Genomic DNA, 59,967 nt, shown 5'->3' with positions numbered 1-59,967 from the left:
ATTAATAGGACTATGAATAAGTTCCTTGCGGTTTTACAACAGATGGCGTAACTTGATTATTATTCCATCGATCCACATTTCCAAACATTCATTGGAGAGCTACTGTCGTAAGGCACAAACGTCAGTATAAGTTTTTTATTTGAAGCGTAAACAACAATATTTTTACCACACTTGAAAATGTCGAATTTCGTGCCAAATAATGTGTTTTTGCGGGGAATTTTTTAATATGAAGAAAAAAGCAGCCGAAAGTCATCGTATCTTGGTGGAAGTTTATGGTGAGCATGCTCTAGCTGAGCGAACGTGCCAGAAGTGGTTTGCACGCTTTAAAAGTGGTGATTTTGGCTTGGAAGACGAAGAACGCGAGGGTGCGCCGCCAAAGTTCATGGATACCGAATTGGAGGAATTGCTCGATCAAGATCCGGCTCAAACGCAAGAAGAGGTTGCAAAAACTTTGGGAGTTGATCAATCAACCATTTCCAAACGTTTAAAAGCCATGGGAATGATCCGAAAGGTAGGCCATTGGGTGCCGTATGAATTGAAGCCAAGAGACGTTGAACGCCGTTTTATGGCATGCGAACAACTGCTTCAACGGCACAAAAGAAAGGGTTTTTTGCATCGAATTGTGACTGGCGATGAAAAGTGGGTCCATTACGACAATCCAAAACGTCGGGCAACGTATGGATACCCTGGCCATGCTTCAACATCGACGTCGGCGCAGAATATTCATGGCCTGAAGGTTATGCTGTGTATCTGGTGGGACCAGCTGGGTGTTGTGTATTATGAACTACTGAAACCGAATGAAACGATTACGGGGGATGTCTACCGACGACAATTGATGCGTTTGAGCCGAGCACTGCGAGAAAAACGGCCGCAATACGCCGATAGACACGACAAAGTTATTTTGCAACATGACAATGCTCGGCCACATGTTGCACAAGTGGTCAAAACATACTTAGAAACGCTCAAATGGGATGTCCTACCCCACCCGCCGTATAGTCCAGACCTTGCGCCATCCGATTACTATCTCTTCCGATCGATGCAACATGGCCTGGCTGACCAGCACTTCCGTAATTACGATGAAGTCAAAAAATGGATCGATTCGTGGATTGCGGCAAAACCGACCGAATTTTTCACAAAGGGAATCCGTGAATTGCCAGAAAGATGGGAAAAAGTAGTAGTAAGCGATGGACAATACTTTAAATATTAAATTTGTAACCATTTTACGTCAATAAAGTTTCAAATTTCGAAAAAAAACCGCACGAACTTAACCATAGTCCTATTAAGAAAAACATTTTTCTAATAGAGGTCGCCTATCGGCAGCAATTGCAAATCTCCGAGTGTATTTCTGGCATTAAAAAGCTCCTCATAAAAATATCTGCCATACGGAGTCGACTTGAAACATACTTTTAGAGTGAAAACTAGCTACGACTTTTTTACATTGAATTAAGTCTATAAACTCAAAAACAAAAACTAATAATAATGATGGTTAGTAGCCTTTGCCGCATTTTATAGTGAAAATGCGGAGAAATAAATTGAGCTTAAGCTTGACTCTAAATATGAGCGTAAATTTTTTTCTATATGCAAAATGTCACATTCTAAGGGAAGTAAGGTTAATTTAGTAAAAAAAGGTTTACTTTTAAGATTTTTTTTTCGATACAGATTGTGTTAGTTTATTCAGTCAACTTTTACGTAATAATGAAATATTTGCAAAATATTGAAAACTGAGCGAGTGACAGAACATCTCACTAGCGCTTGTTTTGCGGTGGACATCACAATAATTTGAAGTAAAAAAAAAATCAAGAGGCATTTGTGGAGGTCACAGAAAATTTAGAAGCAAATAATTCAAATATTTAATATTGAATGGATAAATTAGAAATTGTTTTCTGAGTTATTTAAAGAACTGCAAATGGTTAAAATTATTAAAATATAATAATTAGTGGAATACTCACTAATAAGTTATCAGTGCTAAGAATTTACAACAGCATTTGTTAAGTAGATGTTGCCTCAAATCAATCGACGGTTACCTTTGGCTCTGGTATTAAGACTATGATCGGATTCTGGAATGTAAAGACCCTGAAAGACTCTGCTACTGACTTTAATATGAATTCCAGGTTTATTGACGCCCTCTGCTCCAATAGGAGTTTAATGAAAAAAATATAATAATATAATATAATAAATAACACTGTGTGACAAAAAAAAAACAAATTAAATATACTTTTATGGAGACCTAGCATAACTTGTGGCTATAGAAAAACTAAAAAAAATGGTATAGGAGAAATTTCCAATACACCCCCAAAATCTCATTTTATGGCCATAAAACCGTTTTTCAGTAGGTTCATGTGAAGAATAACTCCTAACTTCGCCAATTTCCATCCGATTTCGAATTTACTTTTTTAGTTCGAAAGAACAAAAACAAGCCTTTTTGACAGTGTGTTGACAATTTTTCTGAAATGACAACTAACGAGACTGTAGACGGAAGTATTTGAAATTTTTTTAGTTTTTCTCTATTTTTTCGACTTTGACATAATTTTTACGATATTATCCGATATTGAGGATTTTTTTAGTACACTACTGTTATAGTAAATTTAATTTTGCGTCGAATGAGCTATATTTGGCTGTAATTGAATTAAAATTAATAGAGTTGTGTGGGTTTTAAGATTTTTTCTTTTTTTTACTACGAGATTTGGTATGCGTTTCGAAGCATGAAAATGAGTAACAAGGGTCATTATAAACACATAATATTTATTGGAGTATTGTGCAGTGCAGCACTGTACGGTGCGGTACGGTGCAGTACACAACGGAACTGGTTCCAAACTTAAAAATGCATTGGAAACGGCCCTTTGGAGTTTAGTATGGTACGGTACATTTGTCATTCTCTTCATCAGTTTTGAATACTTCTCTGTAAGAAATTCGATCATCATCATTCATCTGAAGTCGTCATCAACTAAATTCCATTGTTTAAATCGAGAAGCGAGCGTTTCAGATTGTCTTCCCGATAGAAGTATGTAAATCACGAGAAAGATCCTGAAAATCTGAATTTGATACAATGTCTCGTTCTGAAAACTTAGAACCAGACGGAAAGTACTCTTCATCATCAGGTTTATTGTTATCAGTTTGATCATCATCAGCAATGAGTTGAACTTCCTTCAGTTCATGACCTGCAGTTGAGTCAATCATATCGTCCGAGACTACGGGGTTCTTAACAGTTGCAACATCAGCATACTTTATGTGCTTTCGAGTTTTATAATGATGACCGTTTACGTCCGTTTTACAAAAATAACAATCATCTGGTTTATGATAAGGCTGATGATGCCACATCATCGGAGAATATTGAGAAATTCGACTTTTCTGGCAACGTTTTGATTTATATCTCTTGAATTTCACAACACTGTCAAAAAGGCTTGTTTTTGTTCTTTCGAACTAAAAAAGCAAATTCGAAATCGAATTGAAATTGGCGAAGTTAGGAGTTATTCTTCACATCAACCTACTGAAAAATGGTTTTATGGCCATAAAATGAGATTTTGGGGCTGTATTGGAAATTTCTCCTATACCATTTTTCTTAGTTTTACTATACCTACAAGTTGAACTAGGTCTCCATAAAAGAATAATTTCACTGTCACACAGTGTAATATATAAAATCCAATATTATGTCACTATTTTGGCTTCCATTGAATCGAGGTAAAAAAACAATGTCTTTATTTATTATAAACTTACATCATTTATTATTATCATATAAATAAATTAATAAAAAAGTATTTAACTACTTAAACCGTAACATGCAGCCAAAATAATTATATGTGAAAATGTATGTATTTTATAAGCATAAAAACTTAATTATTTATAAATGCACACAATTATAAAAGTGTAACGGAACGCATCGCTGCAATATTCTAATAGATAGATTTACTTAACAACTTAGTGTATGCCCGGATATATGTATAAAATACGAGATTTAACAAATAAATGGTAAAATACGTATCACACAAAATAACAGAAAAATCGATATTTACATGCGAGCAAAATGGCAACCACAAACAAATGCAGAAAATGTACAAAAATAATACAAAATTTAAATATAATATATTCTATAAAGTGGAAATGAGCTAAACGAACCACAACCTACTTAAGTACTTTACAGCGTTTCTACTGCTGCTTGGCTAGGCAATACTATGCGGATATTTGTAAGCGGCTTCAAAATTGCCGTATACTAAATATAAATAACAAATTTTTATATAAACAGATATAGTACAAAGGTAGCTGCAGTCTATGGATTTAACGCTCTCCCTCATATGCATCATTGAAATGTCCATTTCCTCTATTAGCAGTGTACGTTTCCCTCTCAGCTTCTCTTTGCTTGGAGATATTTGGTGTAACCACTACTTGATTTGCCTCGGGATCTTCGCCATGTTCGACATATTTGTATGGAATAGTGAGTAAAATGAAAATGAACATGTCCACAACCATAAGAGCGGCAAAAAGTGCGAATTCGGCAGCCTTAATAAGAAAATTTTTTTTAGTAATGGATTAGGATAACAAAAGACTTAAGACACAAACCTGCGATTCAAAGAATTTCAATTCAGCGATGACTACTACCAACATGTTGCCGATGGAGACGGACAGTAGCCAGCAAGCTTGTAGAACGGATGTCATACTCGGTGGTGCCTGTGTGTATGAAAATTCCAAGCCCGTCACAGAGAACATGATTTCGGCAGCTGTGATGACAATGATCTGCGGTAGTTGCCACATGATATGAATGCTATTGGGCGGCGTAATGACATGTGATTTTGAAGTCTGCAGAGGAAATAGAAATATTAGCAATGAAAAATTAATAACTACATTCCTTCATATTATACTCACAAAGCCATCTTTAGCATTCCCGTGCACCAGCAGCGCATATACGCCGCCACTCTTCGTATCTATGCTTGCGATTTTCTTATTCGCCACCTGCAATTCGCTTTCGCCATGTACCACATTCACCACTTGCGTGGCATTGCTAAAGACCAGAGGCACCGCCGTTTCTACGGCATCAGTTAAAGTGATTGCACTCTCCTTGGCGGGCACATTTAATAGTATGCGTACCATTGGATTACCCAGCTTTGGTTTGGCCGCTGAGTCTAAGAACTCCTGCACACCTTCGTTAGAAATGAAGTAACTCGTCTCCTTACCAGGTGTCAGTCGGAAGGTCCCCGAGAAGTTTTTGCAACGATCGCTCGCTGAAGTCGCGTTGAATGGATAAGCCTGTGGCTTCGGCACAGACAGCGTCTTATCCTCCCACAAGCCAAGCGGTTCAATAACACTCGGCCGATTCGGTAGCCCTGAAGCAAAACGGTAAGCACAAGGCATGCCATTATAGATGCGTAGATGGTTTCCAAATGCCGCGGGCGGCAATGGATCAACTTCGTTTAGTTTGACTTCGAGGAAGGCAGAAAGCACAAAAGCAATTGCGGCTAGTAGACCACCAAGTGTGAGCTTTTGCAATGGACGTTTAATACCAAGTTTTGCCAAAATCGGATAAAGCACATAGGTGAACAGAGGAATCATGCCAAGTATGAGCAATGGATTGACCACCTGCATCTGATCTGGTTTAATGATATAACCGAATGTTTCGCCATTCATGCGCGTCGCCTGGAATGTCCAACGTGAGCCTTGCTGATCGAAGAGCGCCCAGAATACGGGGAACGGTAAAAATAACGTTAGAATCTTCAGTAAGACCTTCGTATCAGCCACCATTTTTTGTCCGGAAGTTGGCTCCGCATAATCAAGCCAATGTTTGCGGGGATTCGTCTCACGCTCGCGCCGCCAACCGCCTATAGCGTCGGATATGCATTTTGACACGCCAAAAATCATATTGCCAGCAGGTGGCTTAACCACGTACAATCTACGGCCAGCAACGAAAATCACTACCGAGAGCAACATCAGCACAGCTGGCACGCCGAAGGCCAATGAAAAACAACTCTTATCGCCAAAACAGTGCACATCCTCACGTAATATGGGCGTAAGTGTTGTCGAAATCATGGATCCAGCATTGATGGCAAAGTAGAACAATGAGAAAAATGTAGCCAATTGTTTGGCTTGCTCAGGCATGCGGAACTGGTCACCGCCAAAGGCTGAAACGCATGGCTTAATACCGCCCGTACCGAGAGCAATCAATGTAAGTCCGAGTATGGTGATTTCTCTGGAAAATAGAAAGTGGATTGATTGAATATTTGACTTAACTTCTTATGACTCTGATTTGTGCTTTACTCACTTTACGGGCAGGTGCAAAAGCGGTACAGCGCCCAGCGACACAATCACGCCACCCAAAGCATATACCATTGACAAGTATAGGATGGTTCTGAATTTGCCCAACCAACTGTCGGCAATAATGGCGCCCACCAAGGGAAACAAATACACCAACATGGAGAAGACATGAAAGAGCACAGTCGCCGTATCCTTGTCATAGTGCAGTTTGGTGGTGAGGTACAGCACGAGAATTGCTTGAAAAAAAAAAAACAAATTAAAAAGTACAATAAATAAAATTATTTGTTTTTGCATTGGGTGAAAGTAAGAAAGTTTATTGACTTCACTACTTACTTCGCAATCCATAATAATTGAAGCGTTCACAGAACTCATTACTGATAATGAATGCGACCGATTTGGGATACTCCGTCGGCTGAAATAACAAAAACAGAAAAAAAAAATATTTTTTTGAGTTAAGACTTGTTCATAAAAGTATTAAATGAAATTAAAATATGTACAAATATATATGTATGAATGTGCGCTGAGGTAGACAACATTTCATTTAATTTTCGTCAATTTCGTTTACCAGCTACGACGCGCGAAAAATGTGATATTTTACAACAATTAAAACTGGTTTCGGCACTTGTGAGCAAATTTTTGGCTGCTGGTTAATGAATGATGAGAAGGCCGACAACTGTTACAATGAAATGATAAAAAGATATTTGCACGCCCCACAAACAACTCTATAAGGCATTTGATTCCACTGCTATATTAAGAGTATAATTACAGATAGTTGTTGATGGCTGTGCAGACGGAGATTGATTGGCCGATATACGCATATTTTCAGCAAGCAAGGGACGCGTCACCGATAAAATAGTGGCGTACAAAGTTATTTATTTACACTGTGTGGCAGCACTTTTGAAGCGTCAGAAATTCCTTTGATGATGATGATGACGATGATTAATTGCTAACATGTCGATCACTGGGCGCATAGCAGAATGAATTTTGGGTACTTGAGAAATAAAGGGCATAAAATACCTGCTATGAGATACAATAATTCATTAAAGTGTTTCACGAAAAAACCATTTCTGGAATTATATTTCATTAGCCCCGATTTTGTACAATATGTGGTATATAAAGGGTGTTTTTTTTAGAGGTTAGGTTTTCAAGTTATCACTACTTTTTTCGTAGATGGTCTTTTTGACAAATAATGGTTCGGTTCGCGCGACGCATCGAAGAAAATTTTGTTCAGCGATGAAGCTCACTTTTGGTTGAATGGGTATGTCAATAAGCAAAATTGTCGCATTTGGAGTGAACATAATCCACAAGTCATTGCTGAGACGCCGTTACATCCTCAAAAAGTCACTGTTTGGTGTGCTCTATGGGCAGAGGGAATCATTGGTCCATATTTCTTTAAAAATGAAGCCGGCCATAATGTTACAGTCAATGGAGAGCGCTATAGAGCCATGATTAATGACTTTTTCGTGCCTGAATTGGACGATGTTGATGTGGACGACCTTTGGTTCCAACAAGACGGCGCTACATGCCATACAGCCAACGCAACAATCGATTTATTGAAGGAAACTTTTGGTGAGCGCATTATCTCGCGCCGTGGACCTGTGGCGTGGCCTCCAAGATCGTGCGATATAACACCGCTGGACTATTTCTTGTGGGGCTATGTGAAGTCGCTTGTCTACGCAGATAAGCCCGAGACGATTGACGTCTTGGAAGAGAATATTCGGCGCGTTATTGCTGGCATACGGCCCCAATTGCTGCAAAAAGTGGTCGAAAATTGGGCCTCTCGGCTGGAATTTATTCATTTTTAAAACATAATGGCAAACCCTTATCTTTATAATAAAGCTAAATTCTTGGCCATAACATTAAATTATATACGTTTTATTTCATCTTGAAAACCTAACCTCTAAAAAAAACACCCTTTATAAGATCCTCCAGCAACTAGTTGGAGTGTCCACAACTCCTCGAACACGGTTTTGTGCAAGGGCTCTATGTTCGTTCCAAGCCTTATTCAAAAATATCATTTCTGCCTCCGTCCGTTGAACGGCGCCAAGTGGTTCGTAGTCTGCCTACATTTCGTCCAGTCTGCTTGGAAGGAGTTTCATCGTAGCGCCTGTGTGGCGTTGTTATCGTCGCTCTTCCCCAGGGTATAGTCAATCCATTGCCATTTCTTTCTACGGAATTCAGTCGCCCCATTGGCTTGATTAGCCTTCCTCAGTAATTCGGTGTTAGATATTGTTCGGGGCTAGAAAATTCGCATTACGTGGAGCAAATAACGATTAATGAATGTCCCCGCCTTGCGATCACCTTTTGCTGTGACGTTGCACAGGCGTGTAGCTGGGCGGATTTGACGTATGCATTGAAAATTCGCAGTTTGGTGGGCGTAGTTGTTGTATTATTTTGTCAGCGCGGTGCAAGAGTGCCGGACGGCGTCTTGCTTTTGGTAATTCTGCTTTCTACGTCAATCTCACTTCCTCCATCTGCGGCGCTCATACATCTCAAGTAGCAAGAATTATCCACGTTTTCAAAAATCTGCACATCCACATCCACTCTTAAAGAATCTGATGAGCAGCAGTTCAGGTTAAATACTCTTGCCTTTTCTACGCTGATTTTAAGTTCTGTTTAGTGCAATAGTTCCTCAATTGACTGAGCCATCGATTTTAGATCGCATATCCTATACGAGAACAGACAAATGTTGTCGGTATATTCTAATTGATCGAAGTATGTGTTAAGGATCTGCCAAGGAATTCCGCTTTGATGGTTTTCGTTAGCAAAATAAAGACTAAGAACGTTTTCAAATACCAGGGAAAGCAGGGTAAAGATTAGGGCAAAATACCACCTTGCCGAACGCCAGTTAGCACGTGAAAGAGTTCCGATAATTTTCCTTTATAGAAGATGTGATCGCAAGCGTCGCTGTAGCTTTCCTTGATACGAACGCTTCAAGTTTAACTGATACTCCTCTCCTCCGCAAAACACCCTACATACACTTCCTATTTACGTTAGGTGAAGCTTGGATCTATATTCGGTACATTGTGCTATGATAATACGGAGTGTGGTCTGCACTTGAAAAACCACTACGGAATCTAGCTTGGCAGAAACTAGCCTTCAAGGTAGACTTTTAACCGCTCAAGTTTAATGTGCACAATTACTTTTTCAACAGTAGGGAGAACGCAAATGCCTCTCCAGTTGTTACAGTCTTTCCAGTCACCTTTCTTGGCTAGCTTCACAATAATTCCTTCTTTCCATTCTTGAGGATAGGTGTCATTGTCCCACATAGATGTTTGAAGTGGGAGCAATATTTCGACTTATAGCGTTTGCAATTAGCGCCGTACGTCAATCATATTTGACACTTGTGCACCAGACAGCTTCAGTATACAAATGTAGCAGTATGCAATGGAGCTCGTAGAAGTCCAAATAAAGAGATGCATCTTTCAAAATAATTTTTTTATGTACTAAAGAAATTATTCAAAAACAAAATGGATTGTTAATTTTGTGCTACTTTATATGTGATGTTATTAATAGTGTTCAGTAGGATGCTACACTTCTATTATCCTTCTCATATGAATTCGTATTTAAATCTAATTACTTTAATTTTGCGCCTTATTAATAGGCTACTTATTGAGCTTAATAAAGTTCTATAGTTCACTTCATATCGATTTTGGTTTGCCGATATCTCTGTTTGGGTCTCAGATTAAATCTTTTTGATCCCAAAGCACTTGCAATTAGTTAGAAATTATTAAGAAATTATCATTAAGCTCTTCTGTACTTTAAGTCTGTAAGGTTTTATTTTGTTTGTGAAAAAAAACAAGAAATTTTACCAAAGAAATTAACTTTTTATTTTTTCTATTGTAGTTATACAAATCCAGTTTCATTTCACGGAATTTAGTTTTATATCTTGGGGATTAATTGTCACCTATACATATGTAAATATAAAATATTGAATTCTACCCGTCCTACTCTGTACCGGCAACCGTCACTTACATCACCTACTCGCATGTACTCTAACAGGTTGATTGATGGACGCAGATGGTGGGGTCTAATAGTCTCAGTTGACTGATTAATTAACACATCTCAATAAATACAAAAGCTGATTGCGAACATGATCCTATAAAACGTGTTTGAAATTAAAATATTTTTATTTAAACAACAGATGGATTTAAATTCAAATGAGTAACTCAAAGCGTGAACAGAATGAGATGAAAAACTAATTAAACACTTGCAAATGCACTGGTTATAATAATTTCCCACAAGTTTCCTATTTAACATATATAGTGGCAAATATATACTATATTTGGTGCCTACATCCTTTGTTGGGTATTTGACTGAGCTCCTCCTCGTATTTGTGGCCTGACTCTTAATGTCTTTCCGTAAATGGGCCAACCTATAATTTTATACCGCCTCCGAGCTGCAGATGTTTTCTATGAGGAACATTTTGAAGGTAGAAATGTGCTGGGAAGTTTTTAATTGCCCGCAGAGTAGCGATCGCTATGAAAGAAAACTTGTTCGATCATTTGGTGTTTCATGTCCACAGTGCATTTTAAACCCGGGCATTACCGAATGGTAGTTATACACAAGCCATCATTCGGCTACCGTGGCTGCTAGTAATTCACTCAAACCATAAATTAACCAATTTAAGACGCTGTTGAGCGGAGTCAGCTTCGGAAGAAAGTACACTGTCATCCTGCCTACAAGAGAACAATAGAGGGATAGAAAGCCCTTTCAAGCAGTTGAACCAAAAATTTCTTTACTGACGATCCTGTAACAGAAAATGGCACTGGTACTAGTAGGTAGAATACTTCAGATATACTTGAGGCTTTGAAGTTATGAATATTTTATAGCTGGTTGCTCGGATATCAAATTAGTGTCACTGCAGATAAGTTGAAAGTGAATTCCATCGTGAGACGGTTTAAGTTTGAAGTTATGTTGAGGTTAATGGAAATCAACTGGCTCGTTAAATGACAAAATGTGGATCTGAAGACAGATCTGTGGTCAAACGTCGCAGCAATTTAGCAAGATTCGTTAAACGGTTGGGAATATCGGTAAGAAAACTCTCAAGAACCGTTGGTGTAGTCTGCAGAAGCAGCCCAACAACTAAGTAAATGTTTCTTGGAAAGGCAAAAGTGTGGAAAAGAAATGCCTCTTCAAACTGAAAAGAATTCTTGGCATGACAAATTATGGGGCATAATCAATAGCAACAACATATGATCCCCATAGATATGCTCGACTATCTTATGGCAAAGGCGGCACAAAATTAATCAGCATTATTTTGTTTCTGAGTAACTTTTTTATTAATAAAATAAAAAAATGATTTTAAGTGATGGAAGTCTTTATTTTGAACTTTAAGCGCTCCATTGCTTCTTTCTTTGTAAACTGCCGCTGTCTAGTTCACAAGTGCCAAATATTATTGAAGTATGACGTCATTTGCACAAATTATAAATCTTCCTATAGGGTGATTAATTTTGCGCCAACTTGCGCCTTTTGTCTAAAGGAACTACGTTTATATCGCAGCTTTAAGACAACAACTGAAAAATGTTTCAAAATATAATTAAAACCACCTCCTTTAGGTCTCATTTATTCTTATATCCTCCTTTCTTAAGCCTGAAGTGAAGCACCCACCTTTGTTTGCATGGAAATCAGTCTCGCTTTTCCAATCAACTCAAATCTATTAATGTTGAATATTTTCACGATCTGACATCATTGTATAGCACAATACGCTGCCCAATGTATTGTTCACAAGCTCATTTTTCTCACAAGTTTAAATAATCTACAGTAGTTTTATTTCACTTTTAAGAGTTTTTCCTTATCTAATAAAGGATTATCTTGACATACAAAAATTGCAAAAGTTAAGTGTGGTTTACTAACGGTACACTTGTATATAAAATGTGCATCGAAGCAAATAAAAACACCTGTCACTATCACTTATGAGTCGCAAGCACGGCAAGTGGTTTGGCTAAGAAAATGCGTAATACCTACGAATATAAACAATGAGGAATGCGTATAAAAATTCATTAAGTGTGGTTTTGAAAATAAAAATATTGGGCAACCGGTTAAGGTGAAAATTTGTTATGTGCGGTACTAAAAAAAAAAAATAAAAGTATGTTAATAAAAATTAAAATAAAATACTTGCTATAAAAATTCAGAAAGTAGTGCTTATATTTTCAAATATTACGTAATAACTTTTACAATAATAAGAGTGTTTTTCCATTGGAACTGCACTAAAACCTCCTTATAGTCCTCTTCCTTTTGATGAGCACTCGTAACCGCATTTGAAATCCACTGTGGGCATAACATATTAAATTGAACTAAAAGTGTTTTCTAGTACAATGGCAAGCCACCGAATGTATTTCTGCCATGAAAAAGCTCCTCAAAAAAAAAACTAACTGCCGTTGGAAGCCGGCATGAAAAAGTTCGGCTGAACATCTATATGAATGAATATATATATAAATTTGCATATATATTAATAAAGCGCATTTTCTTCTTCGTGATAACTGGTGTCAAGCCTTATGCTCTTTGCTTTCTTCTGCATCTGTAACCATGTTTGTATCCATTTATCATTTATATTAGGAGCCAGCGAAGGTGTTAAAGTAGCCAAATTTTCTACTTTTTATAGGCGTACAGCTGTTTCGAACATAAGTTGTGCAGCGATGAATATGGTAATGATGTAATCGATATCTACCTACATTTTATACAAAGTTTTGCATAAAATTGGCACAATCAAATGAACATCCACATTTTCTATTAAGCTAATATGTATTTGAAGAAGGTCCACTATGCAATATAAAAAATTAAATTCTTTGAAATAAAAAGTTTCATTTTCATCGGGCTCATACTTTTTTAATTAATAAAATAATTGTTTGAAGATTCTGCTCTAAACTTTCGTATTTTGATCTCATATCTACATAGTTGCACATATTTAGGTTGTTTTCATGCTTCAACATTTTATTTGAAAATGAAAATGTAGCAAATGCGCAGATATTCATCACAAAAAATGCTAAATTTCCGCAACGTTGCAAAACATGAACTTTGAGAGTAAATGTCACGCCTAAAAATTATATGATAGTATGGATTTGCCTGCTTCTAATGCCTGTAACGCCAATAAAGCCGGAGAAACTTCGAAAATCACAATGGCTGAAGGGACTGCTATGGAGTTCTAGCTTGAGATCTTCATTTGCTGTACAGTATCTAAATGCCTCTACGCTATACAAGAGCACGAACATGATGAGAGACTTATAAAGTATAGATTTTGTTGATCGAGAGAGAACTTTTCTACTCAATTGCGTGCTCAATTGAAAGTATCCATGTTTCGGTGTTAATGCTGATTCTTAAATATATGAGGTGCCCTATTATTTTCTAATAAAACTATCAACAGTCACATGGGTGCCAATACATGAATGCGCTATTTTTTAAGCCGAATATGTCCGAGTAACGGCTTATTCTACCTATAGAACGAGGTAGGCAGTTATGTGCTGCGTGAGATGAATTCAAAATACATAATAGTTTTTCACCTCAACAAGAAAAACGGTGCGCAGAAACTTTCATCATTTACATAGATCCTGGTTTCTGAAAACCAGATATCCTAATAAACGAAAGAGTAGTGGCTTTTAAATGGCGAGACTGACGCTGTAAATCGTTTGGTTTTCATTTCATACATACATATCAACTTATTATTACTTGCAATATACTCGTACACCACAACTTATATTTCATTATTCGAAGTAAAATAAATCTTCTAATGCAAAAAATGGCGTGGCACAAATATGATTGAGATGTGTTCAGCCCAAGATTCTTCTCTCACATCTTAGTGAATTCCGTCTAATCCTACTTCAACATTTAAAATTTATTCCAATTATTGATTTTTGAACGATCATTCTCAGCGTTAGATGTAGAAGATGAAGCATTCAAGTCAAATCACTTCTAACAGCTGCGAATTTGCTTTTCAGTTGATATCAGTGTATGATCTTATTTAATAGGAATTCATTTACATCATTTCTGCAATTGCTTTATATATATTATATATATATATATATATAATTGGCGCGTACACCCTTTTTGGGTATTTGGCCGAGCTCCTCCTCCTATTTGTGGTGTGCCTCTTGATGTTGTTCCACAAATGGAGGGACCTACAATTTTAAGCCGACGCCGAACGGCAGAAATTTTTATGAGGAGCTTTTTCATGGCAGAAATACACTCGGAGGTTTGTCATTGCCTGCCGAGGGGCGACCACTATTAGAAAAATATTTTATTAATTTTGGTTTCACCGAGATTCGAACTAACGTTCTCTCTGTGAATTCCGAATGGTAATCACGCACCAACCCATTCGGCTACGGCGGCAAGCAAAATACTTACACAGTTTCTTGGCCAAGGTAAGTAACTACAGAAACTATAAACTTATTAGTCAACTAGCATTTTTGTGTATGTATGTGTATAAATGCATGACATTTTTAAAAATTAGCCTGTGCACGATTATTGAATTTAAATTTATTTGCGATGCATAACCTAGCTTTGTGGGTGTTTGCTGAGTTTGGATATGCGGAAGCGCGGAATTAAAATGATGTTTGACATTGACGATAAACAATGTTTAGGAGGCCTAAGATACATAGTATTCGTATATATACTAGATTAAACAAATATATGAATATAAATAAACAAAAATTAAGTGGGATAATTAATGAACTATTCAAATTCGTGGTGTTACTTAATTATTAATCACGAAAAATTTAGTTGATTTAATCTGAAATCTAGCGGGGAAATACCAAAATTAAGAAACATATTTTCCTAATAGCGGTCGCCCCTCGGCAGGCAATGGCAAACCTCCGAGTGTATTTCTGCCATGAAAAAGCTCCTCATAAAAATATCTGCCGTTCGGAGTCGGCTTAAAACTGTAGGACCCTCCATTTGTGGAACAACATCAAGACGCACGCCACAATTAGCAGGAGGAGCTCGGCCAAACACCCAAAAAGGGTGTACGCGCCAATTATATATACATAAATAGTATGAAATCTTACACAAATTAGTTCTTTCTCCATGTTCAGTCAAATGCATCAAATAGGGTTTAGTACAAAATGTTTATGCTACAATATTCTGTGTTCAAAATTCTGGCTACGAATAATGAAAATTAGTGTGAGCTTCTTCAGAATTTTAGTATAGAATTTTAGTATAGAAGGTTATATTCAGGCGATATTATTAAAATATACATGCCAATTTTTGACCCAGAACAAAACGAAGACCATCCAACAGCCATCGAATTGACCTGATATGGCAATTCTGTTTGATCGAGTCAAAAAACAAATATCGGGGAACGCGTTTTAACAGCCGAAAAGAAGTAACTGATAAATCTTCCTAATAAATAATATACATTTCGGTTTCGATAATCTGTTTGGCACACTTTCATTTCTAAAATGCAGTTCATTCACATTAAATAGGACTAACATAACCTGTTCTTTTTTTACACAAAGTTTATATTTATTGTGCTTTCAAATATTTTGATTTTTGCCCCTTCTCATAGCTCACCCGTGTTTTGACTTGGCTTTTGTTTTGCTCACGTTCTGCGATCTCTTCGCTACGCAACTCGGTTGCGTTAACTCTCTCAATCACTTCATCCATTTTCGTCTACTTTAAAGCACTTGATAGTTAAATGTGTAACACGCAATAATATTTATTTGCTTTAAACTGCAGTATTCGTAATATACACATATATTATATACGCCTAAGGAATGTGTGACAGATGAAACACATCCATGCAGAAAAAAAACAAGAAAATACGATCACTGAGCCCAAATTAATCGAAAATTGATTTTAAAAAAAATCTCAAGGTAAACAACAGTAAAGAAAGTTATAAATATTTTTTTCCCCCACTTTAAGCACTAATCGTTTTACAGTTTGACTTAACCACTCTGTGGTCGAATGTAGACTGTATCGCCACTGCGCATGATTGACGATGTTAATATCAGCGCTTATGTATGTAAATACATATGCACATTTTTACTCAGTAAAAGCTGCACTGACATTGTCATTTTTGCTTTTCGCCGTTTTTTCAAGCTTTTGTTTATGAATTTTATGCTTTACCTAGTTTCAGTTTTACGCTATTCATAGACAAGTGTCTGGGTGATAAAGAGAAAAGGTGGATAAAACAGCGTACGTAAGTAAATTACAAAATAGCAAGAGCCATAAGAAAATGTTGACAAAAAATAAAGGAAAAACTTTAAACTGACTCGAGCTTTCGCATGCAAAATACGCATAGCGTGCGGTAGCGCAAAACTTACTGTCGCATCGCATGTGCAAGTAGTGTACACTCTGCTGTCAGCCTAAGGGCGCGGTTGGGCATGAGAACTAAGTGCTTTTCAATTAAATTCTAATTTTTTAAATTTTTACTTTCATGTGTGAGTGCTCACTTAAAATACTTTTAAAAAGCCAAATTGTTTATACGGTAATAAAATGTAAGGTATTGGGTTTTTCAATAACGGCCGGTAGATGTTGAAATGGAATAAAATGGCGTTTGCTGTGTGGCACGTAGCGCCGTCCTACTGGAACCACATGTCGTCTAGGTCCATATGGTTCAATATGAGCCATAAGAAATTGGAAGGGCCACGTCGACCGAAAAATGGGCGCAATGCGCGCAACGTTTGCGTTAATGAACATTCATTTTGATAATAAAGTTTTATCATTTGAACGTGCTGTTCAATCGTGTAACTTGCCATGATGATTTGGCATAAACAACTGAATAATAAACAAGAGATTTGACAGATGTCACCAAAACAAAATGGCTGCCATAGGGCGCCAAAATCGACCCGCGCCAATTGAAAAACCCTTACAACCTGTGTAGTGCCCATTGATATCATACAAAGCTTTTAATACAAAGCTCAAATATCATTAACAGGAGTGCCGTAGTCCGCCCGCAACGAAATATACACTAAGTTCTTGAAATATCTATCGTCAAAGTTGAAGCAGAGAAAAATATATATTAGAATGATTCAAAATTACCTCAAACCCTTAGCAGCTGACTGGTGCAACACAATAAATATATATATCATTCTTGCGAAGAAGAGATCTACCAGCCTTTTGAAGAGCGACCTTTAACCAAAAGGACTCAATCCCAGAATTTGGGATATCATCGCATTAAGCTATATGTAAAGCAGATTCAATAAATTAATAATTTCTATCGTTGAAAACAAGTGTGTTTTCTGAAAGTTCTTTTTGACTTTCCCCAATCAGTTTCCAAAACTTGCATAGTTTGCAAAATTTAGTTTCGATTTGAATTTCAATTTGCATTTCATTAGCTATTAGTACATTTTTTGAGAAAGTTTTGTCAAACCAGTGTTGACCAGAATTGACGTGCCAAGTTAGAGACCGCAGAAAAGGGCGACCGAGAAAGAGCTGGCCCGAAGATGGGAAAGCAGAACGCCAAGAAAAAAAGCTAAAGTGTGAAATGGCTTTGAACAGGGAGAGATGACGCGTGGTTGTGAATGAAGCAGTGGTTCATCAAGAACTGTGATGCTAAGAAGAAGAAGAAGAAGATGAAGTAAAATTATAAACAACTCTATCCCGTTGTGAAATTATAAAGCACCACAATTTAAAAATTTATTTATTTATTTTTTAATTTCAATTGTTTTATTGTAAAAAGGCCATATAAAAAATAAATTTCAAACTTTTAACAAGATTTATTACTACTTGACAAATGTTTAGCAAAACTTTCGGCTTTTAAAATTTGTTAGAGAATATCTGGACATGCAGTTTTATAGCCTATAAAATAGAAGATTTAAAACAAGGCACTAAAACAAAATGTCGGGCATTCGTTACATAAGTATGTAGATAAAATGTGCAACACAGTTGAAAAAGAAATTATCAACGCGAACTTTTCGACACTTCAAACTTGCATTTTATCATGCCAGGATTAGTGGGCTATAAAACTGTGTAAATTTTCTTTTAAGTTTTTGATTGCAATTTTTGAAATTTTGGAATTTTGATGAAAGTTTTCCTCATTTTTATAAGTCCTGTACGAAATTTTAAATGTGGATTAATTAGGTCTTTGCCATAGAAATATCTATATTTTTAGAGAAAAAAACTTTCAACTAAAAAATAAATAAGGAAATAGTCAAGACTTATAAAAAGTGGTGCTTTTATAATTTTGCCAAAGGGTATATATTACAGGAGGTTCTGTTTTTATGCGGCTTTTTTTTATGCGGTTTTGAAATAGTGCGGTTTTTTTTTTTAAATTACAAAATGCATGTCGACCTATCGCGAATTGTACATATAAACAAGATTCTAAACCAGCTAAGCAAAAACTCATCACAGATTACATCAGAAATGCTAACCCTACAAGTATGGAACCGCCTGCATCACAATCTAGATCAGACGTGTACATTTCCTCAAGTGACGAAAGTGATTTTACGCCAAATCCTAAACGAACGCGCAACATGTGGGTATTGTCTGATTCTATTTCTGACGTAAATTTATTTTTCGATTCTGACGTTTCTTAAATAAAGATATAATTTTCAAAAATACAATATTTTGTTTATGCGATTTTATTTAATTATTTCAGATTCATGCGGTCTATGGAACGTATCTATAGTTATAATATGGAACTAGTGCCTTTTTTTATGCGATTTTATTACATTATTTTAGATTTATGCGGTTTTAGCACTTTTGAAACGTATCTATAGTTTTACTATAGAACTAGTAGCTTTTTTTATGCTGTTTTTTTTTATGCTGTTTCTTGCGGAACGTATCTACCGCATAAAAACAGAATCTACTGTACATACATATGTATGTGTGTACATGAAAAGTTGCACTTGCTTAACAAGGCCTTTGACGGTACTCAATTTTTGCTCGAAATATCAAAATCTTAAAATAAAGCCAACAGCTTATTGACGATAGCATAGTAAAGCCACTTGGATCCGCTTTTCCCCCATTGTCATTTTTCATTTACCTCGATCGTCTCGCCCCTTCCCTCTTTGCATCCCTTATCACTTATTTGCCGAAGTATTCCGCGAATTTAAAACTACTTCCGACCTTTGTTAAACTCTGCCAAAATCGCAAAAAGCGGTTTTCGCATCAATGAAGAAGAGCAAGTTTCTCGAATTATTTTCTCCTCAAATCAATCCAGGCTTGATTCGTAAATTTATTTTAGCTAACAAAATTATTACTCTAAATCACTCAAAATGTATATATTAACTTTGTGCCAGCTGATTTGAGTCTGTCAAAAATGAGTTCATTTATTGTGTTGCCTTCATATTCAAAACTTTTCTACAAGAAATATTTTTCTTTAAGACGAAATAAGGGAGAGTGTTAGTAGTAAGGATGATAAATTATAAGGTTTGGCCATCCGAAGCGAAATTGTAAGATTAACTATGGCTGCTACGTCTCAGGGGATTTGATGCGTAATGTGTAAATGCAAACATAATATAATATGTAAAGGAAGGATATTTAAATACAATCTGTCTCCCAATCAGTCGTTTTTCAGACGACAACGAAGTAACATAGGCGGTAGCCGCGTTGATTTTTTCGTATATCTCCAACACCATCTCAGTTTTTGCCGACCTCTATGGTAGCAAACCACCGAAATCGCTGAAAGGCGGTCACTTTCTTTCAATAATAAGCTGGTGGTCACGCGCTGATGGTTTCACGTAAGAAATTAGAAAGAGTTCAACGCAGCTTTGCCAGATTTTCTCTGCAATCTCTTCATTTTAACGAGCCGTCCGTTGTTTATGATAATAAATTTCATATCACTTTCCTAAAGGCATACCAAATAATACACTTACTGATGTTTATCCACGGTCTCTGGTATCATTCATTGTTCAGACTTACTGGAACAGATAAACACCCATATTCGGCAAGGGTATTGCGTTGAATATTCAATTTTTTAAATCAAATGATTTAAATATTACACACCTTATTAGGGCTCTTAATGAAGCTAATATAAATTTTGATAGACTCGATCTTCATTTCCCTCCTGCTAGAACTCTATTTTTACTCGTATCTATGTTGAAATCAAATTACTTTTCTTATTCTTATCTTATCTTTTCTTTTCTTATTTTATACTTAAGTCATTTTGTACCTCTTGTCTGTAAAGCTGTGTAACCATAGACTTATGTATAAGTAAATGAAATACCTCTTGTGGACAGTGTGGAATAATTCGAAAAAATATAAAGCCCTCGGCTCACAAATATCTCATCAGCAAAGCGTAATACGGATTTTCAGAACTACGCTCTCACATTGTTTAATCTCAATTTTACTGCATATAGTGGCACTATTACTTTCCTATTTTATCGTAGTCAACTTCTTCAGGAGCTTCAGAAACCATTGTCTTTAGAAACGAAAAACGAGTAATCATTCTAATTTACTTTGAAATCACTTTGGGAGATATGCAAGAGATAAAAAACAAGTCAGCTTCTGGAACTAAAAAGTTCCTTTCGAAAATTTCCATACATGCATAGCGTGACTGTAACTAGGTTAGGTTAGTTTGTAGTGGCAACTAAGTTAGGCAAATATATAGGCGTATTTTTATATCACAGCTTGGCTTGATTATCTCCAGGCAACCAACTAAACAACCGTTTTTTCTTATGAATTCATACTTATGAATATACTCATACTTAAATAATCGTAGTGCGCCACCTTCCACTTCCCGTTTCTTTTTTACTATTTGTTTAGGCCTACCTTTCAGCATGTTACCCTGTAAGGCAATGCTCTGTAAGACATCGGATGTTATCGCGAGTTAGTTTTTGGCATATTTCCGCCTTAGAAATAGCCAAGCTGCATTTTAGCGTCATGTTTCGCCGAAAGGTAAATCTCCTGAAGGGCAGTTTTCAAGCAGCATACCAATATATACTTGCATAAACGTTTCTAGACAGAATCTGCCCATTTAAGTACTTTCCGAAATTCTTCGATGTGACAGGCTTTATGAAAGCGCTTACCTTTCCTCTAGCATACATTCTGAATACTCGTATTTTCAGATTAGATTTGATATGCATCTATTTATTTGTCCCTTCATTTTACGTTGTAAATTTGTATGCATTGTGTGTGAATGCATAAATATATATATGTACTTATGTATGTACACCCACATAAAGTTCAAACTTCAGCAAAGACATAATATTTTCCTATTGTATTATATATACGTACACATGTAAATGTATATATATACATATAAGTACAGATAATTCCATTTTCGCAAGATAGTAGGTAGTTGCTTGAGTTCCCCTGAAACGGAGAAGAATAGCACAATAACTCGAGGAAGAGAGGAATATGAAACCTAAAGGCGCAGTGTGGAGCCATTTATAGTTTTCATAGACATACTCGTGCGTAAAGTGCATCGACCGCCCGACCCTCAAGTGAAGCTTTAAACGGGCTCCCTTTGTTTTCAATAAAAATTGTATTTCGAATTGAATGTGACAAAATGTTTACTTCCTCTTTTCACAGTGATTTCACGTAAGCGTAATAGACGTTGTTGTTGTATTTATTGTGACAGTAACATCTATTGCTTTAATGGCGACTATTAATTTGCATATGACACAAGAGTAAGGTCAAAAAGCTACTCAGTAGTACAGAGAGTATATAAAAAAACATGCCCGCTATGCAAGCAATGCAATGACCGACTAGAAGACAGCAATAAAAGCAATTCAATTGGTTCAATTTGGAGAAATCGAAGCTCATTTCGATATCACAAACATTGCATAGATTCGCTACAACAAAAACGTCGGCGACAACAACATCAAGTTCGCAAGTAATGCAAATTAATTAAAATTGAATTATTTAATTGCCTTACAGCGCTCAGGGTCAAACTGAAAGCGAAGGAGCGGGAAAGAGAAAAAGAAGATGGGCTAGTTAAAGGGGAAACTGGGGATATTTAACGGGAATAAATAAAGAATTTTGCGGAAGCAATGCGATTTAATAACAACTAAGGACGAAGTGATGATTGGTATTCTGTGAAATTATGTATGAAGTAGTCACATATGAGCTTTACAGATATTTCAAATAAGCTGCACATTTTTTTCTTCTTCTCCATAAAAAATTGCTCGTACTGTTTTATAAGTTTTCACTAAAAGAAAATTTAAATAAATTTTCCTCTGTCAATTTTATTAAATTTGAAGACATAGATATACAACATATGTACATAGATAATAAGGAACATTTACAATATTATTATTATTTTAGAGCCGTGTTTGACGGTGAGCCTATAATTGGCGGCTTCTAATGAATTTGAGTAACACCTCAGGCTTTTGGTTGCATATTTAGAGTAGGAGCAACTACTTATGCATGTACATAGGTGTGTGAGTATTCATCTTGAGAGAGCTGCACATCTCCGCGACAAACAAGAGGTGATTCTCTAGAATTTACAGAAAGATTTTTGGTGTGCAATTTTATAGCTTATTAAGTTTTAGAACAATAAAGCGCAAGTTTGAAGCTGCTGAAAAATTCGGTTGATTTTGTTTTTTTTTAGTAGCACATTTTTTCTATTAATAATAAAAGAAGAAGAAAAATATTCAAAAGTGCTCAGAACGTTAATGTGCTGTAATTATGTTGCCGGGTGTAGTGACTAAAATTATGTATTTTTTATTTTTTCATTTACTTTAATTTGTTAAATCACTTTCTTTCTCCTTTAGCATTTCTTTCGTGCAATCAGCAATATAACCCACACACACGTACATACATAAATGTATAACCTAATTATTACTCCGCGCATGATTTGACGTAATTATTTATTTAAATTATTTTGTCAGGAAGAACACAGCTACGTATGTTTGAATGTCAAATGAAATCCATTTTAAGTGGATTGCTGATGTTATATAAATTGGCTTCGGTAATAAAAAATTTCTGCAGGAATGTGAAACAAGAGTAAATAATCCACGTTTTAAGGGAAAATAAAAAAAGGGCAATGTCACTGTTATCATCTTGCGATGCATGTGCTTCTGTCTCGATGTTTTTTATTCGCAGTAAATATTTCTTAAATGCAAAAATGTTATGTGCCAGGTAGCACCGCTGGAAGAGCCATTTTTGCACGTTTTGAGTTCGCTTGATTGAACAATTTCAATTAACTTTTATGATTTTGTAAACATTCTGTAAGATTTTGAAACTCAAAGCAATGCGAGAAAAATTGTTTAATTTTGTAAGTAGACTATAGATTAGCGAATTGTTCTAAAAAAGCGAATGTAATGTGAAAACACGTTAGTTTTATTCAACACAACCAAACTCATGTGAAAAAGGGGAATATAAGGAGACCGCAAGAACTACTCACATTAAATAAAAGAGAGTTATCGATGGCCATGAGAAGGGTACACGCAATACGACTAAGGCTTTCCAAAATGACTTTTCTAAGCTAGTATGAGGAAAAAGCCCATCCCAGTAATAATTATCCATCAGTGGCATACAAAATTATGCTTACTTACAAATAAAAATATCCAAAGAAGTACGCGAACCGAAAATTGGCAAAATGGAAAACATTAGAAATGTTTGTTGATGGATTTTCAATGGAAATTATAGCAGAAACTTGGCGAAAAGAAAATTTACTCACTTTTTGCATCTCTACGTGAATTATTATTATCTTTTTAACTATTCCAAATCTTTAAATTCTTAAAAAATATTTGATCATATGCTTAAATAGCTATTTTTTCGCTACTAGCTGGCAACCACAAGAATGTGCAACTCTCACATTTTCTTCTTCTTTGTAATTTTTTAGAGTACTCGATGCGGATAAATTGCGATAGTTAGCCCAAATCGAACCGACCTAAGCTGAAACTGTGCGCAGATGGTAGAATAGATGATACTATGAATAGTTCTTATACATGGTGGCGCAAAATTAATCATCCTATTTTGCTTTCGAATAACTTTTTTACTAAATGAAAATAAAAAAAAATATTTTTAAGCGATGCCAGTTTTTACTTTGACCTTTACGCCCTCCATTGCATGTCTGTTTGTATTCTGCAGCTGTTTAGTTCACAAGTTCCATTTGGGTGATTAATTCCTATAGAGTGATTAATTTTGTGCCACCTTGTATAAACAGTATGGAGCCTTGCACAGATCATCGAGATCTTAAAAAAAGACTCTCCAAATTTTTTTTTGACGCGTGTTTACTTCAATTATTAGTTATTTTACATTATTTAGAGTTTTTGCCTGTAAGGAGCTAGTGCGAAATTAGTGAATTTCTGATGCAAAGGTTGATAACTAAAAATTTCTATGGCATCGCCATAATATTATATATAAATAACTAGTATGCAAATTGAGAAGTCGCTAGCGTCGAAACTTAATAGAATGCGCACCATTCGAGCCCCAAAACGAACTAATAATCGGTTATCTTAAAAGGGCTGGTTATTAAGAGCACGTGCTTATATAAAAGTAGGTAAATTTGAATGTATGTATATATATGTGTGTGTATATAAATCAAAACTGAGAAAATCATTAGAACAATAATCATAAACTTACGTTTACGGTATCAGGCAATAAAACAAGGAATGAACGCTTAGATTTTTATACTTGAATAATATCCATTTAACAAAAAAAAAAAAAAGACTTCGTAATTGCTGGTTTTAGTGAAATAAAAATTCAGCATAGGAACAAACAAGTCAGTAGAAACTAAGCAAAAGGAGCAAAATGTTAACCCTCTAATGCACCATGCACGACAATTTGTGTACGAATTTCGTCCGTTCTCATCTAGAAGACGCTGTATTTGTTTGAAAACCTCGCAATCAACTTCCTACAGCAAGAATATACAGAAAGTTTTTTTGAAATGTTCTCTCCTTTTCCTGCTTTTTGAAGCATCTCGTCTTATGTTAATATAGGAAATCTGAAAACACTCGAAAGTCGCAGTTCTACCTTATCCTACTCTTTTTTCCACAACGTTATTCAAGCTTCCGTTAGGTAAGTGTAAATAGATGACCTTGGAAAGGGACTACTTGGCTAAAAATTTTAAATTTGCGTGCTGCTGCAGGTCATTAATTTTTAGGGTAAAATTCTTAACTAGTTTACGTGCTGCTAATAATCCTGAAATACATTTAAACAAAAGGAGACTTATGTATGTATTTCAACCTATTACGATGCAACACTATAAAGTTGTATTCCGCAAAGTGTAAAAAGTTTTTAAAAACACAAGAAAAATCACTGAGCAAATTACTTTTTCCTTGCGGAGTTTGCAAACTATATTTGTAATAGCCTTTCAAACCTTTTATAAAACGGAAAGTCCTTCCGGTTATCTGAATTGGTGTGTACACTAAACCAGATAACGCAAATCTGACTACAGTTTCTTATTTCTCGTGCCACAAAATTTTATAGGGTCTCAGTTTTGAGTAGGTAAGGTTTGTGAATTAGTGGGTTAATCCCATAAAAATCAAAAGAAGCTTGAAATATTTTCTAAAATGTCATCATAAAATAGCCTAAATAAATTTTTGGGTAAAATTTAATTAGGCCGACTGTCGTAAATTTCTTTTAGCTGTTGACTGAGTAAATTTGTTTGAGTAATTTTTAGTAATTATTTAGACGTTGCCTGATATGATCCTATTTACTATTATTTTATTATTTTATCATTTTATGCTATTTAGAAAGCTATTTACGAGTATTTGCCCGTTGTCGAATGTCACCGAAAATAACCAGATAAACTTATGTTTACGAACATAAACTAGCTAGAATATATTTATTTTTTTTTGTACTATTCCACATAAAAATCCACAAATTACCAGTGCATTCCACTTTATTTTTATTTTATTTTAAAATTAAACTGTGCTTCGCGACTGCAAGAATATTTTTGAGCAAAAAAAAAACGTAATTTTGAAGGCAGCATGTCACATAAGTGCGTATATCTTCTGCTCAAATATGAACGAGACGTTATCAATAAAACGGTCCGCGGATGACATATGGCAAAAATAAATTTTTTGTTTTTTGATAGGACTGTTATAAGCTTACATGGCAAATTTCAGCGTGATATGTCACATAGTTTGTTTTCTGTGCTATTGTAAACAAGTCAAGCTCGAGTGTGTTCTTCGAATTCTCTTTTATGACTTCAATTGTCTCAAAATGTTTTCCACGGAGCAGCAACTTGAGCTTGGGAAACAGGAAAAAGTCACATGGAGCCATATCAGGCGAATACGGTGCTTGCGGAACGATATTAACATTATTTTTGTTCAAATAATCGCGAACAAGAAGTGATGTGTGAGTTGGTGCATTATCGTGATGCAAGAACCATGACTTGTTGTCCCACAATTCCTTCCTTTTAAGACGAATGTTCTCGCGCAAACGCTTTAAAACGTCTAAATAATATTCAGCGTTAACCGATCGGCCTTGCGGAAGAAACTCCGAGTGCACCACACCTTCGTAATCGAAAAAAACAGTCAGCATAACCTTAATTTTTGAGCGACTTTGGCGTGGTTTTTTGGGTTGATGTACGGCCCTCTTTGAACGATTTGTACCACTGGAAAACACGTGCATGCGATAGAGCAGAGTCCCCATAGGTTGTCTGCAGCATTTTTAAGGCGTCTGAAGCCGAAATTTTGTTGGAATAACAAAATTTCAATCAAATTCTTTGTTCAACTTGAATTTCCATCGTTAAATTCGAAGAACACACTCGAGCTTGACTTGTTTACAGTAGCACAGAAACCAAACTATGTGACATATCACGCTGAAATTTGCCATGTAAGCTTATAACAGTCCTACCAAAAAACAAAAAATTTATTTTTGCTATATGTCATCCGCGGACCGTTTTATTGATAACGTCTTGTTCATATTTGAGTAGAAGATATGTACACGCATACGTTGGTATCAATGTGTGCGACGCCATTATGGCTATAATAATGTTTTAGTAATTATTCAGACGTTGTCTGATATGATACTACATATATACTATTACTTTATTATTTTATCATTTTATGCTATTTAGAAAGCTATTTACGGGTATTTGCCCGTTGTCGAATGTCACCGAAAATAACCAGATAAACTTATGTTTACGAATATAATACTAGCTAGAATAGATTTATTTTTTTTTGTACTATTCCACATAAAAATCCACAAATTACCAGTGTATTCCACTTTATTTTTATTTTATTTTAACATTAAATTGTGCTTCGCGACTGCGAGAATATTTTTGAGCTAAAAAAAAACGTAATTTTGAAGGCAGCATGTCACATAAGTGCATATACATACATCCACTTTTATGCGCATATGTACTTTTTTGTAATTTTTTTTTATATTTTTATTTCATTTAGTTTTAATTTTACAGGAAAGAATAAAAGAATCCTTTCATACTAATTTTCTTCAAGTACTTTTCTGTATCTCTAATACAAAATATCGCATATTCCAAGCAAAAGTAACTCCAAACGAACCGCTTTCCACAACGTTGATAAAAAGTTTGTGTATTCCTTGGAACTTAGCACATTTTTGGTGAGTCCTTTAAGCTGAAATTAGTGGTGCCTTAGCCATAACGCCATAGCTGTAACCATAACTAAAGCCGCAACATTACAGCATTTGTCCATTAGTCATGCCAAAACCATAAACAGCCGATAGTGAAGTAGAATTAATGACAATATGTGCATTTTGTCATAAAAACTCGGATAATCTTCCTCTAAGTCTATTAGTTTTTCGTCGTTTACTTCTAATTTTTAAATTTTTATCACAAATATTAGAACAAATGTAAAGTATTTCACAGGTGCTTACGATTAAAGGGGAAAACCATAATTTAATAGATGCATATAGCTGAGGTTATGATAACGGCGTCATGGTGCGGCACCTATAATCGTTTACAGTGATGCCCATATGTTTGATCACAACAGCTGATTGCTATGGTTACGGTTACGGCTGCGGACGGCATCACTAATTGCAGCTTTAGACATAACAAAGTTGCTCATCACTGATAAGGAATAATTTAAGAAACGATGCATATTTTATTTTTCTCGCTATGCAATTCAAGTGATGCAATTCATTCTGAAATGGAACATGCATTTTCCATCTGGAGATCTTATCACGCCTGTCAGATAACTCGAGTTGAACGAACCCAGAAAGTTTTCATTGGCTTTGCTTGCTCCACGTTACTTGCGTTTTCATAACCCGATGCTCTCATTCTATTATAAATGCTTTCTTATCAATTTGAAATCTCTGAAGTCTCTGCGAGCTAATTGCCTTTATCTTTCGTCTTTGATATTATTCAATATGTTGTGGATGGCCGCTCTTCTGGAGCATATGTTTTTTTAATATCCTTCCTAGAGCACTTCGTAATTTGGTTTTTCCTCTATTGGCTTTATAAGACCTCTTTAGGGAAGGAATGTGCCCATCATGAGAGCTCTGATAGAATTCAAAACTATCTACAAATCTTTTGAGATTGGCTTCGCTTTCTCTAAACACTTCTTCATTAAACTTCTTAATTTTGTTTATAAATAATTGATTCATAATGTTTTGCTAAATTTTTTATTTTTAATCATTAAGTTTAGTATTATATTTTTCGTTGAAACATCTGTATTAGCCCGTAAGAAAATTGCGTTTTGTTGACTTAGTTTTACTTCAATAAATAAATAAATAAATAAAAACAGATATTTTTAGAACAAGTGGTGGGTCCCGCATCTCTTCACTCTAAGCCAGCGATATTTATGTTCTTATGTTATTATTTGATTTTGATTGATTTTCCGTTTTGGAATTCAAGAACCATATAACCGGCTAATACGAGCTATTCGAATCTTTCAGAAAATGTGTATATATACTTGAAGCAGCTGAATAAATAATATAGGTATAATTGTATACATTTATATTGTAATTCATTCAATTGTTACTTTAAAGGGCAATCAGCTCGGAATTCCAAAAAAGTCTACTTAATAAGCTGAGACAGAAAACCCTCCAGGCTCGGTAGTTTACAACACTTAATCAGTACTGTGCAGTGCACTGACCTAACGAACACACTTGTACCAACACGGGCAGCTTAGAGTCTGAAAGCATCGCACTAGGTCGAGTTTTTCTACAATGTTTGATGTTTTGTTTACAAATGGCATACCACGCTATGGCTGAAATTATTCATCGCCTACTAAGAAGTGCTCGCGATTAGAAAAACCTCGACTGTTTTATCATATAAATATTTCATATCCATAACGGAGATAAAACTACCGGCGTACCACGTCCAGATACATTTTTGCTAAAGTTAAGCTTCAGTTATATGATTTAAAATGATATTATAGACGAGAGTTTTAACTAAATAGGTTAGACGTCGAAGGCGGAAGTATAGAGTACCTATATTCCGAAAATGAAAAGGCTGACGAGTATATGAAGAAATGGAACATGACGGAACTTTTGTAACAGGAATCCAAGCATATAAGTGCCTCTGGGGGCCTGTGTTCACATACTGAGAAGAGTGCAAGTGCAGTTGTAGTCTAAGGCCTTATTAGCTGCTTGACTGTCTGAGAAGATAGCTACTCTTGCACCAACTTCCTTGGAAGCCAGCTCCCACACCACAGTTCATCTTAGAACCATCGGTATAAATTTCGATATCGTGTCTGCCAATCACCTCTCCTTTGCTCCACTCGGCTCTCGGTGGAAAACATACCGTAAAGCCTTTCTTGAAGTTGAGGTCGGGGATTGTGTAGTCTGATCCGTTTTTGAGCAGCGGAGGTCCCTGTAGGAGGATCTTACTGTGACCGTACGACCTTGTTCTCCAGCTTCCTATGTCTCTGAGTCTCACCGCGCTGCAAGTAGCTATTGTTTTAATGTGTAAATCTAATGGCAATAGATGTGCTAGTACATTGAGCGCTTCAGTAGGACTGGTGCTAAGCGCTCCTGTAGTTAAGATGCACGCTGTTCTGTGTATCTTGTTCAGCTTAGTTTTGTTGTATTTCCTTTCTGTTGCAGGCCACCAAACTAGTGCCGCATATGTTAGTATTGGCCTTACAATGGCTGTGTAGGACCAGTTGGATAATTTTGGTTGGAGACCCCATTTTTTTCCCAACATGCTCTTACACGTGTAAAGTGCTATATTCGCTTCCTTTACCCTGTACTTTACGTTGGACTTCCAGCTGAGTTTGGGGTCCAGGATAACCCCTAGGTATTTTGCTTGTTTGGTTAGCGTGAGGCTGATGCCGTTTAGTTTTGGAAGATTAAAGTTTGGCACCTTGGTTTTCTTGGTGAATAGCATCAGTGCAGTTTTTCTCGGGTTTACACTTAAACCACAGTCCGTGGCCCAATTGCTGAGTAATACCAGAGCTCCTTCCATAATCTCACTGATTGTGGTTGGAAACATTCCTGAAACCAGTCTAATCTAAGCAGGTGCAGAGTTCGCGTTGCCTTTGACAAACGATAAACGAAAAACACAGAACTAAGATTCTTAAACGCGCACATGGGGTCCCTCACAGCATTATTAATGATCTACTGAATTAGATCCCTCCTGTAAGCTAGGGAAGGACCTCTCCGAGCCGTTTGATATCAAACGAGGTTTCAGACAGGGTGACTCTCTGACGTATGACCTCTTTTACCGATGCTAGAGTGTTATTCGATCGCACAATTTTTTATAAGAGCATACAATGGTTGGCACATGCCGATGATATTGACATCATTGGCCTTAGTTACCGCGCTATTAGTTCTGTCTTGGATAAAAAAAACCAAAGCGAATGGGTCGAGTGGTGAACGAGGAAAAAACGAAGTACCTCCTATCATCAAACAAACAGTCGGGTGCAATTGCGTAAGAAGAAACTTCGCTTATCTAAGATCCAGCATTAACACCGATAACAATCTCAGCCTAGAAATCTAACGTAGAATCTCTCTTGCCAACAAGTGCTACTTTGGACAAAGTAGGTAACTGAGTAGTAAAGTCCTCTCTCGACGAACAAAATTGGCACTCTACAAGGCTCTCATCATGCCTGTCCTAACGTATGGTGCAGAAATTTGGACGATGACAATATCCGATGAGGCGTACCATAAAGTGTTTGAGAGAAAGATTCTGCGGCTTCGTTGGCTGGGTCATGTCGTCCGAATAGAAACAAACGCTCCGGCTCTGAAAGTATTTTATGAGGTACCAGTTGGTGGTAGTAGAGGAAAAAGGAACACCTCCTCTGTGTTGAAAAGTTCAGATGGAGAAAGACTTGGTTTCATTTGGTGTGTCCAACTGGCGCCGGTTAGCACGAGAAAAAAACGACTGGCGCGCTTTGTTAAACTCGGCCAAAGTCGCATAAGCGGTTATCACGTCAATTAAGAATAAGAAGAATTAAACTAGCCCTATTTAGAGCACTGAACCCCATCCACTGGATTATTAGCGAAATGAGCGCCAGATTCGGAACCCTGTATAACGCTTCCTGTAGGAGATGAGAAAGAAGTAAAGGCTATTCCGCGCTTTCTGTGCGAAGGGATCGGTGAACTAATTTCTTTTCGGAATCTAGACAGTTTAGACACAATCTTATTGGTAAGAACTGATTCAGTTCGCCAAAAGATAGTGATGCTTTAAGCACATTCAGAAATCAAAAAAAAAAAAAAACAGATTAACGAAACCAACGCAACACTGAGTCTTGTCAAGGCCCTATGCTTCTGAGAGCAGTGAACAAGAAAAAAATAACCAAGCACATTTTGGGATGAGACTAGGAAAAGCCAATCTAGTCACCTCTATATAGAAATCTTTTTTTTAAGTTGCCTAACTTTAAACTAAAGAAAAGAAAGAAAGAATTTTAAACATCTAACTTTTAAAGGTCTTTTAAAAGTCAGTACTGAATAACTCCTAGACCTTGCTTTAAGTCAACTTGGACATTTGTCAAATAAACAGATGTACAATTTTTAACGATAGAACAAAGTGTTAAAATTATTAAAACTTCTTATGAAAATGGTCGATCCTTGAGAACAACGTATCACAAAATTCATGATTTTTTTGGTTGAAATAATCGTTCAAAATAGTCGGAAATTCAAAGGCTGGTGAAGAGATTTCAAAAAACCGGCTCTGTCAAGAATAGAAAAAGGCCTGCCAGACCAAATACTAGATGCTCTGTTGAGAACATTGCTGCTGTAGCGCAAAGTGTTGCGGAACAACCTTCAACATCGATATTTCGACCTTCTCAACATTTAGACATTCATGAATCGACTATTTGGCGGAATTGCGTAATTTACCTGTAGACAAGCTCATGGTGAGCATTTAAATTTTTTCATTTTTCACTTAAAGTTGTTGAGAGCCGTATTTTGAATAAATGTGACATTTTTACATGTTTTATTTGAAAATAACCGCTAGACTCTGCTTTCGAAGGACCCTTTATAATTTTCGTTCAACTGTTTCATAATCTATCTTTCTATTAGTTTGCTTTCTCTAACCAAACCATTTAGATTTGAAATGGATTCAGCAAAGTGTTAAATACCTGAGAAAATACTGTGCGAAGGAGATATTTTTCGAAATTGCTTAATTTTTTCACTTTTTTAAAGTATATGCAAGTTCTGCCAAAAAATTAAAAAACAAAATAAAAAACTTGTATAAATAACTTGTTATTATATAAGTTGAGCAAAAAATAAAAATATATAAAAAAAAATATTTTTTTATAAATGCACACATATTTGAATACCAATTTATTGTTCACTTTTATATAATTGTATGTATGTATATGCATCCGTAAATATCGATATTATTTCTCACCGCCGCCAAGCATAGAATGCAGCAGTTTTAAAGCTCGTGTTTACATTTACGTGAGTTTATTCCATTTTACATTTGTACTGGCCACTGAGAAGCGCCAATGACAAGTGCTTCAATTACGTAGCCATTTTTTGTAAAATATTTGTATGCGTTTAGATGTGAATCCAAGAAGAAACGTTTCTCCCATACATACACATTTTTTATTCTGCTTCATTTTTCAAATTAAAAACAAATATTTTCTTACCGATTTTTCTGATATTTTCAAGACGCTGCTAACCATGGTGACGTTGCTTTGCCGTTAACTCTGCACAGATAACAGCAAATTGTGGATACTAATTGATGAAAGAGCTTGAGCTAACAGTAATGTAGCTCTATGTATGCTTGTCTTTTGTTTTATTTAATAATTTTTCGAAAAAATAAAACATTCACTTGAGAACAAAAATTAACGCCGAAGAAAAAAATGCACATTCGAAGAGTAAAACAAGTTTTTACGCATTAAAAAATATTTGTAAAATTGCTGGTATTTAAAGGTTAAACAAATAATAAAAAACACGTCGCAGTCTCATTTATCAAAAATTTGCGTGCGCTGCTGTTTGAAATATTGCTTAAGGTCACAGCACTTTACTTTACAATAAATATGTATAAATAAAAAATTTTTTTTATTTTTTATTTTTTTTTTTTTTAACAAAAGTTACTAAATCACACGCACACCATTTCAATACATTAAAACTCAAATAAAAAAGTACATTTAAAAACTGTTCTTAATATTATTTAAAAAGCGTTTTCTTCAACAGACTGCAACAGTCAGTACCGCTCAACACTTGTTACACGAATAAAGCTGCAAACTGCAATCGTCGCTTTAAAATGGAAACAACACCAACATCAATAGAGCAACAGATATGAAGCAGAAGCAACCGCAACAATAAAGAACATTGATTGCGGCAGCGGAATCGGCGCTGGCGTTGGCGTTGGCGCGCTGGGATTGTTAATAGTGGCAGGCAACAACACAACAGTGAGTACAGCTATGTGCTATACTATCACAGCCTCCCCACCCACAATAGGTTGCGTGCACTCTTCCGCACAATAGCATCAGCTCACTCTCTTACTTTTCCATTTTCCCCTCTTTTATTTTACTCATTTCTTTACAGGGTGTTCTTAATCTGACCAGTGGGATTTTTCACATGATTGACAATGCTTCCTTTTATGAAGCTTACTTTCTTAAAATTTAACTTAACTAATGTTTTTAAACGCTACATCAATTTAGTGGACGCCGTTATTCGTAGACAAAAGTAAGTTAGTTTTTTTGCATGTGCCCACACATGTGCCAATTTCCATCATACTAGGGATTTCTATTCGAATGTTATCATTGACTTATTCCATGGTTTTCGACTTGTTAGCATACATTTTACATTTCAAAAATTTTCATGAAATAAGTGGGCTGAAATCCGGCGATATCGGCCGATTGTTGCGCAATACGACGCACAGGTCGTACCACCACCAAAGTCAATTGCCGAGCGCCATATTTTTGGAACTAGAAGTTTTGCATATTGCCTTTCATACTCAAAAACTATCACCGATATCGATCGCCTTTGACTGTTTCAAAAGCTCTGTCTCCAGTCTAGCCCAAATAGTCACTTTCTGATCATGCATTGTTGTTTCGGCAATTATGTTTGCTAATGGCGCTAGAGAATTCGCGAGCTTCGTCGGTAATCAGAATTTTGAGGAAGATAAATCTAGATCAATTTCGTCGAATGATGATATAATAGAATATTTGCGACCATGATGCCATTAATAAAATATTTTTACTCTAAAGCGGAAACATTACAGCGCGTTAGTCCGATACCAGATTGAGGTTTTATTGGGTTCACATATAAATGATGACGCGAACGGTATAGAATTGTCAAAGTTACAAATTGTTAATCAGTAAGATGGCGCACCCTGTACTTTGGTAAATATTGCATGCATGTATGTATATCGCTCTCTGTTTGCAAGAAGTGTATAGCAGATATTGTATTAAGTACTTTTGGAGATTTGAAATTTTGTGTAGAGTTATTAGTTTGAGTGCTCACGTTGAAGCGCAACTGAGTAGTTGGGATAATGCAAGCTTTGTGAGCAGTGCAATCATCTTGGTAGTAGAATATGGCATTCGCACGTTCAGCGATTCAGAGATTCATGGAATTTTATTGGTGAGATTGAAAAATATTTTTATAATCTTTGTAATTATGGGAATATAGTATTGTTCTGTAAAAATTTACTCGCATAAGAGTTTTATGAGAGAATTCATTTATTACAGAATTTTAGTAAGAATAATTGGCTATTTTCTGGAAATCAAATTTAGCATAAAGCTACCGGTTACAAGTATTAGCGTTTTTCGTAATAAGTATGTATGCATATGCAAATATGTATTTACATCTTGGATCAATTAATTTTAAATTTTAGAAATTATGTAAATACATTCGTACATACACACATGCGTGAAGACCAACTATTGTATTTTTAATGATTTATTGGTATGGCAGACCTAAGTCCAAGAGAAAATTTAAATAATTTTTAATCCAAAATCGGAATATGTAGGAATTAATGGAACTCTTGGGATGAAATGCGTATTTTTCTTTGTGATTGATAGTTGCCTCGAATATATTGATCATCATTTTCTTTATGCATTACTATCACTCCAGTACCACCGTAAAGTTTTGGCTACATCAAAGTTTTAAAAGGATAATAGGTGCTCCAATTTTCAAACTTAGGTTATGGTGGAATTTCTGGGGAATCAAAATAGTATGAAACACCACCCAATAATAAAAAGATATGACTTTTTTTGCCGTAGTAAGGTGGCACAAAATTGATCATCCTATTTTATTTTTGAATGAATTTTTTACTAAATAAAAAACAAATTATTTTAAGTGGTGGACATTTTTATTTTGACCTCTATTGCTTATCTGTTTATATACTGCAGCTCTCTAGTTAAGAAGTCTCAAATATAATTAACGTATGACGCCCTTTGCAAAAATTTAAAGTCTTCCAATAGGGCGATTAATTATGCGCTACCTTGTACAGGGTCCGGCACTTGAAGTGTAACCAGCTTCAGAACGCTCGCGCAGGTGATGCACGGGCATCAGCTGCCTGTTAGTTAACTAAATGACAGTCCAGAGTATTGCTTACAAGTGCGTGGAAGCATTTTGCCAAGAGTAAACGCGGCGGGCGCCGTAGTCGATTGGGTTGGTGCGTGACTACCATTCGGAATTCACAGAGAGAACGTAGGTTCGAATCTCGGTGAAACACCAAAATTAAGAAAAACATTTTTCTAATAGCGGTCGCCCGTCGGCAGGCAGTGGCAAGCCTCCGAGTGTATTTCTGCCATGAAAAGGCCCCTCATAAAAATATCTGCCGTTCGGAGTCGGTTTGAAACTATAGGTCCCTCCATTTGTGGAGCAAGATCAATACGGACGCCACAAATAGGAGGAGCTCAGCTAAACACCAAAAAAAAAATGTATGTATATTATATACACATGGTAGAAAAAGTCTGCGTTCACCCACTGTTATAAAGTATTAAAATAATTTAACGTGTTTATCTTAAAACTCTCAGTTATTTCTTTTCACTTATTTCAAAGAAAATTTTTCGTAGAGGGTATGAACAAAATTTTTTGGAGTTTGAGCTGCGTCGTGTTCAGATAACGGAATTGTAGTACAGTTACTTAAATAGGCTGAGCAGAAAAAGTGTGCGTTCATTTCGAATAGTGACGATTATTTCCATGGCAATTACGTTAAATTTAATTTTAAATCATTCATGCAGTTGACGCGGTTAAGAACAAATCTAAAGAGGGAAAAATTGATATTAGAAATACATTTTTTGTTACTATGGACCAAAGGCGAAAAGAAATAGATATTGGTGAAAGGAAAATCATTGTAAGTTTATGGCAAAATAGTAAGAGCTATCGGGAGATCGCGAAAATTGTTGGGAGGCAATACTCCTCGGTCCAAAGAGTGATAAACAACTTCAAGCAAACGAATTGTTTGGAGTCTAAGCCTCGTTCTGGGCGTCCAAAAAAACTGACGGAAATAGAAGAACGCAACATAACTATTCTTGTGAAGTCTAATGCACGACTAACAGCAAGCCAAATTTCAAAAGACATACAAGTAAACTACCAAAAGAAAGTACATCCAGATACAGTAAGAAAAGTTCTAAAAAGAATCGGATTTCACGGCAGAGGGGCCCGAAAAAAACCCTTCATATCGCGAGTAAATCGACTTAAGCGGATGGCTTTCGCCAAGGAATACGTAAACAAGCCACCTGAGTTTTGGAATAGTGCGATTCTTTCAGATGAGAGCAAGTTTTGCATTTTCGGGATAAAAGGTCGTAAAATTATTTGGAGGAAAAACGGAACGGCACTTGGAAAGCAAAATCTGGTCCTACGGTAAAGCATGGGGGAGGAAGTGCCATGATATGGGGGTGTATGGCTAGTTCGGGCGTTGGAAATATACAGTTTATTGAGTCGATAATGAACAGACATGATTATCTCGATATTTTAAAAACGAATTTGAGAGAAAGTGCAATCAAACTGGGACCCGGTGAAAGATTTGTTTTCCAACAGGACAACGACCCGAAACACACAGCAGAGGTTGTTAGGTTTTAGTTGTTGTATAATGTTCCAAAACAACTTCGCACACCCCCACAATCCCCTGACCTTAACCCCATTGAGCACTTATGGGACGTTCTAGAAAAAAAAAAATACGAGAGCGTACAATAACTAGCAAGGAAATGCTTAAGAACGCGCTTAAAGAGGAATGGGAAGCCATAAGTCCAGAAATAACAGCCAAACTAGTTGGATCAATGAAAAGACGCCTTCTAGAAGTCATAAAAAGGCGTGGATATCCAACTAGCTATTAATTTTAAAACATTTCTATGATCTTAAGCCTTTTATTTTATTATTATTGAAGTGAACGCAAACTTTTTCCGTTTAGTTAGAATGGCCTTTTTAATTTTATGTGATCTCATTTTAAATTTGATTTTGTTATTGGTAGCGAAATATGTGTGATAGTTACGTTTAAGTGAACTTAATAAAACTCATTAAAAAAAATTTCTGAAATATTTATTGTTTTGAACTTTTTCTAATGCAAAAAATATTTGCATAGGTGAACGCAGACTTTTTCTACTATGTGTATGTATAAACGCGAAAAACGAAGATCAGTAATGGATTTCAAACGTAATGGTGTGATTGCATTATATTTGGCTGTAAAATCACAATCAGCGATTGTTCGTGAACTCGAGCACCTTAAAGTAAATAAAGTTTTTGTTTATCACACCATTACTCGTTACAATGATACTGGTAGCATCGCGAAACGTCATGGAGGTGGTCATCAAAAGTTTGCAACGTCACGTGAAATGGCTCAAAAAGTGAAGAAGCGACTTGAGCGAAATCCCCGACGAAGTGCCAATCAAATGGCGAAAGAGATGAAAATATCTGGCCGCAGCTTTCACCGCATACTGAAAAATGATCTCAATGTCAAGCTTTACAAGATCTAAAAGGCGCATGATCTCACACCAAAGCAGCAGCAAGTCAGGCTTGAGAGAGCGAAAGCGATAAATTTCCCAACATTGTGTTTTCTGACGAGAAATTTTTTCAAATTGAGCAATTCGTAAACTCTCAAAACGAAAGGTTTTATTTGACTGACCGTTCATACGAGAATTTGAATCTTCGATTGGCCACCAGGAGGTAGCAACCGCCACAGGTAATGGTTTGGGCCGCTGTAACCGTAGATGGGCGTTCTCCAATCGTTTTCATCGAGCCTGGAGTTAAGGCAAATGCGAAGTCTTATCGGGAAAGTATTCTAAAGTTTGCCTTGAAGACGTGGACAGACAAACATTTCGGTGGCAGGCCGTGGATCTTTCAACAGTGAACCAAGAATGGCTAAAACAAAGTTCCGAACTTCATAACGTCCACTCCATGGCTCTCGCATTCTCCAGATGCGAATCCGATGGATTATTCTCTTCGGGCCATTTTGAAGAGCAAGGTCCGAACTAAAAGATTCACCAGTTTCGAGGCGCTGAAAAAAGCCATTGTCCGCGAGTGGGCCAAAATACCTGGAGGTCACATTCGCGCGGCTTGCGATTGGACCGTCTCAAGGACATAGTCAAGGCAAAAGGTGGTCATATCGAGCAAAGGTAAATTGATTCTTAGTTTTGTATTATTTTCACACATTTTCTACTTTGAATTGAATAAAAGTAAAATTCCAAACTAAATTTATGATATTTTTAATTGGTTACACTTCGAGTGCCGAACCTTGTATTATAACAGTTGTTTCAGGAAGTGATGGCGCTGATGTCTACCGTAAAAGAGATTCTCAAAACTTTCACGTGGAGCTTGTTTACAATTTTCCAGTGATGGTTAACAAAACAAGGTCGGTTTCGCCTCACACTCGAAGCACCCTGTTGAACTTTGAAAACATTGGTGTCAAATTTTAATACACAGTTCAAAGTTTTTCACAAACATCAATGTTTAAATACAATCTATGTTCAGTTGATAAGCAATGGTCTTTCACAACGAAAGTTATTGTAATGTGACGTACTGTTACAAAGTTATATGTTGATGTTGTTGTTGTGACAGCATAAAATATAAAAACGAGTGACAGTCTTTGACCGGATATAAATGCTGGTTGTTTCGGTAATACAGATTCAACTCTCGTGGGAATCGGATGGCCAATATAAGTTGTATTTGTTGACTCCGGGATTTCATGATATTCAATACAATTGTTTGATCCTGAGATTCGTCCCGGATTACAACTCTCTCAAGCTCAGTAAAGTTTAATAAGCCTGGAAGGTCTTGAAAATGGATTATTTAGTTCAACATAACACAAAAAAAATTCTTAACGCAAGATGTAGTACTTTTATATGTTAATTTTAAATTGAATTAAGTTTAGTGCTACTTTCGTTTCTTTTCAATCCTAACTTTCCATACTACAGTCTGATTTCCACTTGAAAAACATACCTTTTTTCAAAACTCCGCCATTTTTTTATTAAAAAAAAAGAATTTCCCATTGTAGCCCCTGCCAGAGTGACAAGCCTACAGAGTAATAATCAGTTTAATTTTTTCGTTTCAAATGTCCTGAAGAGCCAAAATCCTGTTGACAAGCCACCTATCTTTTTTTAAGACGCTTACTTTGGTGCCACACTACTACAAAAAAATATATATATATTATCCACTATAAAAAACCGCGATCCCATAAATTTGGGTTTACCATTAATAGTACAAATTAAATGTACAAATACTTTTGAGCTGTCAAAAAGGAGCAAAATTTGTCGCGTAGTTTAGGCGTCCAGAGAGTTATGAAGACAATTCATTTTTAAGCAACTGCCGTTAGTGTCGTATCGTACAAATTGCATGCTCTGTCTTCGAATCTTTCGCGATTTACTACGAACCGTCGTCGAATTGACAATTTGCCATATTTACTGTCTTCGAAAAATTATAGACAGTGACAATGAGAGAATTGTGACTGTATTAGTGAAAAATATACTTGGAACAATAACGTTGAGAACAACAATTGCCAATTGCATTGTCAGTTTGCCTCAACGAATCGATGCAGTTCTGAAACTTAAATTTTGTTTTTAAGAATTTTCTGTGAAATTTTCTAACTAACAAACTGCTACGGCAATTATTAGAAGTCGTGGCAGAAGCCGTAATTTTTAAATTTACTCATCGTGCATAATTCGAAGAGTAAGCCCAGTATATGAGATAGAGCACCTTCAAGCGCACATTATAATCTGGAGGACAAACTCGGTTAAGCCCCTATCAGAAGATATAAACGCCAATCATATTAATTGTACATATATACATAATAAGAATTATATACGATATTATTTATGGTTTACACAACCACTTTTTGAACCGTGAGAAAAAACTGAAATCCGAATGAATAGAATTAAATTCAAATAACTTATCAAAAATATGTTTATATTTACATTTGCAAGTACATACTCGTACATCAGTGGTCGCCAACCCGTCGATCGCGAGCTACCGGTAGCTCGCAAAGGCAATTCTGGTAGCTCGCGCTGCTCACGTTGCAAAAAATCCAAAAGTCTGAAAATCATACCAGTATTAGCAAATTTCAGAAATTTTCATAATAAATAGATAAACAGCGGCAACACCGCGGTAAGCGATTTCGCGCCGACAAACATGACGCGAAGTCGCGTCTCCGTTCTAGGATCGGCTGGAACCGATTAGCGTGTTCGAGAATTTTTTGGCTTTATATATACATACTAGGGGTGGGACTGTTCGAATAAAAATTATTCGAATAATAAAATCTTTTATTCGAGAGGTATTCGTAATTCGAATAAATATTTATTCGAATTTTTTATTCGTTTATTCGAATAATGCTATTCGAATACCTCACTATTCGAATACCTCACTATTCGAATACCTTACTATTCGAATCCCTTACTATTCGAATACCTTACTATTCGAATACATCACTATTCGAATACTTCACTATTCGAATATTTTTGGTAAATATTTATTTAGATTAGCGGACTACTAATCGGTTTATGTACAAGTGCATGCACCATGAGAAGGGCCAATGTAATTTTTTATATTTTTAAAAGCATTTTCTCCCTGATAGTAAACTATTCGAATAATGAACTATTCGAATTATTTGAAACGAATAGTATTATTCGTTTTATTCGAATAATGTTTATTCGAATATTATTCGAAAATAATCCCATCCCTAATACATACGCAATGCACGTCGACATTGCGCTCAGTTTAATACTGAACGGCATTATCAACGTTCTGCGTACAGCGGTTGGGTTAGAGTTCGAAACATTATGGCAAGCAGTAGTAAGAAGGCGAAGACATACCATTTCCATTCGGAATGGGAAGAACAATACTTCTTCACAGAAGTTAAAGGCAAAAGTGTTTGTTTGTTTTGTAATACATCTGTGTCAATTACTAAAAAAGGAAATATTGAGAGGCGTCATAAAACTGTACATTCGAATTTTGAGAAGGCATTCCCGTTAAATTCTGCCACCAGAAAAGAAAAACTGAAACATTTAAAAATCCAGTTAATTGGACAACAGTCAATATTTTTGAAAACAATCGACAAAAATAAGGCTGCAACTGAAGCATCTTATCGTGTTTCCCAGATAATTGCACAAAAGAAAAAACCTTATGAAGACGGGGAAATCATAAAACAAGCATTTTTGGAAGCTGCAGATTCTTTATTCGCCAACTTTAGAAATAAAGACGAAATAGTGTCTGCTATAAAATCTATGCAACTTTCTGCTAATACAGTGATGAGGCGAGTAGAAGTAATGAGCAATGATCTTTTTTACAGTTAAGAAGTGACTTAGATAACTGTATTTATTTTTCACTGCAACTGGATGAATCAACAGATGTAGTTGACACCTCACAGATGGCCATAATTGTCAGGATGGCTTTTAGTGATTTTACAATTAAAGAAGATCTTTTGAAGTTTATTCCACTCAAAGGACATACTACTGGGCTAAAGCTGTTTTCTCATTTAAAAAATCTCATCTCTTCTGAGAAAATTCCAATATCAAAAATGGTAGGCCTGACAACTGACGGGGCTCCAGCTATGGTGGGTTGTGATAAGGGGCTCGTGGTGCTATGTCATAAGGATGAAAGTTTTCCACAATTTCTTAGTTACCACTGTATTATACATCAGAAAGCATTATGTGGAAATTTTCTAAACTTGAACAACGTTATGAAACTGGTGGTGAAAATTGTGAACAAGATTAGAGCTCAAGCGTTACAAAAAAGATTATTTAAAACCTTGGCTGATGAAATTGACTGTCAATACGGAGAGCTACTTCTTCACTCTGAAGTGCGATGGTTAAGCAGAGGACGAGTGCTCAAATGTTTCAATGATGTCCTGCCTACTATACTCCAATTTTTCAAAGAACGCGATGAACCGATTCCTGAATTGGAAAATTCGACTTGGTTCAGAGATTTTGGTTTTCTTGTGGACATTACAGAGAAATTAAATGAGCTTAACTTGCAGCTTCAAGGCAGGGATAAAGAATTAGCGGAAATTATTTTTGATATAAATGCATTTATTTCAAAACTTGAATTTTGGGAGCAAAACCTAAAAAACCGCGATACTAAGCATTTTCCTATTCTTTCCGAAAAGATATCCAAAAATCTATTAGAGCCCTATGACAGTAAATATCATATGGAAATAGTTTCTAACTTGAAGGAAAACTTCAAAAATCGTTTCAAGGATTTCAGCAAAATTGCTTTAGTGACGTAAGTTGTTGTTTCACCCTTCATGGACATTGATATACAACAGTTTGCAACTTGTGTTATGAACAACTTTGGCGAAGACATTGCTGTGACAGAAATGGAACTGATTGATTTTCAAAGTGACTTGACTTTAAAATCTTTAGGTTCAAATACAAAATGTATATGGACTTTAGTAAGTAAAGATAAGCATTCAGTTTTATGTCGTGTTGCGTTGAAAGTGAAAGCGTTATTCAGTTCAACTTATTTGTGTGAATCTTCTTTTTCCAATATGAAATTTATTAAAAATAAATACCGCAATCGGCTTACAGATATACATTTGGATAACTGTATTCGAATGACTGTATCAAATTATACTGCAAATATTAAAAAAATTATCGATGAGTCAGAATGTCAACCTTCTCATTAAATATGCTCTCTTTATCTGCCCATATTTTATTTATATAATAATGTACTATTACTGTTTTGTTGTTTTTTTAAGTCGCTTGTGATTTGCCATTATGACTGCAAAAAATTTTGTTACGATTGTTAGGTGTGAATATGGATGTAGTTATGCATAAGTATAAGCACTATAAGTCATAAGTTTATTATATATAGAACGTATATTAGTAAAATAAATACATGTATTGTATGTCGAATATAACTGTGTATTATTTAATTTATGTTGGCTTGTGCAAGTAGCTCGCTGTTTATTTCAAAATCTTGAAAGTAGCTCAACACATTGAAAAGGTTGGCGACCACTGTCGTACATGAACAAACGAACCAAGTCTAACAAACATATGTACTTATATACTTTGAAATTATTAAGGTAGGTAGGTAGGTGAAATGGTTGAAGTGCCAGTCTGGCACTACTCAAGTAGCACTAAAGCGCCGTTTTGATACCATTATGAGACCTCCAACAGGAAGATATCTACAGTCAACCAGAGCTGTTGATATAATGGAGAAGATTGATGGGATTTAGGTTGGCGCATTGCCCCAGGCTATCGAAGAAAGGAGCACCCAGTGAACTTAATCGTCTAGCTGTCAAACTCGAATATTTACAGAGAAAGCTCTCAACAGTCTCCTTCTCTGAAAGGTCCCCACAGCTTCTGCAATGGGGGTTAAATGGTAACCCTAGCTTTTCCGCGTGTGTGCCGATCGTCCAGTGACCGGTAAACACAGCTACAAGTTTGGAAATTGCATGGCTAGGAGTCCCAAAGACTTTCTGAGTCGTCCGTATATTGTACTGGGGCCAAAGGGTTTTCGAAATAGTACATGAAGAAATGGAGCTCCATCCTTTCTGCGCTTTTCTGAGAAATAATTTGTGCAGTTCCTCTTAAACAACTGTCAGGGGGATGCCGATGTCCGGGTAGGAGGTTTATGAGGCCAATTCGGTCTCCTTCCTGGCAAGCTCATCAGCAATTTCATTTCCCTCTACATTCCTATGTCCTGGAACCCAGATCAGAGAAATGTTACGTGCACACTTAAGAGATTTTATCTCCTCCTTACAAGAGTTTACTATTTTATTTCTGCACTATGGCGTCGTCAAAGCCTTGATCGCTTCCTGACTATCGGAGAAAATGTTAATTCTCCATCACTCCGGCGTTCCCTAAGCATTTTGCATGCCTGCAAGATCGCTAAGACTTCTGCTTGAAAAACACTAGCAGTTTTCGCGCTTTAAAATGGTTTACAGGAAAAAATGCTTACATTGAATTTATTTACATATATAGGGTGTTTTTTTAGCTGCATGAGAACAATCGTTATCGATAACTATGCTTCGACGGCTGATAATGACAAACTCTGTTGACATTTCTTTTCAATAAGGTTTGGTAAGTCATCGTGAATCATGCCAGAAAAACTCTTCAAATTGTGGAAACTTATTTATTTATTTACATTTAGGTCTATGAATTACAACCCTTCAGACTATGATACAAAAGTAACTCATTGGGAGGTTGAATTAGTTTTAAAGGTTTTTTTCGAAGATTTGGGGCTTTATTGTGAAAAAACGGTACAAAATATTTTATTTGAAGTATTGGCCATCGCTAGCTACAACTTTCGCCCATCTTTCGGGCAATTTCCGGATGCCGTTTCTCCAAAATTCTGGCCGCTGCTTGGCTATCCATGACTCAACCCATATTTTGGTAGCCTCGTACGAGGAGAACCGCTGGTCCGCCAAATCGAGACTCATATGCCGGAACAAATGATAATCGGAGGGAGCTATGTCTGGACTATACGGCGGGTGGGGTAACACTTCCCAGCCAAGCGTTCCAAGGTATTTTTTGACAGGTTGAGTGGATCCATTTTTCGTCGCCAGTCACCACCCGATGCAAAAAACCCTTCCGATTTTGTCGCTCGATCAGCAATTCGCACGTAAAAAATCGCCGTTCGACGTCGCGCAGCTTCAACTCGTACGGGACCCAATGTTCTTGCTTTTGGATCATTCCCATCGCTTTTAGACGCTTGCAAACGGTTGATTTATCAACGCCCAATGATTCAGCAAGCTCTTCTTGGGTTTGGCACGAGTCCTCGTTTACCAATTCCTTCAATTCCGCGTCCTCGAACTTTTTGGGCTGGCCAAGACGCTCCTTGTCTTCGGTGTGAAAATCACCACTTTTGAATCGTCAAAACCAGTACTCACATGTTGAAATCGACGGAGTATGGTCTGGGTAGGCCTCCTGCAGCAATTCACGGGCTTGGGCTGTATTTTTTTTCAAATTGAAGCAGAAAAGCAAAGCTTCCCGCAAATTGCGTTTCGACGGCACGAAAGTTGACATACTCGGAGCACGAAAACACTGCGTTGTTTATACTTCAGCGAAATGACAGATACTGATAAACAAAGCCTAGGGATGAGGCTTTGTCATGAATATATATTCAGTATTGCCAACGCGATAAAGTGATAAATAGCGCCATCTGTGTGTCACCTTTAAAACTAATTCAACCTCCCAATAGATTAAAATAAAGGAGTAGAGGTTCCTAGGAGATCGCTGGAGAACATTAAATCGAATCTTTCCAACAAGTAGAGACAATCAATGACCCCAGGAATAATATTATGAGTAAACGACAGACATAATATAGGCCTACAAATTTCCACGTACATTCATATTCTACTCGTATTGATACCTTGCTGACTATAGAGTAACTTGGTAGTATAGAGATCAGGGAACTTAATGGCATTCTGTCTGACGAAATCCAACATGGAGAAAGATTTTCAAGCAATATAATTTATATGGCTATTTAAAAAAATGTGTTATCACGTCAAGGTCCTTAAACTCACTAACACACTGCAGCGGTCGAGCCGAGTTACTGTACTATACTTAGTACACACAATGCTAGATGTTTTCGGATAGGACAATTTCAGTGAAAGGCTTGAATTCTGGCACCACATGTAGAGGCTATTAATATTGGCTTGAAGATGAATGGTATCCTCTTGAGTTTTGATCGCTACGAAGATCTTAAAGTCATCAGCATGAAGTAAAAAATTAGCAAATGAGAAACCAGTTTTGATGTCATTAATAAAAAGCACAAATCAGAGCGGAACACCGGGAGTGGCAAATAAGAGTTTATTCGTTGCAGAAAAGCAGAATGAATGCCAAAACAAGCTAATTTAATTTTAATTAGGACTCTTTGAGAGACTCTATGAGATGTCTACTACAAAGAAAAGTAAGGGTCTAGCTCCATCTGGTAACACTAAGGATCAATAGGTCTATGTGATGGCTTTCAGCCAGCCAGGTCAACCTAACCTATGAGAGACTTTGTCAAATGCTTTCGAAAAGTCAGTGTAAACACAGTACACCTGGAACCCAGCCGAAAAAGAATCAATCCAGTATTCACTAAAAACAACCAGATACAGTTAGATACAGTAGATGTTGGCAATGCTGATTTGCACAAATTAAAGATTTTGCCGAAAAGCTTAGGTTTGCATTAACCGCGTGCTAAAAAATTTTGGAAAGAGTCGATAGCTTTGAAATATACCTATAATTTCTAATGTAATTTTTATTGCCACTCCTAAAGAAGAGTGTAATGGGAGAGAGTACCATGCGCCAATGAAACTCTCCGACAATAAAGATTTGTAGAATGTAATTTTCAGTGATAGTCCAAGGCCGGACAATTTTTTATCAAAACTGCTTAAAGTCCATCAGCATGAGTTTGAGAGGAATATTTCGGTTTAAGGAAAACATTAGTAATATTCTCAGGACAAAGACAAAGAACTCCAAAGTGCAAGGTATAATCTATGCCAGAAGAAAATTCGCACGAAAGATCAAGTTCTTCATCAACAAAATTAGACTCAGCAAGTAAATTTGCCGCTTCACTTGAGCTTCGCGCTTGACTATTATCTAAAAAGATATAGTTGCAAACACTGCCACTACTCCTACAAAATTTTTATTATGAATAAAGGTATGAGGAGAGATTTATTTAATTAGTGGAAATCCTTTAACGCTCGTTTATATTTAACGAAATACAAATGATTCTTAGTAGATTTAAAGTTCTTGAAATAATTGATTTTAAGACTTTTAAACTTTTTCAAATCTTTAGAATGCCAGGGCAGTTTATAAGATTTTTTCTTTCTGAGCGGAGTTTAGACCAAATGGACCTAAAGGCAGACAAAATGTTACAATGTATATCAAGTAATAAATCATTGCAGTTGGCAAAATCGCACAATAAATAATTAAATGATAACCTGGCACCAGAAGGAACAGTGCAAAACAGTAGAAATCGAGTTTGACAACTAAAGGTAAATGATGCTTATCTTTAGGAGTTATGGGATTCGCACATTCTGTGATCTTTTAGTTTAAGTTATGACAAAAAAATATGCGATCTAAGATTCTATCTAGAAAATTAAGAAAATTGTTAATTTGAAATTAATTAAGACTAAGAATATTATCAATAAAATATAATTTGTGATTTGCAGAAGCAAATAAATCTGTTCGCGAAGTTCATACAGCGAAGTGTTGAAGACGATGCCGAAATGTCGATTCGTCATCGTTCTCAACTAGTTGGCCTTTATCCCTCGATTAAGTGGAAAAATTTACGTAAGGCGTTTGACTTATGTGCCCATAAAATACAGCTCGTGTAAGAATTAAAGCTACATGAACACCGTTTGCATTGCATTTTTGCAGATTGGGCTCATTTGGATTTATTTTTCAGATTATTTATATGTATCAAGCTCTCTTATATATATTTTTATCAAAACGAAAAGTATATTTGAAAAGCAATGGAGTGCATAAACACCCAAATATAGATTTCCATCACTCAAAATATTTTTTTTTATTTTGTTAGTTATTCAAGAGCAAAGCTGATGAATTTGGCACCACCTGATATTGAGGATTAAGTCAATTTAATCATAACAAGTTCCAACTAAGTTGCACAAGGGTTTAGTACACAAAGGAAATAAGTCTTAAACAAAATGTTTTGTATTTTTATTTTTAGAAAAAAACAGACAAGAATTAAATATCAAATCAAATATTAAATTTAGTAAGCCTCTAAGAATCGAATTTGTTGTAATGTGGTCGCAAAAAAACAGATGGAGGCAAATTGAAATTTTTGAAATAGCCTCTGCTAGTATTCTTCTGATACGACTATAGAGATAATAATTTCTGAAAGCTCCAATATCTGCCATCCGAAATACGAATCGTATTATGTTTTAGCCTAAAAGGCTATTCATGGTTTTAGTGAATATAGTACTTAAGCGTATAAGGGGCTACGGGTAGTCAGACTTTTCAAAAAATTAATTTTTTTGTTGTATTTTCTTAAAGTTTAATATCTTAAAAATATTGTGTGAAAATTTGAAGTGAATCCGACAAATACTTTTCAAGTTATTCAACAATTAACAAAGGGCGCTCGGGCAAAAACAAAAACCTTAAATGCGTTTTTCTCAAAACTATGTTTTTTCCACTGGTGATCACTGTAACTTAAAAACCGCTTGGTAGATTTAAATAAAATGTATACTGCTTTTGAAAAACATAAAAAACTTTTTTTTAATTTCGGTTTTTTCTCGAAAATCTGAAAAATATTTCCTGACGCTGCCATATTGTTAATTTAAAAAAAAGCTTCGATCAGGCACAAGATTACGAGTATCTATTAATAAAACTAATTTCTCTTGTCCGATTGATTTTAGATGGATCACCAAGGACTTGCGATGATCACCGCAAGATACTTCTGGAGAAACGGACTCCACACAAACAGCGATAACTTGTACAATTATTAATTTTTTTTTTTTTGAAATTATGCTAAAGTCAAGTCAAAACATGATGATGATTAATGCTATGTTTTTATTTTTGTAAAATAAAGCAATTGACTAGCAAACAAAAATGATTGAAAATCATCATTTTTACGGGCCTCTGATTACCCCTAACCACATACATAAAACAATTATTTCAACAATAATATATACATATCCTAAATCCCTCAAAACTACTCCTACCGAGCGGGGCCGCGGGTTGAAGCTAGTATTACCATAAATCTTATTCTACATATACATATGTATGTGCGAGCTTATAAGCATTTTTTGTTCTTCATAGGCATTATGAACTTAATAAATATAATATATGAATGGAATATACGAGTATGTTTAAGAAACCATGTAAGAGTCAATTGTCAAAGTAACTATGTAATTGCCCGCTTGACGAACTGACGAATCGCCGGTTTGACTGATAGTACATACTCGTACAACCGCTATGAGGCGGTGTGCCGCTTGCCGGTTGACGATCGTTATTGACTTTGAACTTTTTCAATGAAACTGCACTACAGCTGGATGCCAAGGCATGGAAATGTGACGATATTTGCTTTGCTGCTTTTTTGTTTTTTTTTTTTTGTTTGCTATGCCGGCATAAAAAACTATATGCCACTTTAGATGCGTCCCATTTTATTGTTGATATTCACAATTGCTGTGATGCGCTTGAATTGATGAATTTGTCAGTGTATGGGTGAATTATGAGTCTTACAAATTTATTTGTTGGTCCGGTAGCTGTGTGAAAAAGTGCAATGAAATGAGTTGTTGAGCTCAGCGTAATGGCAAATGTAGGAAATGTCAGAAAGTGTGCGGCTTGGAGGGAGAAGTGTTGAACTGACTGCGTCACTTGACAGTCATCAGATTAACAATTTGTATTTGCAATTGAGTGCACACACTTTAATCTAATAACGCAATTTTCTCACAGCTTTCGAAGAAAATTGAGCTTATTGTAGATTAGAGGTGATAAGTTTTCATGCATATGCACATACATACATATACGGCCAATAAAATTTAGCACATGCAAATTCATTGATAATTTCGCAAATAAATCTATAAATGTGTTCGAAGTGTCAAGTGGGACTTTATGTACAAGAAAAATGCCATGGGCGTGAATCATAATTTTTATCAGCTAGAGTGTAATTAAGTTGGCGGAAATATAATCAATCAATCAAAGAAAATAAAACGAAGACATTTTTGAAAATATGGCTTGGTTATTCCAAATAGATTATTTCTTTAATTTTGCGATATAGTTACAAATTGATGAATAATGATTAATTTTATGCTCATTATAAAGTTTTAATTAGTAATTCAAATTTTTCAATAACGGACTACAGTTATTGATTGTTTATTTCGACGTGGCTGAGTGAGTTTGTGCACCACTATAATTCGCTAAGTCTTGGACTCGTTTTTTTTTAACCTATCACCCCTCGTGAAGCAATGGAAAACCTGCCTTGAAAATTTGTTTGATAGAAAATATCTGCACACCCTTCTGCGTCAAAAGATTACACGAAGGGTATGTATTATAAACTAAAGGGTGATTTTTTAAAAGCTAAAGGAAAGTTTTTCCAAAAAACACACATAAAATTCAGAAAAATGCATGAATTTTTTATTTAAATCGATAGTACAGTCCATATAATTTAATGTTTGAAGATTATCTCATACAAATGTTGACCGCGACTGCGCTTCAAATCGTCCATCCGCTTAGTCCAATTTTGGCATACTCTTTCCAATGTTTCGGCCAGTATCTCACATATAAATGCTTTAATGTTGCCTTCCAATGCGTTAATTAAAGCAGGCTTGTCTGAATAGACATGAGCTTTTACATAGACCCACAAAAAAATAATCTAAAGGCGTTATATCGCACGATCTGGGTGGCCAATTGACAGGTCCCGAACGTGAAATAAAATGTTCTTCGAACTCGCCTCTCAACAAGTCCGTTTTTACGCGTGCTGTGTAGCATGTGGCACCGTCTTGCTGAAACCACATGTCATGCAAGTCAAGCTCTTGCATTTTGGGCAAAAAAAAGTTGGATATCATTTCACGGTAGCGCTCACCATTCACAGTTACGTTACGATTCGCAGCATCTTTGAAGAAGTACGGTCCAATGATACCTCCAGCCCATAAACCGCACCAAACTGTGACCTTTTCTGGATACATTGGTAGCTCTTGCAATTCTTCTGGCTGATCTTCACTCCAAAATCGACAATTCTGCTTATTTACGTACCCATTGATCCAAAAATGAGCTTCGTCGCTGAACACAATTTTTCGATAAAAAAGTGGATCTTAAACTTTCTTAACAGAACACGCATTTTTATAATAAAATTCAATGATTTGCAAGCGTTGTTCGTTTGTAAGACGATTCATGGTTAAATTATAGACCAAACTGAAGATGTTTGACAGTGAAACAAAACACGAAACGTGCGTCAGCTGTTTAAACCAACTGTTTAAAAAGATAATAGCTAAAAAATCACCCTTTATATAAATACACACACAAATACAGGCTGCATACAGTATTTGAGGACACACATATATGACACTATTACTTCCCGAAACCATCATTTTTGACATGGACGTCCACAACTTAACTCAGGAAATGAAGATACACGGAGTTATCGCCGCTATATGTGCCAATCACACCGGTTTATAAATCTCAAATTTTTTTAAATGCGCCTGTTCATTTGTTTATAAGGCTCGCATAAGATTCGCCGCGAATTGAAAGCATCAGGCGACCATGCAGAATCTTTTGCAAAACGCAAAAACACGAGGAGCGTTTTGGGAGTGTCCGATCTGCAGAATTTATTCGACACGTGCAAGCGATGAGTGTCCTTGCGAGGGAGTTGTCCAAAATACAGTTTATGTGAGATCGAGAACAGCGAGTTATGTTTTTTTTTCTGACGAAATAAATGTTGACCAAAGTCAAAAGCCCACCTCAGAAATTACAGATGTCTACATTCCAATCGTAAGCGGTTCTTGTTATCATGCACAGGAAGTTTCGAGCTACTGTTTTTTTAGACCTATTTCTAAGCTGTCCACTATTTCCAAATTATCCAATAGGACCACAGTTTCCAACCTGAGAAATTTTGTAATGATTAATTTTCGTCTCGACTTCAAGTAGATTGCATCTATACTGATTTCTTCAAGGCCCTGGGCACTGTGTTACATAGAATTCCTTTGTAAATTGGGCTCTCTTGGCTTTCATTCGGTTTTCCTTCAATGGTTAAATTCATAGCTAACTGAAGGGTGAATCTTCTACTCCCTTTGTTGCCACTTCTAAGGTACCTCAAGGCTTTGTTGGCTGGGTCGTGTAAACCAAATAGATACAAATAATCCGGCTCTGGAAATATTCGATGTGGTAATAGCTGGTGGTAGCAGAGGAAGAGGAAGACCTCCTCTACGTTGAAAGGATTAGGTGAAGAAGGACTTGGCTTCACTCGGGTGGCACCGGTTAGCACGAGAAAGAAACGACTGGCGCGCCTAATTTAACTTGGCCAAAATTACGTAAGCGGTTATACCCCTTACTTCTCGTCTCGTATTATTTATATGTCAGGCCCCTATTTTGTGCAGACGACTTATAAATCTTTGCCGAAATAAGGAAATCAGAGGATGTGCTTAGGCTTCAGGCTGACCTCAACGCACTCGCTTCTTGGTACACATTTTCATGCATAACTTTAAATATTTAAAAAATTCTTTCTAGTCACTTACTCCGAATTTCGTGATATTCTACTTCAATCGCTTGCCAAGCCAAATCTTTCTTTACCCACCAGCATCGATAACTTAGTGCTGACATTGGTAGCAATGCTATAAGGCCATATTCACACAGGCCATACACTCATGCTTATATTTTGTTATTTTAATTATAACAAAGATTTAAATATTAATCACTATTATTCTACAAAACAAATACAGGGTTGGCCATCTTAAACTGACCCATGTGATTATTAAAAAAATATGGAAAAAGAAACATTTTTTTGTGTTTCATTGTGAAAAACATTTAATTTAGTTCAAGGAGATTCGTTTACATCACTTTTTGAATATGATATCGCGCAAGTGGTCGCCCTTAGCTCGTATAGCGTAATGTGCCCGTTTTTCGGCGTTTTCCATAGTTTTGGCCAGCGTCTCGGCCGATATGGCGGCTATTTCCCGTCGGATATTGGCCTTAAGTGCGCCTAGTGTCTTTGGCTTGTTGACGTAAACCTTAGATTTCAAATTACAGTAAAAAGTTATAGGGTTACTCAATGGGTCAGTTTAATATGGCCAACCCTGTATGTTATTCATACTGCCGCTTTTTAGATTTTTGAAATAATCGTAAGTACGTTCTGTCAAAGAAGATTCCGAGAAACCCATTAAAGTGGGACTCTACCAAAATAATACATTTCTTCTTCTTCTTAATTGGCGCGATAACCGCTTACGCGATTTTGGCCGAGATTAACAAAGCGCGCCAGTCGTTTCTTTCTCGTGCTAACCGGCGCCAATTGGACACACCAAGTGAAGCCAAGTCCTTCTCCACCTGATCTTTCCAACGCAGAGGAGGCCTTCCTCTTCCTCTGCTACCACCAGCTGGTACCGCATCGAATACTTTCAAAGCCGGAGCGTTTGTATCCATTCGGACGACATGACCCAGCCAACGAAGCCGCTGGATCTTTATTCGCTGCGCTATGTCTATGTCGTCGTAAAGCTCATACAGCTCATCGTTCCATCGTCTGCGATATTCGCCGTTGCCAACGTGCAAAGGTCCAAAAATCTTACGCAGAATCTTTCTCTCGAACACTCCAAGCGTCGCTTCATCGGATGTTGTCATCGTCCAAGCTTCTGCGCCATACGTTAGGACGGGCATGATGAGAGTCTTGTAGAGTGTTAGTTTTGTTCGTCGAGAGAGGACTTTACTGCTCAATTGCCTACTTAGTCCAAAGTAGCACTTGTTGGCAAGAGAGATTCTACGTTGGATTTCAAGGCTGACATTGTTATCGGTGTTAATGCTGGTTCCTAAATACACGAAGTCTTTTACAACCTCGAAATTATAACTGTCTACAGTGACGTGGGTGCCGATACGCGAGTGCGCCGACTGTTTGTTTGAAGACAGGAGGTACTTCGTTTTGTCCTCGTTCACCACCAAACCCATTCGCTTTGCCTCTTTATCCAGTTTGGAGAAGGCAGAACTAACAGCGCGGTTGTTAAGGCCGATGATGTCAATATCATCGGCATACGCCAGCAATTGTACACTCTTATAAAAAATTGTGCCTGAGCGATTAAGTTCTGCGGCTCGTACGATGCTCTCCAACATCAGGTTAAAGAAGTCACACGACAGGGAGTCACCCTGTCTGAAACCTCGTTTGGTATCAAACGGCTCGGAGAGGTCCTTCCCAATTCTGACGGCGCTGCTGGTGTTGAGCAACGTCATCTTGCATAGCCGTATTAGTTTTGCGGGGATACCAAATTCAGACATAGCGGCATACAGGTAACTCCTTTCCGTACTGTCGAATGCAGCTTTGAAGTCGACGAAAAGATGGTGTGTGTCGATTCTCCTTTCATGGGTCTTTTCCAAGATTTGGCGTATTGTGAATATTTGGTCGATGGTAGACTTTCCAGGTCTGAAGCCACACTGATAAGGTCCAATCAGTTGGTTGACGGTGGGCTTCAGCCTTTCACACAATACGCTCGCTAGAACCTTATAGGCGATATTTAGAAGACTAATCCCGCGGTAATTGGCACAAATTGCAGGATCGCCCTTCTTATGGATTGGGCAGAGCACACTTAAATTCCAATCGGCAGGCATGCTTTCATCCGACCATATTCTGCATAGGAGCTGATGCATGCACCTTACCAGCTCCTCGCCGCCATGTTTGAATAGCTCAGCCGGCAGTCCGTCGGCGCCCGCGGCTTTGTTGTTCTTTAGCCGTGATATTGCTATTCTCACCTCGTCATGGTCGGGTAACGGAACGACAATTCCGTCGTCAACGATTGGGGTATCGGGATCTTCACATTCTCTATGACATGCGCAGCTGTCACCGTTTAACAGGTTCGAGAAGTGTTCCCTCCATAATTTAAGATTGCTCTGTACGTCAGTCACCAGATCGCCGTCTTTGTTCTTACAGGACAACGCCCCGGTCTTAAAACCTTCTGTAAGCCGCCGAACTTTCTGGTAAAATTTTCGGGCGTTGTTCCTATTGGCCAGCATCTCAAGCTCCTCGCACTCACGTATTTCGGCCTCTCGTTTCTTCTGTCGGATAATACGTCTCTCTTCCTTTTTCAGCTCTCTGTAGCGATCCCACATGGCTCGCGTTGCGCCCGATCGCAGCGTGGCTCTATAGGCGGCATCTTTTCTTTCGGCGGCAGCATGACATTCCTCGTCGTACCAATTGTTTTTTCGGGCTCGCCGGAATCCGATTTCTTCTTCGGCGGCGGTACGTAGGGAACGAGAAATGTTGCTCCATTGATCGCGCATGCCGGTGTGTTGGGCAGTGCTCTCCGAGAGCAGGAGTGAGAGTCGAGTGGCGAATTTTCTGGCTGTCTGTTGTGAATGCAGCTTTTCGATGTCGAACATTCTTTGCGTAGGTAGATGTACGTTTTTTGCTGCACAGAGGCGTGTGCGCAGTTTGGCTGCAACAAGGTAATGATCCGAGTCGATGTTGGGTCCTCGGATCGTACGTACATCTAATACACTAGAAGCGTGTCTTCCATCTATCACAACATGATCGATCTGGTTTCGCGTTTTTCGATCAGGAGACAGCCAGGTAGCTTGGTGTATCTTTTTATGCTGGAATCTGGTGCTACAGACTACCATGTTTCGGGCCCCGGCGAAGTCGATCAGCCTCTGTCCGTTACCGGATGTTTCGTTGTGTAGGCTGAATTTTCCGACTGTGGGACCAAAAATTCCCTCCTTGCCCACCCTGGCGTTGAAGTCGCCAAGCACGATTTTTATGTCGTGGCGGGGGCAGCGCTCATAGGAACGTTCCAAGCGCTCATAGAAAGAATCCTTGATCGCATCGTCCTTCTCTTCCATCGGGGCGTGGGCGCAAATTAGCGAGATGTTAAAAAATCGCGCTTTGATGCGGATTGTTGCGAGACGCTCGTCCACCGGAGTGAACGACAGTACTTGGCGACGAAGTCTCTCTCCCACAACAAATCCGACACCGAATTTGCGCTCCTTTACATGGCAGCTGTAGTAGACGTCGCAAGGTCCTATGTTTTTCTTACCTTGCCCCGTCCATCGCATCTCTTGGATGGCAGTGATGTCAGCCTTTACTCTCACGAGGACATCAACCAGCCGGGCAGAGGCACCTTCCCCATTAAGGGACCGGACATTCCAGGTGCATGCCCTCAAATCGTATTCCTTATTTCGTTTGCAGGGGTCGTCATCAGTGTTGGGAGTTCTCATCCGAGGCTTTGTTGCTGTTTTCATTGGGGGGGCTTTTTAAGTGGCGGGTCCCAAACCCAGCGCACAACCAGCTATGCTGGGATGCTTCGCCTTCTCACTTTAGCTCACTCCCGAACGGGTGTTCGGAAGCTAACCAGAGGATACGTGGGCTAATCCCGGACGTTGTGAGCTGCTTGAACCATATGTAGACGAATCGTCCTGGCCACTCCTAAGTGAATGGCGATCAGTAACTTTCCCCACTTGCGTGGACTTCTACACATGGAACCATCCTCCAAATAATACATTTACTTCAGTAAATAATCCAAACATCCGAACGTCTTTCAAACGCATAAATGGAGTGTTTCAAAGCCGCCATTTGAGTTTCGGAAAGAGAAAAATTTATGTTGGACAAAGCATACAACTTTAAAACGGTTTATGATAGTAATGTGCGAAAATGAAAGCTTGAAGGCTTACACAGTTTCTCGGTAACGTTACGGCATAGTTGCCAACTTGGAGCTCTAAGCACAAGATTAAGTGCTTTTTTTAAATTAGAACATCAAAAACGATGGTTTAGTGCCTGGAGTCCAATTTACAATACAATGAATTATTTTAAAAGCAAAAGTCGCCAATTTACCATATATATAGGTACCTACTAGCCGGCGCCAGTTGGTCACACCAAGTGAAACCAAACCCTTCTCCACCTGACCTTTCCAACGCAGAGGAGGCCTTTCTCTTTCTCTACTACCACCAGCTGGTACCGCATCGAATACTTTCGTATTCATTCGGACGACAAAATGTATCCAGCGAGGCCGCTGTAACTTTTTTCGCAGCGCTATGTCTATGTCGTCGTTCCGTCGCCTACAATACTCGCCGCAGCCAACGTTCAAAGGTCCAAAAATCTTGCGCAAATTTGTTCACTCAATCCCTCCAAGAGACGCCTCATTGGATGTTGTCATCGTCCATAGCTATTAGTGATTTTGTTGTCGCTTGCTTCCAAGTTCTGGTGCTTTTTGAAACTCAAAAGTTGGCAACGCTGGTTTAAGGGCTTATGTTAGCGTGTGCGAGTTTCGCAGATTATAAAACCTTGGAGATAGTTCAGCAGACCTTAAGGTATTCCAGTCGGTATCCGCTGATAATGAGAATTAACGAATAAATAGTCTTAGTGAAGACACTTTAGTTTCCATAAATATATTGCGATAATTCTTAACTTGCTTGTTTTCCCATTATAATACTGCCTTGCAAATAATTAGTTATTTTTTACCCAAGAACAAATCGGTCGCTGAGTCTGAAAACTCGCATTTTTTCTGCTATAAAGTTTTTGTTTAAATTGATTGATCTATACTTTATGAGATATCGATCACTACAGTCATCTACCGAGAAAGCAATGTGTTTCTTTTCCCCCTAATACTAATATTTGTAATTGACGCTTGCACCTTTTATTGGGAGTTTGGGCGAGCTTCTCTTCCTATTTGTGGTTATAAAAAACTTTTTCATGGCAGAAATACACGCCGAGGTTTGCTATTTCTTACAATACCAATGGAAAGTTTTCATTAAAAAAAAATATTCTTAAACTTTGTCAATACCTTGTAATGAAAAATTATGCAAGAACGAAAGAGGGTTAAGTTCATTACCTTTAGTTTGATATACCTCCTATGAATTCTACAAATATTATGAATTTTTATAATGCACCTTTTATTCTTTACTCCAAACCCTTTACTTGCCGATATTTCGAATAGTACACGTGGATTCTCAGACTCACCGATTAATTGATGGATGGTCCGGTTCTATGATTTTTTTTTAGATGTAAACTAGTGTTACAAATTAATTTTTAACAAATTATTATATAAATACATATGTATGTTTAAGTACACATACATATATGTAAGAAAATACATTCTAAGGAATACAAATTGCTCACATAACGGACACGGGCTAAAATCAATTGTTTATAGTATTTGCATGAAATGCATTGTTGTCGCCTTATCTGGCATCGAAGTGCATCAAATTGCAATGTGAGTGAAATTAAAAAATGTTTTTGTACACTCGACACACATACCTACATACATATTTATTTACATGAATGTTCGTAGATGAATTAATTACGCAGACACGTTCAATGACACTGTCAATTAGTATTGAATGGTGAGTGAAATTGATTGTTTTCATGCAAAGAAACTATTAGGAAATTCTACATACGTATGTATGTATGTAGAATATCAACTACCTCCGCTCTTCTTAATTGATGGATGTTATTGCAATCATTGTCATTAGTTATTGTAATTGAAAATTCCATAGATTTACTTATAAGTTCTATAGATTATCTTCAATACTCACCAGTCGATCGAGCTCTTTGAAACAAGAATAAATGCTTTGGCTTCTGAGCTCTTCCGTTTCAGTGCAGTTGTCACGAAAACAATTCGGTGCAAAAAAGCCGGGACCTGCAGGAGGAAACCATCCTATAGGTAGACTCAAACTTATTTTTTCTATTTGCTTTGCTATAGCTCACCATGACTACGTCTGGAGGTGCGTCTTGTTTTCGGTACCCCGGTTGACGCAGTACTGGAATGTTCTCCGTAGAAGCAGCCACAGCCTTTCACATTGCACAGTTGACTCAGTAGGCAAGTGCCTACGGAATTTCCAAAAACATATATTGGCCCATTAAATTTTAAGCCTCATTAGGAATTTAATTCTTTTATTTTTTAATTTTATTTACCCTCATTCGACTTTTCACTTCGGTTTGACATCGTATTGGTTTTCGTTTCATTTCAAAATTTGTGCTAGATTTTTTTCACTCAGTACACCAAACAATTGACAGACAATGGTTGGGAAAAACTAAAGTAGCTACATAAGTTCCAGTCATGAATAATAACACTGTGCGACAGTGATTTTATACTTTTATGGAGACCTAGTACAACTTGTAGGTATAGTAAAACTAAGAAAAATGGTATAGGAGAAATTTCAAATACACCCCCAAAATCTCGTTTTATGGCTATAAAACCGTTTTTCAGTAGGTTGATGTGAAGAATCACTCCTAACTTCGCCAATTTCCATCCGATTTCGAATTTGTTTTTTTAGTTCGAAAGAACAAAAACAAGGCTTTTTGACAGTGTGTTGACAATTTTTCTGAAATGACAACTGCCGAGACTGTAGACGGAAGTATTTGAAATTTTTTTATTTTTTCTCTATTTTTTCAACTTTGACATAATTTTTACGATGTTATCCGATATTGAAGATTTTTTTAGTACACTACTGTTATAGTAAATTTAATTTGCGTCGAATGAGCTTTATTTGACTGTAATTGAATTAAAATTAAAAGAGTTGTGTGAGTTTTAAGATTTTAGTTTATTGTTTTTTACTAATATAATTTGGT

The 59,967-nt window shown here is 36.8% G+C and overlaps 1 protein-coding gene across 3 annotated transcripts; it reads right to left on the bottom strand.

The window, feature by feature from the left end:
* Nucleotides 1-3,694: 3,694 nt before the first annotated feature.
* On the bottom strand, nucleotides 3,695-59,385 carry LOC129237351 (peptide transporter family 1). Of its 3 annotated transcripts, XM_054872035.1 has the most exons (8): nucleotides 59,311-59,385; nucleotides 59,104-59,223; nucleotides 58,932-59,035; nucleotides 6,574-6,652; nucleotides 6,248-6,476; nucleotides 4,858-6,175; nucleotides 4,555-4,791; nucleotides 3,695-4,494 (listed from the first exon to the last, which is right to left on the bottom strand). In XM_054872035.1, exons 1-8 carry the CDS (start codon nucleotides 59,339-59,341, stop codon nucleotides 4,273-4,275), a joined length of 2,340 nt encoding a protein of 779 aa, XP_054728010.1. In that variant the 5' UTR covers nucleotides 59,342-59,385; the 3' UTR covers nucleotides 3,695-4,272. The 3 variants fall into 3 exon arrangements, with proteins under 3 accessions (XP_054728010.1, XP_054728012.1, XP_054728011.1); XM_054872037.1 differs by lacking the exons at nucleotides 58,932-59,035; nucleotides 59,104-59,223; nucleotides 59,311-59,385 and adding an exon at nucleotides 33,027-33,618; XM_054872036.1 differs by lacking the exons at nucleotides 58,932-59,035; nucleotides 59,104-59,223; nucleotides 59,311-59,385 and adding an exon at nucleotides 15,745-15,877.
* Between the last annotated feature and the right edge of the window lie 582 nt (nucleotides 59,386-59,967).

This window comes from Anastrepha obliqua, chromosome 2, assembly GCF_027943255.1.
Source record: "Anastrepha obliqua isolate idAnaObli1 chromosome 2, idAnaObli1_1.0, whole genome shotgun sequence".
NCBI lineage: Eukaryota > Metazoa > Arthropoda > Insecta > Diptera > Tephritidae > Anastrepha > Anastrepha obliqua.
The sequence above is the reverse complement of the archived record's forward strand: the minus strand, read 5'-3'. Positions and strand labels throughout refer to the sequence as shown.

Excerpts from the sequence above, each read along its gene's own strand:
- LOC129237351 (XM_054872035.1), bottom strand. The coding sequence starts at position 59,341 with ATGTCAAACCGAAGTGAAAAGTCGAATGAGG. Across the intron at positions 59,036-59,103 it reads CACCTCCAGACGTAGTCATG|GTCCCGGCTTTTTTGCACCG; the intron begins GTGAGCTATAGC and ends TTCCTCCTGCAG. Across the intron at positions 6,176-6,247 it reads CTTTTGCACCTGCCCGTAAA|AGAAATCACCATACTCGGAC; the intron begins GTGAGTAAAGCA and ends TCTATTTTCCAG.